Source organism: Rhinoderma darwinii, chromosome 13 (assembly GCF_050947455.1).
Source record: "Rhinoderma darwinii isolate aRhiDar2 chromosome 13, aRhiDar2.hap1, whole genome shotgun sequence".
NCBI classification, from domain to species: Eukaryota; Metazoa; Chordata; class Amphibia; order Anura; family Rhinodermatidae; genus Rhinoderma; species Rhinoderma darwinii.
In genome coordinates, this window is record NC_134699.1 from 29,365,792 (window position 1) to 29,431,820 (window position 66,029).

Genomic DNA, 66,029 nt, shown 5'->3' on the forward strand with positions numbered 1-66,029 from the left:
TCCCCCAAACGTGACCCCATGTGGGAAACTACACCCCTCAAAGAAAGTAATCTAGGGGTATAGTGAGCATTTTGACCCTACAGGTTTATTGCAGAAATTATTGGAAGTAGGTCGTGAAAATGAAAATCTAAATTTTTTCAAAGAAAATGTAGGTTTCGCAAATTTTTGTTATAATTTCCACAAGGACTAAAGGAGAAAAAGCACCGCAAAATTTGTAGAGCAGTTTCTCCCGAGTAAAACAATAGTCCACGTGTGTTCATAAACGGCTGTTTGGGCACACGGCAGGGCTTAGAAGGGATGGAGCACCATTTGGCTTTTGGAGCTCAAATTTATCAGGAATGGTTTGCGGAGGCAATGTCGCATTTGCAAAGCCCCTGAGGGGACAAAACAGTGACTCCATTTAGGAAACGACACCCCTTAAAGACTTAATCTACGGGTGTAGTGAGCATTTTGACCCACACAGGTGTTTCATAGATTTTATTAGAATTGGCCAGTGAAAATGAAAAAAAAATCCTTCAGCTCAAAAAAGCTTCAGCTCAAAATTTTTCTTTTTATCAACAAATAAAGGAAAAAAAGAACACCAACATTTGTAAAGCAATTTCTCCTGAATACGTGTTTGTGGTCATAAACTGCTTTTTGGGCACACGGTAGGGCTCAGAAGGGAAGGAGCGCCATTTGGCATTTGGAGTGCAGATTTTGCTGGATTGGTTTCTGGGCGCTATGTCGCATTTGCAAAGCCCCTGTGGGACCAAAACAGTCTATTTTAATAATTCTATATGTAGAATTATTCTACTTAAAATGTTTTGTCTTTTTATAAAAGATACAGACAGGGCGGAGCAGTATCAGAAATTTTATCAAAATAACAATATTGCAATATGACATACATCACGATATTTACCTCATTTTTAGAGGGAGTGGATACAGTGTAGGAAACAAATATTATATTATATTATATTATGCAAGCTTGAGGAAGGCTCCAGTGTGTGGAGCCGAAACATCGCAGTACTGTCTAATTTTTGTAACCAGGAGGGATGACGGTCAGGTCCCAGAGGCGTGCATCCTCTTTTATTATTATTATCACCGCTGCTGCTGGACTGTGGACTTTTTTTTTAAAGAAATATATATATATTTTTTATTATTTCCGCTTTAGTGAGAAACTGCTTCATTAAAAAAAAGACATGGTGTACAACTTATTTTACTCTATGTGTAGTTTGCAGCTATTGAGACACAAAAAAAATCTTTAAACCAACGAGAACAAATCAGCCAAATCAGAGAATCACAGAAATAATATTTCCATAATACGTTATTATCAGAATCAGAGGTGTAACTTTAAGCTCCGAGGCCCCAATGCAATATCTATAGCGGGGCCCCCACCTACCATATATAATATATAATACTGGTGTCTTCTTATGCGGCTGAGGGGCTTTTGGGCCCCCTCAGGCTCCAGGGCCCGGGTGCGACTGCTACCTCTGCACCCCCTATAGCTACGCCCCTGATCAGAATCACTGATCCATACCCACCTACTTCAGCGCAATCGGCCGACAATTTATCGTGTTTTGAGGCTTCTGGCTGTTCTCGATGTCAGATATGAAAGGAAAGAGGGATCGAGCATGTTGGATTTTTGTTCCCGCAGCAGATAAACCGCTGCCAGACGTAATATTGGGTTGTATTTTATTTTGGCCAATTCCTTATAATGTCCTCTATTTAAAATGATAAAACTAGGGCTCTTGCACACGACCGTGTGTACCGCCCGAGTCCTGTCTGTGATTCGTGGAAAGCCAGGACATGTTCTATCTTTCCACGGATCGGAATTCCGAATGGACCACTGAAGTGAAAGGGTCTGTGAAAACTATCGGGCCACTCGGATACCGTGAAAAATGGCCTGAGTGGAACTCGGTCGTGTGCAAAAGCCCTAAAGAGATAAGCCATCAAATGGAGAAACCAACTCTGCAGTTCCATTTTTAAAACGAATTCTTAGGGCTTATTCAGACGAACGTATAATAGGTCCGTTCGAGGTGCGTGAAAACTGTCCGTGAGTTTCACGCAGCTTGTGTCCGCTGCGTAAAACTCACCACGTGTCCTATATTTGTGCGTTGTTCGCCCATCACGCACCCATTGAAGTCAATGGGTGCGTGAAAATCACGCATGCCACACGGAAGCATTTCCGTGGGACGCGCGTGATTCGCGCAACAGCAGTAAAAACTATGAATGAAAACAGAAAAGCACCACGTGCTTTTCTGTTTACAAACATACAGAGTGTCATAATGATGGCGGCTGCGCGAAAATCACGCAGCCACGCATCATATGGTGATGACACACTGAGCTGTTAAGTGCCTTTTGCGCGCGCAAAACGCAGCGTTTTTTGCACGCGCAAAACGCACACGCTCGTGTAAATCCGGCCTTAATGTTAGCATCAGAAATATTTGTTATACTTCCCCATAACCAAATCCATCGTAGGAACCAAAAAGATGTCTCAGAATTGGTGACTCCTGCACAGTTTTCTGATTCTGGTCTACTCTTAGATTATAGATTATCTTGTAATTCTTTGCTAGACTATTAGAATGTCTGGATTACCAGATGCCAGATTAAAGGATTTTCCCTCTATACACAACATGAATCGCCCAGCAAGATAATTCTGATTACATATGGTTACATAAAATATATCGCTACATGGATTTCTGCTTTATTTTCAATTGCATATGCCCATTGCCTAAAGCAAACTACTTTATTTCCATTATTCATAGGGTTGAAATTTCTACCCATATAATTACGTGAAATTACGGTAATGCTCAGAGGTATTCTGCACAAACAATTTGACTACCTTAGCTGTGTCAGTTGCTTTTGTACAGAACAACCAAAGATCATAATATTGACTAGGTATAAGTGAATATAAGTAATACATTTCACACAAAACATCAAATAATATATATATACAAAGAATGTTGCAAATGGAAATTGTTTTCTTTTCACACAAATGTTTCATCACAAACTGTGACTACTATTTCCTCAATGGTTTTAATGACTTTAGATTTTCTAAAGGAAAAATAAGAACTTAATTTCTTAAAAGAAACTCATGGGTTGTGGAATAGTTGGACATGCTTCAAGCAGGTCATGATTTGAGGATATCCCATAGAGAGAACACCTGTGAGAGTGCCTAATGCACTGACAATACTTATATCACCTTTGCAAGGAGAAACATGAAAACATGACCTGTTGGGGGTACTTGAGGACTGGAGTTGAGAAACACTGCCTTAGAGAACATAATGTACAACGCATGTCCCTGATGCCCTTTGGGTAATGGATTTGTGTATGAAAACCATTGAAGGGGTTTACTGAACTACATTAGAATTGGGCTGCTGGAATCTGATGGTGATTGTGTACTTTTCTGTGTTAACCATATTTAAACCCAACAAATGAAAACACATGGAGAAAATAAGAGGAGATACTGCAAGGGTTCTCGCTGAAAATGTGGCTCCTCTATAGTACAATCTGTTTGGCACTGGCTGGATTGGGTTGGAAACTAAGCATTTTTCACGCTTAACCCTCACAAGGAGGTATGGACTTTGCTGATCAGATTTCCAGTCCCCAGAATAGTCACCGATTGGTGGCAGGAGCGCTGAAGAAACAGTAATATATTCAGGAATGGAGCCTAGGTTTGTCACCAGGAAAGCGGTCAGGGATGCAATAGGCCAGACGATGAGAGTCTAGTTAGGGTATAGCCAGGGGTCAGAACCAGGAGTAGAACAAAAGTTACCAGACAAACAATCCAAAGGGCGAGATAATATCCAGGATCAAGTTAAATGGGTTTTCCCATAAATCACATTTATCACCTATCTAAAGAATAGGTGATTGATGTCTGATTGGTGGGGGTTCGACTGCTGGGATTCCCACCAATCACAAGACCGAGTGTCCCCATTTGTAAATGGAGCGGTGGCTGAGCATGTGCTCTCCTATCACTTGGCTATCTCCAGCAGTTCCAAAGACAGTGAATGCAGTAGTACTGCGCATGCTTGGCCACCACTTCATTCACATAAGGGCGTGGGAATGCTCATGATCAGTGGGGGTTCCTGTGTTTAGACCTCCACCGATCAGACATTTATCACCTATCCTATGGATAAGTGCTAAATGTTTATGAGAAAAACCCTTTAAATTCAAGTTAAGGTACAATACAAAAGGAGTAAGTGCAAGTCCTAGGAATACCTTTATCAGCAGGTATATTGGAGAGGCTGGAGTCCCCTTTATATATCCCACTTGGGGGCAGCAGGAGGCATCGGTTGTCATGGCAACCTGACGTGGGCAGCAGCGGGGAGGAGGACGGCCACGGCCAGGAATCTCAGAGGCATGGCCAACAGCAGAGCTGACACTGCAGCAGAAGAGAAGTGAGTCAAAGACCCAGCGCTGGAATGGGCATAAGTGAATAGCACATACATTAACTACATCTATGACTAGGGCTCTGCTCTTATGTAACACTTAGGCTCTGTTCACAACCTGTCTGAGCCTTCTGTCAGACCTATATGTCAGGATATTGCCCAACATATAGCTCTGACAGAAGGCTTTGACGTATGCCACTTTTTTAGGCATACTGTCACATATTTTGCCTTTAGGAGCCCATGTTAAAAAACTTATATTGCGCAGTATTCATTTTTCTGCAGGCAAGTCTCTGCAAAGAAAAGAATGTAGGCTATGCATTTCCATACAGTAAAAAAATGGCATGCCGATGTATACCCACCCAACAGAGGCCAAGAGGGATACTCTTTTGGTCTCTGTCAGGCGACTGGAGTCCTTTGGATACATTTAGCGTATACACTGGGAGCTTTTCCCAGCGTATAAGTCAAACGTGGGGCCTTAAATGTGATGTGAACAGAGCCTGGCAAACAGCCTTTTACAAAATGTTATCTTGAATACTGGCCACTGCATCTATACTCACATACAGGCATTGAAAAACAAGGCTCGGTAATCACTACAGAAGTTAAAGAGATTGTTTTCTTCGGATAAGCCCTTTTTTTTTTTTGCAGGATTCCTTGACATTAAGTTTATCAAAATAGTATACCTCTGCTGGGACCCCACAGTGATCAGCTGTAATCTGTGGGTGATCCTGAGAGAAAGTGTTTAATTTCCCTGCAGCGACACCACAGGAGAAACTAAGTATTACACAGTTCAATTTGTAATCAATCGGCTGTCTATGTAATGTTTGGAAGTAACAAGTCCTCTAGAGGAAGAAACACTCTTTATAGCTGCTCTTTGCTCTATCTAATAAAAGAGGGTCCAGAATGGGGGAAGCCTTTTAAATCAGAGTTCACTAATATGGTATTTGAAAATGGGCTTAATAAACCAGACAACTCCTTAAAACTGAAATTGTATTTGCAAATTGTCCACAAAGCTTCTTTAATTGGCTGGGAGCTTGGCGGATCACTGACTTTAATATTATCTACGAAATACAAGAAAAACATAAACAATAACATTGCTATGGGGAACAATATATCATTTTCTTTCAAACGCTTCCAATAGCTTATACTATATTTTGATTGTTTTAGAAAAAGAGAACATTGCAGGAAATTATTGGAATGGGGACAGAAGCCATGATCTAACACAGGATTCCAGTTGATGCCCCTTTTAACTTAAGCAAAATAGAGTATGTTACTTTGGAATAAACCAAAGATTGATCATCTCAGCTTTACTTGTCTGGCACAATAAGTTATTCCTCTGATACGTTTGTTTTTCTGTAGTGCAAGTTCGTGGTAGTATAGCGTTCTCCACAAGCAGAAGCCCATAAATGACGATGTCCTCTTTGAGAAACATTCTCCAAGGATGGAAAAGAAGGACATGTACCCCTAGAAGGGTTCTTACTGCCCCTTGATGTTAATATACTGTGGTATTTCAGGTGGTTCAATCTGCATGAACAAAAAAGAAACCTCAGAGCAGATATTTGCCCTAGCTGAGTCTAGAGGGACAGGGGCTCACCATTCCCAAGATCAGATGTGGGTGAAGAGAGTTTAGACCAGTCAGTGAAGGCTGTCTATTAAAAACAATGAATACAATGGACTTCACTTAAAGAGGCTCTGTCACCAGATTTTGCAACCCCTATCTGCTATTGCAGCAGATCGGCGCTGCAATGTAGATTACAGTAACGTTTTTATTTTTTAAAAACGAGCATTTTTGGCCAAGTTATGACCATTTTTGTATTTATGCAAATGAGGCTTGCAAAAGTCCAAGTGGGCATGTTTAAAGTAAAAGTCCAACTGGGCTTGTATTATGTGCGTACATCGGGGCGTTTTTACTACTTTTACTAGCTGGGCGTTGTGTATAGAAGTATCATCCACTTCTCTTCAGAACGCCCAGCTTCTGGCAGTGCAGACACACAGCGTGTTCTCCAGAGATCACGCTGTGACGTCACTCACTTCCTGCCCCAGGTCCTGCATCGTGTCGGCCACATCGGCACCAGAGGCTACATTTGATTCTGCAGCAGCATCAGCGTTTGCAGGTAAGTAGCTACATCGACTTACCTGCAAACGCTGATGCTGCTGCAGAATGTACGCACATAATACACGCCCAGTTGGACTTTTACTTTAAACACGCCCACTTGGACTTTTGCATAAATACAAAAATGGTCATAACTTGGCCAAAAATGCTCGTTTTTTAAAAATAAAAACGTTACTGTAATCTACATTGCAGCGCCGATCTGCTGCAATAGCAGATAGGGGTTGCAAAATCTGGTGACAGAGCCTCTTTAAATTCAATGGAAATCCTGTAACATGCACACAGGACGGAACTGCTGCGGAATTGCCGTCCGGAATTTCCATGCATAAATTCTGCAACATTTATGCAAGATAAATTGACATGCTGCAGATCGAGAATTCGCACCACAGCTCAGTTTCAAAGTCATGCAGATAAAAAACAGTTTAGCACTGTGGCTCCCATAAGTGAGAACCCCTGTAGTCAGCTTGTCTTCTGGTGGCCCACGTCTTGAATTGAGGTTGGCCACATCTGACAACCCATTTGTTGTGATCAAAATGCTAGCAGAATAAAGGTGCATTATTAATTTTAGCTTCTATGTCTCCGTTCATCAAATTCTTATATTACCACGCAGAGGACTATGCAGTACTCCTTATTGTGTGCCCCTACCAATGTAATTGTTGCCAACTCTTTTCAGCAATTAGAGTGCACAAAACATCATTAATGAAATCATTCAGCCATACACAGAGCAATGACACTGTATATAAAACACTGAGGACTCTCATGTGATAGATTTGTTCATTGGAGTACTTACAATAGAGCCAAGAAACCCTTGTATCTAGTCCCGCAACACCCACTTGCCTAGACATCATATATACCTGCATATTGTAGACTGGTTCACCTAAATTGAAAACAGAGGAGCTCAGACTGTAGATTTTATGACGTGATCAAACGTCATTTTTTGCAGGTGCAAATGATCCCTGGGAATTGAGCAACCGGAAAAAAGTTCAGAAGTCAATGATCGCTGCTACAATCAGCATGTTACCTTTTATGCACTATGACACGTATTCACGTTAAGCCGGTCTCAGATGGCAATAATGTGGCCATATTTTAGGGTTCGTATTATGGCCACAAAACCTGACCCACCTGCAGTTCTACTGAATTTTTAAAATAAAAATAACAGTAAATCCAGTCGTTTGGAACCTCCGCAGCAGATGCCGTCAGATTTGACGGTAAAAATAGAATCATTACCTGTACCACGGTCTTATGGAAAATGCCGCACATTTTTTTCTTTAGAATCAGTAAAAAAACCTCTCTGTTCCTCCATATAAAATCAAAGCTACAAAGACATTCAGTATGGACCACGAGAAAGCACTGAACACTGTATTACGGCTCTGTGCAACACATGACTGTGTGCATGAAGCCTCATTCTCTTGGATGTGGTGTGTCACGATCTATGGGTATGTAGCCCCACTAGGCCGCTCCGCCGTAGCGGAGAAGCAGCTGACCAACTCACAGTCTATGCACAAAGTCTATGGTAGGAGTGTAGCACAAGGGTACCTGGGATAGTCCGGATGGCGGCAAGGGCTCTGGCACAGATGGGGCTGGAGGTGGTGGGTTGCGCCAGACGTGGCGGATGGTATCCGGGATGACAGGCGACAGCAGAGGTGCTATACAGGCTCGGAAAGGCACAGCACGGGATACAGGATATAGGAGGCAGGACAAGGGAACACTGGCAGCAGGAAAACACTAAGGGACCATTTGCAATACAGACATGGGAAAACAACAACGTTCAGGCAGGGAGTGGAAGGGTGGAGCCCTTCTTATAGTCCAGGATGGACAGGGGTTGATTAGGGAACTTTAAAAAGGTGCACACACTGGTTCTTTAAGGCCCAGCACGCGCGCACCTTAACAGTGATAGCACGAGTGCTGGCGTCTCCTAGCAGGGAGACGCCGGCAGGAAGTCAACGGACTGTGGTCACGGGTATCGCCAGGTAAGGAACCGCGGCGGTCCGCGACCACGGCTGTGACATGGTGTTTTCTACTGTAGCAAATATTATAAATGATATATCTTATATATACAGTATATATATATATATGTTTGTTTAGGAATGATAACCTATATTTATATAGCAGTAACATATTTTAGACAAATATATAACCTAATTATTTACTAAATAAACTTCAAAACAACTACATTTTCAATACTACAGGGTATGAGGGACGGGCACTTTACTGGAGGCATTTACAAGGGGCTTGGACAGGGGTAACTTAGTAGGTACAAAGAAAGGCCATTACACATCCCCCAAATTTGCTGACAGATAGGGTTTTCCTAATGCTGTGCGCCTAAGCCAAATTGGACGGTATAAGGCCCATGAGCCTTATTGGCGGTTGCATATGTGACCCTATAGGAACTTATTATATGCGATATCGCAACAATTTAATGAGAACATCTAAAAAATCACAGCAAACACCAAATGTGCGTTTTTTGCTACAGTTGATGACCTCTATGTGATCGAGGCCTAGCGGTTTTGTCCCTTTGCCCATATATTCTTGTAGCACATCCAGAGTTCACTGCTTTAAAGTAAATGTATCGTTGCACACTGCACTTAATGAATATAATTAGATGTGTCATGATTAAGTGTAGAAAACTCATCACTAATTAGAAATTATTTATTTCTCCCTTGCACCGCACCCATGTACTCACTAGTAGACGGCATATACATGCCATAGACTGTACAGCTTTGTGTTAACATGCAAATAGAATTATATTCTAGACTCTTCGATGGGAAATTACATGATGCATGACTTTATGAAAACAATATCTACACAAGACAGCGTGCAGAGTGCAGGGCAGTAAAGGGGTTAAATTAGCTGGCCACTCATTATTTGCCATGACAGTAACATTGGGATGCGCCAGCTGTCTCCATGGCAACGTAGCACTGCAAGCAGGGACAACGCCTGCGGCCTTGATAGAGGAGGCATCCAAAGGGGCACCATCTCTCTGTTCGAAGCCGGCAGGAGACATTTGTCAGGGGCTAAACAGCAGGGAAGCTGTCATCTCCCTCATGCTGCTGACACAAGGACAATGTACAAGAATACATAAAAAAAACGGGTGCATATACAAAAAAAAAATATCCCAGGCCTAGATGCATAGCAAGCAGCTGGCCCGCTTAACCCCTTCAATATAGGTAAATATATTCGATAGATAGATAGATAGATAGATAGATAGATAGATAGATAGATAGATAGATAGATAGATAGATAGATAGATAGATAGATAGATAGATAGATAGATAGATAGATAGATAGATAGATAAATCTCTTTTTTTTGTTTCGTGTGGTAAACATGTAACAGGAGTAACATAGCTTGTTGTAGTAAAAGAAGAACTGAGCAGCATTGATGTGAGAAGACATTATAATACATAGAAATCAGGTTCAGCTCTATATAATGGACATATTAGATTATTCGAGGTGTTCCTCTCATGCTTTTTTTTTCATTCATTCTCATCTATCATTTCCTAATGACATTTTCCAGCATAATATCCTACAAACTAATTTTCTTTCCATAAATATCCACTACTCTATGCTCTGTTCTCTGTCAGGACTGCGTGGTATCACGGCCAGTTATAATGCAGTATCCCTGTGTATATCAAGGTCAAGGGTATACAAGTGTATTTTAGGGTAACTTCCATTTAAAAAAAAAAGGGTTTAAGTAAAGTTGGGAGGGTGTAATAAAATGACAAGATATAAGTCTTTTCTGATTAACTTCAGCGGAAACCAAGCAGAGAGTCATCTTATTGTGTGAAGTTTTCAAGTTATCCTTATTACAAAATGTGTAGCTAATAGAGGGGCTCAGGACCCCTTTTGACTTCTTAGGAATAGCAGGGTAATAAAGTTCTAATCTAAGGCCCCTTTCTCATCACATGCAGGAGATCCAGTCTTCCATTTGTCTTTTATGAACAAAAGGACAGTTTGACCACAAGGAAAAGGGGAAACATTCCTTAAAGTGAATTTTCATTTTTTAGCACAATATTATTTTTAGGTCTAACATTCATTTATTTGTATATTTTTATAGGGGTCATGACTCCATTTTTGTGATACACAGCTCCAAATCCCCTATATTAACATAAAGTTCAATTATAAAATTCAGGCTGTCTTTAGCCACCACTAGAGGGAGCTTGGAGCTTACTGTATACTGTTTTATTATTGCGTTTAAAGGGGTTTTCCGAATTAAAACTTTTATGTGTCAGTTCTTTTAATCTGGAAATGTGCTTACATTTGTAATGTACTTACAGTTTTAAAATTGTCCGCTTGTCAAACGAGAGAACAGCAGGGACCGGGCATGCGTGTTACTGGCTGTACAACAGAACAGCCCATACACAGCACGTCACTAGTGACGTGTCGTATACCAGGAAGAAACTTTGAACTGTTTCACCACGTAACAGGTATACGGCTGATAAACACAGCGGGCAAAGAGAGTGACGTCACCAGTCACGTGCCCCACGGCAGCATTAGGAAACGGGGCCAATTTTGAAACTGTAAGTACATTACAAATGTAAGCACATTTCCAGATTAAAAGCAGTGACACATAAAAGTTTTATCTCCGAAAACTCTGTTAATGTATAACTCGTACGCAGTAAGCTCCTAAGCTCCCCCTAGTGGTGGCTGCAACAGTCAGATTTTATCATTGTCATTTATCTATGTCTATGCAAAGGGATTGGGGGGCTCTGTCTGAGAAAAATGAACATAAGACTGCTAAAATAGGTCTATTTAGAAATGACTCAGCACAGAATTTTGGATCTATGTAAATTAAAATACAAAAACGTATCATAATCAATCCTCCCTTTGATGTACAGGAGAATAGATTTCCCATGAAAGAGGCCTAATTCTGACCCAACCGTCAAAAGATTTAATTCACAATTAACCTGTTACATGTGATTTGTGAATTACTTGACCTAAATAAACAGCACATATTAGCAGCCCTAAATAAAAAAAATATATAGAGATATACTACTGAGTTCCACCTTCAGTCACTTAAAAAGGGTTAGCACAAATATTGACTTCCTAATATAATGTTATTGTTGCGAAAAATTGCTCCCCACAACGGCTATTCTGGTGAGGAAGTTCTGTGTTTGGTTGGAGTCCCAGCAGTCGTGCCACCACGCAGCTAATGTTTTTTACCTGATCTAAAAGACTATAATACATACATACATACATGTCACAATTGCAATTACTGGCAAGTCCTAGACATGAAGAAGTTATCCAGAATTATATGAGCAACATTATAACTTATAAATGCTGTGTAGGAAATACCTGGACATCAGATTTGTGAATGTAATCAAATGTATCTATGTCTTCGGTTGACTTGAGTCTAATGTTTAACACAAATCTCTAGAAAATAATTGCCTGGGATGAAAACATCTTCCAGAGAACTAGTGCCAAGAATAAAGGAGGGACTGGTGTCAAGGGACCATTACATGAGCTTTGGGTGGATCAGGATTATATTGAGCTTAGTAAAAAGAAAGTTGAGAGAAGGAAAAGGATGAAGCAAAAGACAGAATGAGAAGGAAGGAGAGACAGCAGAATGTGTAAAGACAGGGCTAGTACAGTAATAATATACTATTGTTATGGCACATACAAGCGCTCAGCCATAACAATAAAACCAACTGCCTAATATTGCGTAGGTCCCCCTTGTGCTGCCGAAATAGATCTGACCTATCGAGGCACAGACTCCACAAGACCTCTGATGGTGTCCTGTGATATCTGGCACCAAGACGTTAGCAGCAGATCCTATAAGTCCTGTAAGTTACGAGGTGCGGCCTCCATGGATCGGACTTCTTTTTCTAGCACATGCCACAGATGTACGATCGGATTGAGATCTGGGGAATTTGGAGGCCAAGTTAACACCTTGAACTCTTTGTCATGTTCCTCAAATTATTCCTGAATCATTTTTGCAGTGTCAATTTCACAGGAGAAAAGATCGTTGTTAATAGAAACTCTGCCGAGGCCTTGAGTGGAGTTCAAGATGTTTATTTGGACAACGCATATCGAAATTGAATTAATTTCTACCACATGTTCAGATGTTGCAGAGCGCACTGTCATTAGGATGTATTTGGTCTGCAAAAATGTTTAGGTTGATGGAAGGTGTCAAAGTAACATCCACATGAATGCCAGAACCCAAGGTATTCCAGCAGAACATTGCCCTGAGCATCACACTGCCTCCGCTGGCTTGCCTTCTTCCCATAGTGCATCCTGGTGCCATCTCTTCTGTAGGTAAGCATTGTATATGCACCCGGCCATCCAAATTGTGTGAAAGAAAACATTATTATTCAATTTCTCCATGGACCAGTTCTAATGCCCATATGCTATTGTAGGTGCTATCGCTGGTGGACAGGGAATAGCATGGGAACTCTGACCAGTCTGGGGCTACGCAGCCCCAAACGCAGCAGACTGCGATGCACTGTGTGTTTTGACACCTTTCTAGTCAGCAGCAACTTTTTCAGCTATTTGTGCTTCTGTGCGATCAGATCAGATGGTTAGCCATCGTTCCTTACTTGCATCAATGAGCCTTGGGCGCTTATAAATCTGTCGCTGGTTCACCGCTTGTCCTTCCTTGGACCAGTTTTGAAAAGTACTAACCGCTCCATACTGGGAACACCACACAACATCTGCTGTTTTAAAGATGATCTGACCCAGTCGTCTAGCCATCACAATTTGGCCTTTGTCAAAGTCTCTCAGATTCTTACACCTGGCTATTTTTCCTGCTTCCAAAACATCAACTTCAAGAACTGAATGTTCACTTGCTGCCTAATATATCCCACCCCTTGTCAGAAGCCATTGTAACCACATACTAAGGGTTAATAACTTCATCTGTCAGTGGTTTTAATGTTATGGCTGAACAATGTAGAGCTTTTAAGGATGGGCAACTATTAGCCTTAGGGCTTATTCAGACGAACGGGATATACGTCCGTGAAAATCACGCGCGTCGCACAGACCTATATTAGTCTATGGGGCCGTGCAGACAAGTGCGTGATTTTTACGCTGCGATAGTCTGCAGCGAAAAAGTCACGACATGTCCGTTCTTTTTGGGCGTATTTCGCGCATCACGCACCCATTGAAGTCAATGCGTGCGTGAAAATCACGCGACCCCACGGAAGCACTTCCGTGGGACGCACGTGATTCGCGCAACAGCAGTGAAAAGTATGAATGAGAACAGAAAAGAACCACGTGCTTTTCTGTTTACAAACATCCAAACGGAGTGTCATAATGATGGCGGCTGCGCGAAAAGCACGCAGCCGCACATCATACGGGGCTGACACACGCACCTGTCAAGTGCTTTTTGCACGCGCAAAACGCTGCGTTTTTTGCGCACGCAAACGCACAAGCTCGTGTGAATCCAGCCTAAAGAGCAAGCAGAAATGACCTACAGCATAATACTGAATAAATATCTACTAATGTAACATATGATAAAAAAGGATACAAGATTAATGTTTGCGTCTTCCAGCATTATGATCATTTAGTCACCTTGCAGTGCAATATTGATCATTATCAACACTGAGTATCTGACTTTTTCTCATTGCTATCCCTTATCAGTAAAATCCAAAGAGGGGCCTGTGAGGCAGTTGACCCCTTTGCTTGTTACAAGCATTCTCCTACGATTCAAGTCATGGTCAGAGTATTTCATGTGACAGCAGTTCACTATAATGGTACATTAGAGGAGAGTGGTATGAATGGCAAGGGTGGGGGGCGAGTCACTTTGCTCTAGTGACTGGTGAGACCAGTGGTCGAAACAAATTAGTGATATGTCAAAACCTCTATACGTGAGAAAACCTCATTAAGTTGGCCATACACATTAGATAAATGTTTACTGATCCCGAAATATGTATGGTGCAGTCCAATGTCTGCCTTCGAGGAGATGAAGAGCTAGCATGTTGGATTTAAATAAATATATATATTTATATATATATATATATATATATATATATTCCTTTGGTCCCCCCCAGAAGAAAGCGCCTATACGTTTCCTTCTATTGAAATAAACATACGTGGTTGACCGATCCGAACATTCATGTTTATGTGAGACCGAGGTGTAGCTGTCATGGTCTGTGGGTATGTGGACCCACTGGGCCGTACCTCCGTAGCGGAATAGCAGCTGGCCAAACAGTGTACCAAGTCAATGTCTATATAGTCCAAGCACAAGGGTACCTGTAGCAGTTCAGACAGTAGTAACGGCTAGGCTCAGATGGGACCTTGGCAGCAGACACCAGGCGTGGTGTAACACAGCCGGCGTGACCGATGGCACAACACGACCCCAACTTTTTAAGGCACAGGAACAATGGTACCACGGGATACAGGTAGCAGGTATGGGAACACTGGGAACAGGATAACACTAAGGGACCATTTGCAAGACTAACACAGGTAAACACAACAACGCTCAGGCAATGAGTGAAAAGGCAGAGCCCTTTTTATAGTCCAGGTTGATCATGGGTTAATTGATGATTATTTATATGTGCACACACTGGCCCTTTAAGGCCGGGCACGAGCATTGGCATCTCCTGGGGAGGAGATGCGGGCCAGCACTCACAGATCCATGGATGTGGCCGTCGGGGGGTGAGTAATCCCGATGGTCTGCGGCCGTGGCCGCTACATTAGCTAGGGTGGGGACTGGCAGGGCATATGCTACCGGTACTGATTGGTGTAGGAGTTCCCAATAAGAAGTCAGCAGAGATGAAATATAAACAGTCCTGCAGGAGTGGTGAGAACTCTGGGGGTAATCTATCAACATTTGTAGAAAAGTCGCAAAAGGTCGCAATTTGCAGAGGCCTGTCAAATTTATCATAAATTACGCCAGAAAACTGGCGTAAATTATAGTGAAAATCTATGCCAGCTCCTAGCTGGCGTAGATTTCACTCTATGGGGCGTAGCAAGGTAGAGGCCACTGCTGTGCCCCTACCTTGCCCCCCTTATCTTACTACCCCCCCCATTGGAATGTAAAAAAGAAAATGAATGATACTCACAACCCCTCTTCTCCAGCTCCCTCATCACTTCGGCGTCGCTCATACAAGAAGCTTTTGCCGGGAAGTATCAGGACGTTGTATGCAACGGCGCACTGATGACATTGAAGTCCTACCGCTCCTCAGCGTCCGTACCTTGTATGAGTAGCGCTAGAAGTATGAGGTAGCTGGAGGGGAGAAGAGGAGTGGTAAGGTGAGTATGTGGTTTTTATTTTATTGCTGGAAGGTAAAAGGAATGGATGACACATTGCGTGGTCGCTGCGCCAGCTGAAAGATGCGACGCATTTATGAAGAGGCTCTGTGTCAGCGTTTGCTCAAATTTTCCTTCAATTAAGACTGGCGTTTAAAATGCCAGCCTTAATAAATTCCCCCTATATCTTTTCCCTGGGTAAAAAAAACGTCTAGCTATGCTTTTGTTGGGGTAGTTAGGAGACCTCGCTATTGGCCAACAGTTATCTTACGTGTGGCCAGCTTTAAAGGGTTTTTCCCATCTTGGACATTTATGGCATATCTACAGGATGCTGGTCCCACCTCTGGGACATGCACCTTTCTCTAGAATGGGGCCCCCTATACCCCTTTCTAGCTCACTCGGCTCTGCTGCCTCCAAGCCACATCCTGGTTAAGTGGTTGTGTATTACGGAAACAGCCAAGCTCGCTGAGCTACGCTGTTTCCATAACTTCCATTCACTTCTATGGGAGTTACGGAAACAGCGTAGCTTAGCGAGCACTCGGCTGTTTACGTTTTTGTCCAAGATGGGAAAACCCCTTTAAAGCTAAACTGTTAGGTCACATGTCTGACACAGGAGTGGCGCTAAACTGCTGTCTATTTTTAAGGGTAACAATCAGGATTTTTGAAAGCAGTATATAAATGAATGGAGAGAATGACGTGTAACTGTAATATTATTAATAATAATCGAGTTATACTTACGCTCTCCATCCACATTCCATTCCACAGCACAGACTCAAGAAGAACAAAATATCCAACCAAAAGTCAGAAAGGTTTCAACGTGCAAAATCCAAGGTTAGGTCCAATGTAAAAACGGAATTCCACAAATTAAAAACACATGGAAAAAGTCACTGCTTATGTGTAATAATGAAACCAAATGTTCACTGCGTGGAATGATTTTTCTTGTTATCATGCACAGGGTGGTATCCTCTTATACATACAAACAGATTCTACATAATACAGAAGGTCTTATCAACAGGCTGGATCAGTGAATCTAGAGTCTAGACATGGAATAATTCTTAGGCTGCCCATGAAAATGACAGATTCCCGCTCATGTACTGATCATTTTATAATGGAAGGTTCTGCCTCCACCATAATTAAAGACTATATACACCTTTTACATCTGTGTTTTTTTTTTTTGTTTGGTTGTTTTTTTTTCAATAAAATTGTGCATCAGTGTATTGGTGCAACTACCTAAATCCATTTAATTAAAAATTATTTTTACATTCTGGAGATACAGCTGCTTTGTATTCTGTAAATTGGGCCTCCTCCACCACAGAGCCCTTGGCTGCATGTAGATTGGCCCCTTGCACCTACAGAGCCTTTTCCCTTGGTAGACAGAGCCCCCTTACCCTCATAGAGACATTGCCCCTGATAGCTTGTGGCCCTTATCTCCACAGGGCCCTTTGCCTCTTCTAAATTGTGCCCCCTTCGGATATCCACTGGATAGACCAAAAAAGTGGTGGCATCTGACTGCTGGGAGCTCCACCAATCCTGAGAACAAGGGTCTTGGTGGAGAAGTGGTTGAGCATGCACGGTCACTCTCCATATGATAGATATGGAAACAGTCTAGTGAGTGCGCTCTCTCTATAGGCTTCCGCTGTCCCCAGGATCGGTGGGGCCCCAGCAGCCAGAACTCATCATTCAGACTTTTAAGATTTATCCTGTGGATAGGCTCTCAAACAATCGTTTTTTTAATTAGCCCCTTCAATATGTTTCACATGTCAGATTAATACATATGGCTTAGTTTGAATAAAATATATAAAAAAAAATATTTTTAATGTTAAATTATATTTAACAAATTGGAAAATAGGATTCTAACATATGTCATATGTCTGCATTTATATATTTGTCATGTTTACATGAATAAATATGAGACACAACAAGAAAGGCAAAGGTTATAAGGACAAAGCGCCATGGGGAACAAGAAGAAGGACCAATAAAGGTGAGAACATACAAAGTGGCAGCCGCATTCGAAGGAAACCATGCCTACCTGCAATGGCGAATGACTACACGGTTGTTCCAGGGTTACCACTATTTTACCTGCAAACTCATACTGCCATTCGCCACCACATGTGGATGTGGTTTCACCTGTGTGGGGCTGATGCTCCGTGTTTTCTTACTTTAATGGGGCTCTTCTGCAGTATGGGGCTCAGAAATTCCTGACGGCGGCCCCGGCCCTGTGAAGGTATGACTCTCAGGCATACATGCAGGGGCCAGAAGACAATTAGCCCATGGGTAAGTTCACACAAGATGAATACGCTGTTTAGAGGTTCACAGCATATCCGCTTTGGCGGCTGCACGGAATTCCAGCCAAAAAACCTCACCAAATTGTGGTGCACTTTTTCGGCCAGAATATCCGCAGCAGAAAACAGAAGAGGAAAAAAAAAAGCCCATACTTACCCTCTGATGTCCTGCAGATCGGCCTCCTGATATAACGTTTCATCCCATGTGACCGCTGCAGCCTGTGATTGGCTGCAGCGCACATGGGATGAAACGTCATCCCAGGAGGCCGGCCTGGATCAAGAAGAAAATAATTCTCGGTAAGTAAAAGATTTTTTTTCTGCGCTGCTTTTTGTGCGGCGGAATCGCAGCTTTTCTGCTGCAAAAATTGCAACATCCGCTATTTGTTGTGGGTTTTACCTCCCATTGAATTCAATGGGGAAAACCCACAACAAAAAAGCAGCAATTACCCAAATACAATTGACATGGCAGGTCAATTTCTGAGTGTTCTTTTTCCGCTTATCATTTACGCAGCGTGTGGATGAGATTTGTTCAAATCTCATCCACTCTGTCCTTACTGTATTATGCTGCGAATTTTCCACAACAAAATCAATTGTGGAAAATCTGCCGTATTTACGCTATTTGTTTGCTATGGGATCAAAAACAGGGCTGTCATAGGATTGCATGATTCAATGAATCTGTATCTGGAAAAAGCTCCATTGAACTGTAATTTTGTGCAGTCCAACAATGCTGCATTACAATCATATGACAATCACATTGTGCACATAAGAACAATTCTCCTGGTATCATGCCCATATCAGTACCAATACCTCAGCGCCACTCAGCCTCCACACACCTTCTAAGAAACTTTCCCCAACCAGATTTCAGCACCCCGACATCCAGACTTCAACCCCAGATTATATCAGACTGCAGCACCCACTCAGTCAGACCCCAGACATCAGCACCAGTGTTCCCTATAAGGTGCGCGACTGCGCGGCCACGTACCTTCCACAGTCCCCCGCCCACTCATTTTTAAAGCCTGCGTCACGGGCGGCGTGCGGATGCAGTGGCGTCATTAGCACCGGAGGGGGCCCCGGTGCTAGCGACAGCCACATTCACTTGTATCTGTGTCCTCAGGACGCAGATACAAATGAACACTATAGGCTGCAGGCTACGTTAAGCCTGCAGGCTATAAGGCGCTGGGAGGACTCCCTGCACAGTTCGGCGTGATGATGTAACTGCATCACGCTGGTCTGCGCATGCATCCCACCCGCAAGGCTGTGCAGCGCTCCGTCTGACGTGGGAACGGGTAAGGTAAGTACAATATTTTGGGATGGCTGTGTAGCACTATATACACGGGGAGCTGTGTGGCACTATATGCAAGAGAGGGGGCAGTGTGGCACTATATACAAGAGAGGGGCTGTGTGGCATTATATACAAGGGGGCTGTGTGGCACTATATACACGGGGATTGCTGTGTCTCACTATATATAAGAGAGGGGGGCTGTGTGGCACTATATACACGGGGGGAGCTGTGTGGCACTATATACAAGAGGGGGGCTGTGTAGCACTATATACACGGGGGGGCTGTGTAGCACTATATACAAGAAGGGCTGTTGTGTGGCACTATATACAAGGGGGGATGTGTGGCACTATTTACATAGGGGGAGGGCTGTGTGTGGTGCTATCTACAAGGGGCTGTGCGTGGCGCTATCTACAGGGGGTCTGTGTGTAGCGTTATCTGCAGGGGGTCTATGTGTGGCTCTTTATACAGGGGGGCTGTGAGGCACTATATACTAGAGAGGGGGGCTGTGTGGCACTATATACAAGGGGGCTGTGTGGCACTATATACAAGGGGAGACTGTGTGGTACTATATACAAGAGAGGGGGGCTGTGTGGGGCACTATATACAAGGGGGGGGGCTGTGTGGCACTATATACAGGGGTGGCTGTGTGGCATTATATACAAGGGGGGTTGTGTGGCACTATATACAAGAGGGTTGTGTAGCACTATATACGAGTGGGGGGCTGTGCGGCACTATAAATGAGAGGGGGCTGTGTGGCACTATATACGTGAGGGGGTCTGTGTGGCACTATATACGAGAGGGGGCTGTGTGGCGCTATATACACGGGGGCTGTGTGGCACTATATACAAGAGGGACAGTGTGGGACTATATACAAGGGAAACTTTGTGGCACTATATACAAGGGGGGCTGTGTGGCACTATTTACAAAAGGGGAGGGTGTGGCGCTATCTACAGGGGGTCTGTGTGTGGTGCTATCTACAGGGGGCTGTGTGTGACGCTATCTACAGGGGGTCTGTGTGTGGCGCTATATACAGGGGGTCTGTGTATGGCTCTTTCTACAGGGGGTCTGTGTGTGGCGCTATCTACAGGGGGTCTGGTTATGGCTCTTCCTACAGGGGGATGTGTGTGGCGCTATCTATAGGGGTGTGTGTGTGGAACTATTTATAGGGGTGTTTGTGTGTGTGTGTGTGTGGCGCTATCTATAGGGAGTGTGTGATGCTATCTACAGGGGGCTGTGTGTCGCTATCTACAGGGGGCTGTGTGTCGCTATCTACAGGGGGCTGTGTGGCGCTATCTATAGGGGTGTGTATGTAATGTTATCTTAAGGGTCAGTGGTGTAATAGCGGGATTCTTTCATTGATGCCTATAATTGGTATATAGAACTTTCTATTTTACTGGTGTACTTGTAATATTATAATATTTAAAAAAGTAATTAAAACTAATTTAAATACATTTTCTTATTCTTTTATTTAGACGCTATATTAGCGTTTACTGGGTTATTACATTTGGCCATCAAATCACCCACCATTGACGGAGACTCGCCCTGCTCCCTAACTGCCCCGCTCAGGAACTGCCAAGACTTAGTGTATGTTCACGCGCAGTGTTTTCAAGCGTATTTCGGGGCGTTTGCGCCTCGATAAACGCCTGAAAAATGGAAGGTGAACGCCTACAAACATCTGCCCATTGAAATCAATAGGAAAAACAGCATTTAGTTCATAAGGGGCGTCTTTTTACACCTCTGTTTAAAAAACGGAGGGTAAAAAGACGCTCCGTAAAAAGGAGCATGTGGGTATGTTCACACGCACTAATTACGGACGTAATTCGGCCGTTTTTGCCCCGAATTACGTCCGAAAATAGCGCCTCAATAGCGTTGACAAACATCTGCCCATTGAAAGCAATGGGCAGACGTTTGTCTGTTCACACGAGGCGTATATTTACGCGCCGCTGTCAAATGACGGCGGGTAAATAGACGCCCGCGTCAAAGAAGTGACCTGTCACTTCTTTGGCCGTAATTGGAGCCGTTATTCATTGAATCCAATGAATAGCAGCGCCAATTACGTCCGTAATGGACGCGGCGTTCAAGCGCCTGCACATGCCGTTACGGCTGAAATTATGGGGATGTTTTCAGGCTGAAACATCCCCGTAATTTCAGCCGTTACGGACGCCCTCGTGTGAACATACCCTGTCACTTCTTGAGGCGTTTTTTGGAGCTGATTTTGCATTGAACACTATTAAAAACGCCTCAAGAAGTGACATGCTCCTTTTTACGGAGCGTCTTTTTACATTCCGTTATCTAAAACAGGCATAAAAATACGCCCCGCATGAACTAAATGCTGTTTTCCCCATTGATGTCAATGGGCAGATGTTTGTAGGCATTCAGCTTCAGTTTTTTCAGGCATTTTTCGAGGCGTAAATCTGGCCAACGTATGGGAACTCTCTGGCTAGCACTTATGTGGGCTCCGTGGCTAGCATTTGTAGGGACCATAGTTGAAACTTATGAGGTCTCATTAGCTGGCACAATGGGGCACTGACTGTCTCTTATGTGAGCCCTGCCCTATCTTTATTATATTATGGGAGCACTGTGGCTTGTTGACTTATGGGGGCACTGTGGATGCTGGACTGCACTTAATTAGTTGCCACGGCAGTAAATGTACAGGGTTTACATGGGGGCGCTGTCATTTCCCAAACCCATATTAGCAAATCATGTGTTTATGGTAAACCAGTGCAGACAAAAAGTGAAGCTGTTTCCCGTAGCAACCAATCATATCACGTCTTTCATTTCTTAACCTACTGTAGACACAGCTAGGAGCTGGAATCTGATTGGTTGCTATGGGCAACTGCTGCACTTTCGTGAGGCGAAGCGCTGAGCACGTGATACGTGTATCCTCCTGTCTCTTTAACCGGGCGGTATAAATTGCAGTGCGCCGGCCCCTCCTCTCCTCACCGTCTTCACAGCTGATAGCCGGACACTCCCCGCCGCTCTATCATTGTGCTGTGCCTGTCTCCGGGATAACACTGCGAGCCCCCATCCCACCAGCCACCAACCATGTCTGCGGGAGAAGAAGCGGCCTCTGCCCAGCCCCAGAAGCCCGAGGAGCAGAAGCCTGAAGAGAACCAGGCGGTGGAGCAGAAGAAAGAAGACGCTCCAGCTGACGCGGCTCAGGAGGAGAAGAAGCCGGCGGAGGAGGAGGCGGCAGCAGCGGAGCCCCAGCAGCCTGAAGTCACCTACAAGTCCCTGGTCCTGTCCGCACACGGGGGCTATGACAAAGTCAAGCTGCAGACCAAGAAGGGGCAACCCAAGCCCAAAGCCGGGGAGGTGCTCATCGGAGTCAAAGCCTGCGGCTTGAACTTTTCCGACCTGCTGGCCAGACAAGGGGTATGTGACCGCCTGCCGTCTATGCCAGTCTCCCTGGGCATGGAGTGCGCTGGCATCGTGGAGGAGCTGGGAGAAGGCGTGACTGACAGACAGGTGAGTGCCCATTACCTTACACCTGGCTGTAGATTATGTAATCGGGTGTATAATTAGCATATCCTAATGAGCTCCTGACGTCTGTAATAGGTACAGAGAAACTGGCACAGCTGTGACCAAGCGTTAACCCTTCCCTGGCTGCTGGGTGTGCCCCAGCAGCTGACCATACTGTGGTGTGTGTGTGTGTGGGGGGGGGGGGGTACATAATTTTATAGTAACTAGTGATTTGTCTATGGACAATACTATATGATCAGGTATTACAACCCTCGTTGTGCTGGGCACTGGACCAGTGTGTGCCCCTTCTAGTGCGCGCTCATTATTGTTAAGATAGGGCCGGTCACGCCCTGTAAACCTGTGCCATTCATCTGGCTTTAATATTAACCCTTCACTCGCTGTCTAGGGTGGGGTGTGACCGTGTCAGAGCTGTGATGGGTGGGGGGCACAGTCCCCAGGTTAGAAGTATCATTGCTTTAGCTGTATTTCTGTCTATATGTAGGTGATCAATGCTTTCCTGTAACTGGCCTGCCTGTGATTTTGGCTTGTGTTTTTTTTTTTTTGTTTTTTTTTAACCCGTTTACAAGCAACCAAAAAAAATCTTTTTTAAAAATTTTTGCTGATGGTTATTTCCATATGGGAATTCTGTATGGGTGTGACCCTAAGAAAGTGGTTGTAGTGTAAGATCTATGGGGGGGGGGGGGGTGTAACTCCTTGATGATCATAGGCATTGGATTAAAAATTGCTTTAGGACCTTTTAAAGGTAACCCTACATTTTCTCATTGAAAGAGGTCATGTGGGTGTAACTTTAGCAGCTGTTACAGGTTGTGACAATGTTGGGTGATTTATTAATCCTGCCTTCTTGGTAAGATCACTGGTTGCTCTTGATCTATAATCAGGCAATGGATGTAGCTAGTGCAGTTGTATTAGCTGGTCTAGGGTTTAGTCCTGTACATTTCTATAGTTTTCTTTTCTGCTGGTATTACCCTTTTCATCCCAGCAGGGGGTGCTATTCCAGCCAGTTTTTGGCTGATTGGTCATAAATGCATTGTCCCATTGAATGTTTGTAACGGCTTTATGTGGTTAATTGATCATCCAGATAAATGATTAAGACTGGCGTGGCGTTTGTGAAATGCATAAGGCTGGCTTTGGATTTCTTATTTTCTCCCCTCCATGCGTGCTCTGGAAGGTAGATGTGTGCTTTTGTCTGAGGACCACACCCTATATCTTGCATTGTCTTGGCTGTGTAGGATGAGTGCCTTATTGCACGGGATGAGCGTAGTCCTGTTTACTTCACTATTGCAGCTAATGAATGACTTTGTATGTTCACTTCCCCCTGAGGTCAGGAAACTCTTAGGACCACTTATTGACGTCTTGTGGTGGTGCTGGCGACTTACACTTTGGTATCGCTACAATTGGTTCAGACTTGATCCCACTGGATGAACATCATGGCCAATGAAAATCACTCCCATCAGAATAACTTAGCTACTTACACTTAAGATTAATTGATGGTCACAATTGTAACGAAGACTCCTTTACAGGCAATAGGGTTTCGTTTTTTTTGTTCCTCTGAGGATATGTTCACACGCACTGTTTTCGGGTGTTACGCCTCGAATTACGCCTGAAAAAACGCCCCTAATACGCCTACAGACATCTGCCCATTGCTTCAATGGGTTTTACGATGTTCTGTTCCCACGAGCCTTTGTTTTACTCGTCACTGTCAAAATACAGCGCGTAAAATGACTGCTCGTCAAAAGTGCAGGACACTTCTTGGGACGTTTTTGGAGGTGTCTCATTGACTCTATTGAAAACCGCTCCCAAAAGTCCGTAAAAAATCGTGAGTCGCTTAAACTTCTGAAAATCAGGAGCTGGTTTCCCTTGAAATTTTCAGACTTTTTTTGGTCAATGCGTGTGAACATACCCTTCGTTTTCCATCATGGTAAAACTTGGTAAAACTTGTCAGTGCTCAGATCATCTCAGTATTTACCAGGTGGGTTGTGGGTCAGAGTTGTGTAACCTTTCTTTAGTTTGTAGTGCCAGTTTGATTTCTTTTGGGTCTGTTATTTGAAGGGTGGGTGATACTAGCGCTCTGTGAATGAATGTGGTTTAGGGGATGGCACGCTTGGTGTCAGAGTAATACTAAAATCCAGGGTCATCCTATTCCATAAAATTGCTGGCTAGTCCACAATTTTGCTTGAAGTGAGGATTAGTGTTTGGGTGGGGCAGTACAGTGGCCAAGGCCCTTTTGGGTTGTATTAAGGTCACTACCCACCTGGTTAACCTCACTTGATGTGACCTGCTAAGACATTGGATAAGTTGTCTACCTCAGGCTACAACAGTCCAATGTGCCACCTCGGCTGCCATACCAAATTGCCTGCTAAGTTAACCTCTTGACTACTGGCCAACACTCTGACCAGTCGCAGACTAAGTACTTCGGAGTTAAGCACTTTACCCTTTAGCACGTTCTAATAGAAAAGCTCAAGGTCCACCAGATTATATGTATTGTCACCCATTCTGTTGAAAAGCCATATAATAGCAGTCTGCTTTGGACAATTTTTTTTTTTTCTTCAAGACTTCCTCTGATGGCAAGCTAACAGGTTGTCCAATTTCTTAGACCTCCAGTGATTGGCTTTAATCTGTGGTGGAATGCTGAATTAGTATTCAATTCCCCTGCAGCACCTCCGCAGTGGAAACTGGGTATTACACCAGTCCCGTTAAGATTGAGTGTAATCCATGAGATGCTCTTATAGCTGCTCTCTGCACCTGATAATGGATGGGGGTGGGTCTTGACTGTAAGATCTCCTATCTAATAATGCCCAGAAATCACTGGTGGGGTATTTTATAATGGGTTTTCTAAACCAGACATGTGGTGGCTCTGAGATGCTGACCATATGTTAGTCATTTTGCATACAGGGTCATCCAGTGATGAATGTGCCTTGTACCTAAAGGAATTGCCTTTATTTCCACCTAGTCCCAGCCTTGTTGGCATACAATTGGTGTAGTGCAATTTTTGGGGTTTTTTTGTCAGACTTTTCTGCCTCGGCTGTAAAAAATAGTGTGGAGTAGTTTACCCCTTGGGACTAAAGGATCACTATAACCTGGATTATTTTTTTTTTTTTAAATTGTGATGGTCCCCTGCTCCACTTTGTCTGCCATAGATTTTGTACATAAAGCCATATGCCCCCTGTTCTTGAGCACTTCACCCCCACATGAATGGCGAGGTTCTGGGTTTATCAGTCACCAGGTAGTCTCCTGTTTTAGAAGCTCATATCCCTGAAGGTGGTATCCCTATAATCTCTTTATAAGCTCTTCTGCTTATCATATAATTTCTATACCTGTGCATATAATATGGAATACATACATACATACGCTATAGCGCACACACTAGGTTTTAAGGGGTCTCTATATAGTAGTATATTTGATCCTGTACAACCATATACATCTAGATGTGATAGGGACAATACTTTAGCAGAGTTGTTGCTCCAGAGCATTGGTTTGTGACAAGCTTATGTGAAGCTACAATGCTGGGAGTTATACTTTCACAACTGTTGCAGAGCTACATGTTGCATATCACTGCTGCAGTAGGTGCTTTAGCATCTGGTATTGGTATATGGCACTATGCTGTGAAGTGTGGGTGTGGAACGGTCAGCCCCATGTAAGAATTTTAGATGGTCTCGCGTGTCGCAGCTGTGGTCATGGGATTGTCCGCTTTTCAAACCCATAGATTTCTATAATCCTTTTTTTCTCACAACACTTAAGAGTGTGGTGTAAAAGGGTGCCTTGAGGCTGCGAGATCAGATACTTGGTCCTCATGGCCGCACCCAGCCGCGCTGTGTAACAAAGCCTCTGTAGTGTGATCCACTGGCATTAACCAACTTCTATATGGGAGGCGTATGAATAGGTCATGCCGGTCTCCCATGTTTAACCCCCAGAGCATGAATTAATAATGGGACTATAGCAGTTTTCTATTAAGTAGCTTCCAATGATTGATACAATGCCTCTGGTGGGAAACGTTAACCTCGTTCTCTACGCATTGTTCTCTGCTGGGGTTTATTGCTCTCGTGGAATCCTACAAATTGTAGTTTTCGTAAGTTTGTTTTTATTAAAATGCAGAATCTTTTTTGTTTGGTTATAAGAAGCAGCTCATTCTTATATTGACGTGAATATCTGAACATCTTCTGCTGGGTATAGATGCATCATTGGTGATAACGTTATGGTCTCAATGTAAATGGTTGTATCTAAAATAAAATGTGAACTGGATGTCAAGGCCTGTGCCAACCATGGCTGTAACATGGCACCTATTGTGCCTCTGTGGATGGTTTTTGAACACTCAAATTCATAAAGAAACTAAATTGTGACAGAGTTCCTACGGGTTGGTAACACAGAACTGCCGGAACATGTGCCACTGTACAGGGTCCATGTCCACAGGATATGCCATAAATCCCTGCCAGTGCAAAGCTGCCACCAGCTGCCTTGGCCTTAAAAGAGGTGGCTGCCCTTGCGCACCACTTTGCATTGAGGTCTATGGGAGTTATGGAATGAGCTAAGCAAGAAGCACTTGGCACACAGACTTCAGTGGAGAGTGACATATGCAGGCATGGCCACCACCTATGGGAAAAACACAGCAAGCCACTGCTTTTCATTGGCAAATTGGTTGGGTCAGGGGAACCTATGTTCTCACAGTATGTGGGATCCCACCTATTGCACACTTATGGCCTATCCTGTGACTGTGCCATAAAAATTTGAGATGGGGATATCCCTTTAAAAATTATTTGATACATAGGATTTTTGTTCTTTGCCTCAAATTACTTCTGGAGGACTATAGGAGGAAACTGCCACAATGCTGGATAATATGCCAAAGCTCGCATTACTGCAGTTTTGAAAAACACCAGTGTCCCGGAGACCAAATAAAAACACCCCAAAAAAACACTGTTTTGTAGCACATTATATTTCCCTATTCACTTCAAGGAAACCTGACTGCAAAGTTTTTACTTGTGTATTTTTAAAATGCTGCGTGTGGCGCCATCCCAAGACTTTCTGCAGAGGTCTATACTGTTCTGCCAAGCCATAGCCCTTTATTCAGTAGGATAAAAATGTCACATGTAGGGTTGTACAGATTGCTGCATGAGCCCCAGTTCCTGTTGATCCAATGGCTTCTAGGATATTAATATACAGTATATAAAGTGTCAGACCGGCTCTTCAGAAATCATCTTTAATGTTCCTCCCACACATACTACAAAGCACTTCCCTGTAAAGCTTTGGCTGCTGTCATGTTTATTCTATAAGAACGGGGCAATTATACATTGAGCGCTCGTACTACACCCTGTCATCTCTCAGCAGGTGCGCGAGCCCAGATTCCTGTTTAATGTTCCTCTGCTCATTAGGATCTGCTGGCCTGTCTGTGCGCTGCTCCCATTTCTCTTAAAGCTCAAAAATCCAACATTCAAGTGGCACAAATGAAATCCATTATACATTCCGCACATCTCAAAAGCCCAATCCTGTAAGAAGCACCTTGTCTGGTCAATATACAAACCTACCCCCCACTCACCATACTGTATAATGTGCTCCAGTGGAGATAATGTGAGTGGGAAGACTTACAATCCACTGGCTAATTTCCATCTTCCCACTTATGATCAGGTGGTTGTGTAGATCCGTCCTACAGAACTGATTATACCCGACAAGTGTCATTCTAGAATTTTAGATTTGATTATATTTGAACTTGAGAGTAACATACACAAATAATTTACAATGAATCTGCTTTGTTGCAATGCTGTGGCAAGAACTTCTCCAGCTGTTCTGAGGTTCCTCAGACGTGCGAAAAAAAGTAATGTTTTTCAGATGTTGCTTGGACTGTCCTAGCAGTCAGGCCCCATGCACACGCGGGTGAATTGCAGCCCCATTCATTTCAATGGGCCCATGTGGTTTCCACGGTCCATGCATGGCCCAGGAGCCTGGACCGCAAAAATAATTCACAAGTCTTATTACGGCTGTGTTTTGCGGTCCAGGCTCATAGAAGTTAATGCTCACGGCCATGCACATGGCTACGGTCGTGTGCAGGAGGCCTAAGGCCCCATGCACACGACCGTAAAAAACCTCCGTTTTTGCGGACCGCAATTGCGGTCAGCAAAAACGGAGCCATTCACGTTCATATAACACTGACACCTTTCCGTAGCACTACGTAAGGGTGTCCGTGCCGTGGAAATGTTCCGGGAATTATGGAACATCTTTACTAGCACACTGCCCGGGACTCCAGCTTTGGGGTTGCCCCTGATATCACATTCCCGTCCAGGAGAATCCCCTGACGTCAGGGGCTCCAACAGCTGAGGAATCCCCAGCCAAAGCGTCGGCAACGCTCCGGCTGGGGATTCCACTCCTAGAGGGAGTGCCAATGGAGCTATCTACGAAGGGCACTGTGGCAGTATCTCTACAGAGGGCACTGGCAGCATGTACAAGTGGGTGTGTGGCACAATCTACATAGGGCACTGTGGCAGGATCAAAAAAAGGGGCTGCCCAATCTTGACATGTGTGCCTGCCAACTGAGCCGCCAGACTGCATGTAGCGACACTTAGGCCTCATTTACACGAGCGTAATATACGCGCGTGCTTTTCACGCGTGTCGTACGCACCTATATTACTCTATGGGGCAGTTTAGACGATGCGTGAATTTTGCGCAGCGCGAGTGCGTTGCGTAAAACTCACGACATGTTCTATAATCGTGCGTTTTTCACGCAACACGCACCCATTGAAGTCAATGGGTGCGTGAAAGCAACGCATGGCACACGGACGCTACTGCGTTGCATGCGCGAAAATCACGCAAGAGCTGTCAAAAGGATGAATGTAAACAGAAAAGCACCACGTGCTTTTCTGTTTACAAACATCCAAACGGAGTGTCAAATTAGAGATGAGCGCACCGAACTTAACCGGGTTCGGCCGAACTCGTTTTGACCGAACCCGGCAAAAAATGTTCGGGTACGCGACGTCAGGAGACAGTCACTGCCCACGGTGCTGAAAGACTTAAACGGTTTCAGCACCATGGACAGTGACTTTCGATCACAATATACATATACGTGTAAAAAAAACAGAAGTTCGGACTTACCGATAAGTCCCGGCTCCTTCCTCCAGTCCGACCTCCCGGGATGACAATTCAGGCCAAGTGACAGCTGCAGCCAATCACAGGCCAAGCACAGCCTGCAGCCAATCACAGGCTGCAGCGGTCTCATGGACTGCCGTGTCATCCTGGAGGTGGGGCCGGATGACAAGAGAGGGACGCGTCACCAAGGCAACGGCCGGGAGACCGGACTGGAGGAAGCAGGCAGTTCATGGTAAGTTTGAACGTCTTTTTTTATTCACAGGTTGCTGTATATTGTGATCGGAACTCACTGTCGAGGGTGCTGAAAGAGTTACTGCCGATCAGTTAGCTCTTTCAGCACCTTGGACAGTGACGGGCGTCGACTAGCCTCATCTCTATGATGGCGGCTGCGCGAAAATCACGCAGCCGCGCATCATACACGGATGACACACGGAGCTGTCAAATGCCTTTTGCGCGCGCAAAACGCAGCATTTTTTGCGCGCGCAAAACGCACACGCTCGTGTAAATCAGGCCTTAAACTGGAAAACTGGATTGTTGAAATAAGCATGTGGAGACTTCTCTCAAATTTTAAACCTAGCGGTATTATTATAGTAATATATAGTGTTATAGTATTTCAAATAACTAATTGATTAACCATAATATTGTATCAAATTCAAATTTGAAAGTAATGCGGCCCGTCAACTTCACTTTTTTTTTTTTTTTCTATATGTGGCCCACTTACCTGGTCGAGTTTGAGACTCCTGCTGTAGTCTATGGGGGATGCGTGACATCGTGTCCTGCAGCACAGGTCACGATTCACTTCGGACTGCTGTTTATGTCCGAGATGCGCAACGCTCGTGTGAATCCGGCCTTAAATATACTTTTGTCAGTTTTTGGTTTTTATTGGGGTGATTGGATAACCCCCTTAAATCATAGGCCCAGAAGTGATGTAAACCGGGCCTTATACAGACATGAGGTATGCTGTAAATCGCGGAAGTGGCATGGATAACCAGGGCAATTGGTTATTTGGCCAACTTTTAGTTACAAAATCTCGTCCATGATAGAAATGCTGGAATTTTTCAATTGCCTTGCACACTCGATGCCCAACTAGACAGTGGCAGACCACAGTAAGTAGAGGTAAGTGACTCCTGCTGATCAACCACCAGATCTCTTTGGAGCACATGTGTTGCCTCAACCACTTTTCCTGTGCAGAACTCTACGTGGTCCAGGAGCTGTGAGGGTATGACTGAATCTTTTAGAATGAAGCAACAGCCATGACTTTCGTTTCCATCCTGCTGGCTCCAGGGTGGCCTAAGGGTTGGTGGGAGCACCGACTGTGACTAGGTCCAATGTGGATTCAAAAAGTAGAAGCTGTGATAGGGAGATGGTTAAGAATATTGCTGAACTCCCATTAACTTAGAGGCTCTGTCACCAGATTCTCAAACCCCTATCTCCTATTGCATGTGATCGGCGCTGCAATGTAGATAACAGTAACGTTTTTTTTTTATTTTTAAAAACGTTCATTTTTGCCCAAGTTATGACCAATTTTATATATATATATATATATATATATATATATATATATATGCAAATGAGGTTTGAAATGGACAACGGGGCGTGTATTGGTAACTGGGCGTGTTTACGTGTATGACGCTGACCAGTCAGCGTCATACACATCTCCATTTATTTACACAGCAGCGATGTGCTGCCACATACAGAGATTCACGTTAATCAAGTGTCCTGATAATGAATACACATGATCATCCAGCCTGGACGTCATGTGTATTCAGAATCCTGACACTTCTGAATCTTTTCTTTGAGATTTCTAGCAAGGGAAACGAAATCTCGCGAGATTACGGAGGTAAACGAGGTTTCGTTTCCCTTGCTGGAAATCTCACAGAAAAGATTAAGAAGTGTCAGGATTCTGAATACACATGACGTCCAGGCTGGATTTCATGTGTATTCATTATCAGGACACTTGATTAACGTTAATCTCTGTGTATGTGGCTGCACATCGCTGCTGTGTAAATGAATGGAGATGAGTGTATGACGCTGACTGGTCACTGATTGGTCAGCGTCATACACGTAAACACGCCCAGTTGGACATAAAGAGAAAAAACGCCCAATTGTCCATTTCAAACCTCATTTGCGTGTGTGTGTGTGTGTGTGTATATATGTGTGTGTATATATATATATATATATATATATATATAATCTCATAACTTGGCCAAAAATGAACGTTACTGTAATCTACATTGAAGCGCCGATCACATGCAATAGGAGATAGGGATTTGAGAATCTGGTGACAGAGCCTCTTTAAATTTTCTGATTCCTAATCAGACATTGGTGACCTGTGTTCCAGAACCCCTCTTGGTACTGCAAATGGAGATGGGATGAGCAGGGGAACAGTCTCTGTATGCCCGAATACATATTTTTCTAAAATGTTCAGATGTCTTCAGGCACTCTGCATGCACAAAGCCTCTGAAGGGTCTCAAACAAGTTGTTTTTTGTTTTTTTTTTTTGTCAATTCTTTATTTTACAATTTTCAATTCAAAAGCATATTAATCAGGGGTACAGAAAAAAATTAAAATAAGAGGGGGGGGGGGGATAGAATCATAACATATGCCAAATAGTGGACACGCAGGTCCAAAATATTGCATCAATACAACAAGCAAAAGCCAGAAAATTGACAGTGGGGGGAGGGAGAGGAAATTAGAAAAGAGAAAAATGAGTGAGAAGAACCAAAAAAAAAAAGGAACCCACCTGGTTTGCTGCACAACTAAGGAGGTATGAAATCCCTGCCTTAGGCAGTCATGATAGTCTTATATTCTGGGGTGTCTTGATAGACAATCCAATGGCATGTTCTAGAGAAAATGTCATGTCGATTTAATCAATTGAGAAGTGAGGTCCTCCACGCGCATAATTTCCTCAATCCTGAGACACCAGAGTCAGATAGAGGGGGGCCTCCGTGCATTTCCACAGAACAGGTGTACAAGCTCGTGCACAGTTCACAAAGTGCCGGCGAATACTTTCAAACTGGTTTTAACCACTCTGGGTACACTTATTTTTTTGGGGAGCCACTTGTCTTGTAATCTGCCGTTAAGTGTCCATTCGCTATGAAATAACCTGGTGATGTGCATATTTGCAGTTCACCGCCTCCTGCTGTATTTCTGGAGGTATAATGTCACTAGTATTTGTGTGTAAACCTCCTTAAATAGGATATCACTAGCATAATGCTCATATAATAGGCGCTGTCACACTTTATTAATGCTAGTGAAAATTGTGTCCCAAAAAGTTTATTTTAAGTTAGGAGCTAATTTCTAAATATGTAAATGGGCCTATATTTGACTAGTGGGTGTCAATACCAGTGATTCTCGTGAGTTGGAGCTTCCTCACAGCCTCTGACACTGTCCTATCAGCATGAAGCTGCTTCACACAGAGTGAGAGACCGAGGCTGGAGGAAAGGGGGATCACTTCACATAGCCAAAATCTCTGGCTGTGGACCACCTAGAACGGTGGTTCTGGTGGCATATGAAAGATGAGATTCTAATCCTTTCATATGACACATTGTTCTATCTGTGAGAAAACTGGAGATATTACCAGTTTGAAACAGTTGGGACTGGAAGCTGTATACTATATGATCACACTGTTTCAGGGAAGGGGGGAGAAGCTGTAGGACGATTGGACAGCGTCATACAGAAAACATTACACCGCCCAGAGAAGTCACCTCCCATTTGGCAAGTATAGCCAAATTAGCATACTTAAAACATTTGCAAAGTTATGAGCATTTTTCTATGAGAATCACTGTAGCGATCTGCCTCATAGCGCCTATTAGATTAGTTAGGAGATAGGGCATTAATAAACTGGTGACAGATTCTCCGACTCTTTCTTACAATACTCAGGCATGGTAAACTCCAGTTTGCAAGGAGGATGAATCATTGGTCCCCCTGTACACCATTAAATATGGAAACGTATTCTGCCTGAAGTTGTAGACAAGAGTTAAAAATTTAGAGGGATTGCAGCATGCAGATTAGGAGAATATTGTAATATGTATTTGCCTGTTGCCTCAGACCATTAAAGGGAACCTGTATACCACTTTTACCCCGTAAAGTGATCCCACCACTCTAGAAATAACTACACATTTCAAATGAGTGCCTGTTTGTCCCCAGTGGCGCAGCATACCCTAAAATTTTCAAATGTTCTGTGCCATATGCAAATTTCTACCTGAATTGTCCGCTGGGCGTATATTTGGCTTGGCAGTGTTGTCATTTTTTGCCATAAACCATTCCATCTTTCCTTGAGTTATGTCGGTGAGTCCTCATGCATCAAACACATTCTTCTCAATCTTTAGTTTTTGTTTTTTACATTTGGAGCATTGGAGTTTTCGCCCACGACTCTGAGTTCCCAATGTGCATGGGCAGTTTCACTGCAGTACTGACACATGCATGAGATTTGGAGAAGAATATATGAAACTGGCGAAGTCATGGGAAAAATGGCACTGGACACTTCCAAGCTGAGTATACCCCCAGTGGACACTTCAGGCCTTATTTGCATACACTTTGGGACATTCTAAAAAAAATGTTTTAGATGTGCTTCACTACTGTGGATAAACAGGCATACGTTGACAAAGGGCTTAACATGACCTCGTGTTTTGTGGGACCACTTTAGGGTGCAAAAGCTGATGGGTTCAATTTAAACAGAAGTAAACTTTGTTACTGCATCCGTTCTGAATTGCTCTATCCAAGTCCTACTTGACATGGCAATGGTCATTCAAGTTGTAAACTGCAGCTAGTTCTAGGAAAGCCTACATATAGCAAGTGTTTCTTTACTCGCAGCTTTCATCCTGCCTCCTAGTTGGCATTCGACGCCCTGACATGGCAATGTTTATTACGCTACACCCCCTTAGTTCTTACCTGTTCACAAAGGATTTCCTAATTCTCATACAAGCCCCTATTTTGCACATTTTTATTTTGGTGTGCTGTGCAGAATTTTTGTGTTAAGTTACAACAAACATGTGAAGGGCAATGAGACTCCATTGGATTTGCCCAGACCTGGTTTACAGGTTATTCTGTATTAAAGATTTTAGGGAGCAATGGTCTGTAAATTTAGACTGTCTGGGGAAAAAAGTTTACTGAAGAAATAGATCTCACAACCTGCTCTGGATCTAATGCATCTACAAAAGTATGGAACTTACCTTAAGATTATTGTAAATGACATGTTTTCTGTGCTTCGACCTCCTCTTAAAGGATTCTCTGGGCTAAGCACCCCATCTTGTGATTTCTATGCTTTTATACCACCTGCCAGTTATACACTGGCACATCACACAAAGGGTTTTGTCCGTATGAAGAACCCCTGGGGTTTGGGAGCAAACGTCTGTCATCTGCTCCAGCTAGGGGCTTGTTCTGCCCTGCAGGTCAGCTAGTCTGTTGGAATAACCTGCTGCGTCTTCCTCCAGGCATACGCTGTGATGTGACGATTGTGAACAATATTGCTGTAGGCTGACACTGCGTCATTCATTGGACTCCGTGACAACATTGGCCATTCCAGAAAGCTTATGGGGTTGTCGGCTTTGGGCAAATATAATTTTTCTCTTAAGGGTCCTTAACAATAATCCATGACCCCAGTTTGAGCAGATCCTAACTTTGTATATACAGTACACCGCTTATCTCCCCTTGCACTTGTCCACAGTTAGAGATCTTTTAGGTAAATTACACGTTGGGCACTGCAAACCTATTCTGCAGCTCTATACAATTGTCATGCAGTCCCGGTTTCCAATGGGGCTCACAGAAGGGTTTATTTAATAAAAAGCCAGTTAAAAGGTTATTACTCATGTTGCTGGGTTATGCCATCACTGATCAGCGGGGGTGCAGTTGCCAGGGCCCCACCAATCCTGTAACTAGAGGGGCCACAGCAATTCTTTAGCCCAATGTCCTGTTGAGTTTTTCAAATGAATAGTCACGCTGCAATCCCCTGCAGAACCAGGGGCCAGAAGCACTGCTGTGAAGGACGCATTTCTAAACCATCCAATGATATGCCATCACATTGTGATGGGGTAACCCTGTAGACTTTTTAGTATATGGGAGTGGATGGAAACTTGTTCTAACACAAGGACTTCTTCTGGTTTGGAAGGCTCAACCTGACAATCTTGTTTTATTGCCCATTCATGTAAAGGGGGGGGGATACCACAAGTTTGCAGCTTCCCCAATCATCCGCTTATTATGGGTCCAGCTGTTGGGGGTGGGGGAAGCTTTCAATGGACAACCTGTCTAAGGAAACTATGTACAGGGCTGAACAAGTCTCTAGAGCCAGGTAGGTGCCTGTAGTAGACTACCAGAACATTTGCCAAACTTTTTGGGTGTTTTTTTTTTTCTATTGTGGTTAAGGGAGCATCTGTTGGCCAACCAGATTTAATTGCTATGATCTTACTAGGTATGTAGGGTTTCAACCTACAGTGCTTTCCATATTGACTAAGGGGAATGCATGCTGTGAAAATGCCATGTGTAGTTGCCGGCTGACTGGTCTTTCCAGCAATCTTTGTGCATTCAGATTTAGATTTTGACCTGGTTGGCTTTTTCTCGGTCACGTTCACAAATCTGACTGTTAGGAGTAGCTCACACCGCAGTTAGGTTTGTATACTTGCCACCCATCGTTCAAAGGAGACACAATCCCATGATATGAATTTTTAGTCATCGTAGGCACAGTGCCGTTTTCTTTGGCACTGGACATTTTGGGCACTAGTGCCTTTAATATGTAGACTTCCCATGCAGACTGTAGGTTACTCTGCTCTGGCCTTACTAAAGAATCCAAACTTCTACATACAACGGTCTGTGCCATAGACCATCCTGCAGCTATGAACCGATTCCCCTCCATAACCAGCAGGGAGGACAATTCAGTCACTTTTCAGTATCCATGTCCAGAAGTAGAAGGGAAATAGCCAATTGACTGCCCACACCCTGTATACACAAGTCTACAAGGGTCTGGTGACAGAAGACCTGCATTAGTACTATTCTGCAGGAGCTTTAGTACTATAAAGTTGGTGCTATCATCTGTGTAGACGGAGGATGTTTCTGTGTGGCCTATGATGATCTTGCATTGCATCTTACCTGTTCATACCAGAAAAAAACACTCCTGATCTGTGCCTTCATTTCCTCCCTTTATCTCCAGGCTGCGCAAGACTGTTAAAGAGCCTGCCAACTCTCCGGTAACGGCAGACCCGTCCAGCACACGCCCTTGACTAGGCTGATTGCTGTATACAAGGGCACTTTAACTCATTCCTTGTAATTCCAGTATTCCTATGAAGCACATGTTTAGGTAGCAAAATTCTTGGAAGACACAGTTCTTGAATTGTGTTTTTGCAGGTGCATTAGTTACTTGAGATCCTACATGAAATGTTCCTGCTTCTGGCGACCAGTGGAATCAAAATAAGGGAAAATTCTTGCCTGTATCTGCATTTAATTGACTGGACCTAAACCGTGATACCAGACATAACCCATGGACAGGTGCAGCACTGTTTCTGAGGGGTAAAAAGGCAGACCCATTTTTTTTTATTTTTTTTTTGCAATCCTGTTAAGCAGCACCCTGGGCAGAACTGATAGTTTTGCCCATTGCAGGGACTAGAGGGGCGATGCATGACACAGGGACTTAGAGTACCAAGGAGAATCCTGTTCATGCCCCACAGGACCTGCACAATGGAGAAGTGTTCCTTTACATTGGGCAAACCATAAGCATTTTCTAGAAGGCTTTGTCTTCACACAAACTATTAAAATAAAATGAGGCACCTTTCAAACATAAAGGCACTTCACTCTATGCTAGCCTATCTCTATTTTTTTGGTTCTGCCCAAAACTGTCACCCGCCTCTATTATCCAATGCACTGCTTATATTGGCAGGGCATTCTGGGGAAACAACCTTGTTTCCACGGCAACTAAAACCAATTACCTTGGCAAGCTGTCATCTTGGCAGCAAACATAAAGGTAATTTTAGATGGGATGATGAAATGAGAATTATTCAGCGAGAAGTCTGCAGCGTGTGGCTCAGATCAGTGATTTGGCTCTTGGATAGTTTTACATAGAAGAAAAATCTCAATGAAATGAAGTGTATAATGGAGTATGTACTGCGGGGAAGGGAAACGGCTTTGTATAGTTTGGATTTGAAATGGAATAGGTTTGTACGAGCTGTGCTTATCAGATCAATCCTTGTAGTTTAAGGAGCACTCCAGGAAGGACTGATACTGCTCTGCCTAGTGCTGGGGGTGAGGGCCGTGCCTGACTCCAAACACCAAAGATGGAAGAGTCAGTCATAGAAAATCTTCTATTCTGAGCAAGGAAATGGAGTCTGCAGCGGGTTAAATCTGTGCAGGACTTCCTGCAGGAAATGCAGCTGATTCTGAGGACTTGATTGTTCATAAACCAGACATCCAGCTGTTATCTGGAAGAGTCTTTCTGACTTGTCCTTACAGGATCGCAAGGCCCTGTTCACACAATCAGGATTGACTGTTTTCAGTCCAGATTCTGTGAGGAAATTTGTGATAAAGACACGAACAATCCAGCTCCCATTCAAATCAACTGGAAATCCACAACTGTAGTTTAAGAAATGTACTGCATGGATTGTAATCTGTGACATGCAAAGAACTTTTTACTTCTGTGAGAAATCTGACCTAGAATTTCTGCCATAGATCCTCTAGTGTTGCTCCTTAGGCCGTGTTCACACTGAGTTTTTTGCAGGAGGAAAATTCCTCCTGCAAAAACTGCTCCAGTAGGTTTTTGCACAGTGGTTTGACAAACTCGTCAAAACACTCGTCGAGGTTTTTTTTTCCCTCTTTCTGACTCATTGAAATGGGGTTTTGGAGGTGGAAACCGCCTCAAGATGGGTCATGTTGCTGCTTTTTACCACGAGTTTTTTTTACTCGTGGTAAAAAAACTCTTCTGCCTCCCATTGAAATCAATAGGAGGCATTCTCGGGCGGTTTTTGAGGAGTTTTTGGCACGGTTTCTGCCCCAAAAAAACTCTGAACAGGGCCTAAGGCTTCTGTTCTGTCCCAGTTGCCTCCATTCCCATAGCCAATGATTTAGCCCATACTGTAGTCACTCCTCAATAGGTCAGTTGCCCACAAGACTGACATGTACATTGTATAGGGTTCTATTATACTGTAGTATTAGGCAGTAAGTTTGATGTATTGGAAACATAGACAGATTCTGAAGTCTGCTACATGACCACCGCTTTATCCCGTCCTGATTACACCATGTACGTACTGTTATAATGGTGCACAATACAGCCACAATGTTCACTATTGCTTTGTAACTACTGTAGCTCAGAACTTTTTATTATGGTTTGTCAAAGGAAACTAACAGCTCGCACTCAAGACACGAGTCACGTCCGTTTTTGCACCTTTCTGTACTGCTCCCCTAGGCACAACTCTAGCTTTAACTTTTTGTTAGCGGGCCTGGTTTATCTACATTTGACTTGCCTGAGGTCCAGTGATGTGGAAATGAAAGCTCCTATAAGTGGTTTGCAACCTATGGCTTTCCAGGTGATGTGAAACTACTACTACTGCTTCGCATCACGTGGGGAGCTACAGGCTGCCAACCACTGCTCTATAACATGAGATGATGGAAGGCAGGTCTAGTGTTAGAACATCCAGTCTTCAGATGGTTGGTCTCCAACTGAGTCACCGATTGCACCGCTGTGATACATATTGCGCCAATGTTACCTCCAGGACGCCTTTCTTCACGTGTTGTGGGTATTTTCCAGCAAGAAGCATCTGACTTGCCCGGATTGTGGGCTCCTTGTAAAGATTTGGGGAATGGTTGGGAGATGTTTGTCCTTACTCCTTTATGCTTTTTATGCTAGACTTTTTTTTTTTTTTTTTCTAAATTGCCTTGAACCATAAACCATTCTGAAGGATCTTCTCTCAAACGTCTCTTACTGGAGCTTTGTGTTACCCACTAGCCATAGGGCATGCACCAGGCTTTAAATCTTGTTGCTAAATCTGACACTTTAGCTGTGGGAGAAAAAAAAATGTGAAGAAAATACAGACCAACAAATCGGCGCTGCTAAACTTGAAATGAGGATGACTGGAGTAATAAGAGTTAATTTATTGGAAAGGGTTCAGACATCGAACAACTGATGTCTTCAACTTTAGCTGTGGGGTTTTGTTTTGTTTTTCTCCAAAGGTCTGGCTTATAATGGGCACTGGATTAACCGCAGAACATCCCTGTACTAAAGTAGTGAACTTGAGCTTTGCCTGTGGCACACAGGTGGCTAACGCTTCATATTTTATTTCAGTTAACAAAATTCTTGTATGTCCATTCTTAAATGTAGGACTGTTCATGAACTGCTGCGCCCATCATGTTTTCCTGCCGGCATCAGTGATTTTTTTCTAATCTCTTAACCGAAGTGTTTGAATGCAGAATGAGGAATCGTGCACCGGCTCGTGGCCTTTTGGGCCCTATATATAGCTGGATAAGTGTTGGTCAATTAAATATTAAAGGAAATGACAAGTCGAACTAGTCAAACATTCATGCTTGGAAACAAACTGCAGCATATGCCGTAGTGTGTAACTTTAGAATGCTGCTGGCTACAGATACGGTACAGTGGGGTTAACTGGGGGGGCGCAGAGATCACACATCCAGCCCTACAACATGGCACACACCACTATGAATAGACATTGAGCTGGGCTGGTGGGGACCAATTTTGTTTGGGCCCAGGGTCTTCAAAGCCAACTCTAATCGGGTAGATCATTGGACTAGTTCAATGTTATGCTGGAGCACAGCCAAGTAGTGGTCCTTGGATTTGTACTTTTCGACAATGGGAACCTGTGAGAAGGGACATTGTGAGATGTATAATACAATGTTGGTGACTGAACAATATAATGAACCCTCCTAAATAGGAGTCAATAACTTTGACATCCAATGCAGAATTTTGTATATTCATTGTTCAAAGACCCTGTTGAGATGCCCTCTGTTGCACCCACCAGCAAAAGCTCCCAACATGTACCTCCGATGGAGGATGGCACCATAGCTCACTGTATAGGCTTGCATTGATAAGTTGCCCATTGGGTACCATTGTAATATAAAAAGACATATACCATGTGGAATGCTGGGAGTTGTAGTTTTGTAACCATTGGAGACTATGGACTTGGCAGATGGTATTTTTTCCAGTCCCTTTCTTAAGGTGTCCTACAGTATGTTACAGACCAGAACAGCTACCGCTTGTTGCTGTTCATTGTATAGTTGTGGAGGAACTTTTTTTTTCTTGAGGGCAGGACTTTGCTGGTTTAAATGACTACTGGCACCTACAATGAATAGAGATCTGATTCATGCAAAATGGCATTCGTTAGTACAATCCTCACTGGTTTCTCCTGCTGTTAATGACTCACAAGACTTTTTCATTCTTGTATGTGAGAGGCGGCTGTGATGATCTGCTCTACAATAGGGTCTGTGTCTGGTTCCTGCGCTCTCTGGATGGCTGAAAGAATTTGAAGAATTGAGCAGCAGGGGAAGAGGTGAGGGGGAGGTGAGGAGCTCTCATATTCTAGTGTTAATACTGGGTGAGGGCATTTCAACGCTTTCTGGTCTCCATTGGCATGGTTCCCCAATATAAACGCTCGTCCATTGTTCATCGGCTGATCACATGTTAATGCAGCAATAAATTATTGCTGTCGGCAGCACATCTGTAAACATGATGCAAGTGCACGGGGACGAACGATCGCTTGTCCCCATACATAACGATCATTGCTCTTCATGAAAGGAGCAAACAAGTGACCGACAACAAGCTGTCCGGTGCGTGTGTGTGTGTAACACGGCCCAAATTGGTTAAACTTGGGTTACTCAGTTTACTATGGAATGTCTAATGAAAAGAGAAACACAATGGTTAAAAAAAGAAAAGCTTGGAAAGTAATTTCACTACCAACAAAGTCTGACTCACTGGTGACCTCTTCTCTAAATGGCTTGGCTTTCCTTTTCTTCTCCATCGTCCCATACCACCCTGTTGACTTCTTACAACTGCAGAGTTTTCTGCCAATACATCTTCGAGCCTATCCTCTGCCATCCTGCTGCTGCTCCAGGTGCCCCAATACTATACTTAAAGTGCTCCCTAATGCCCTTACATATTCTACTATCAAAATAATAGTGCCTGAGCATACAGGGTCATAAGATGCCAGACCCAAGAGGATTTTTATTTTATTTTCTTTTATGATCCACTCCTGGTTGTAGCTTAAAATAAATGACATATGAATAAGGCCTACCAGAATATGGAACTGTAACTTCATCCCTGCTGTATTGCATTAATTAAGCAGCGCTGTTTATTGCAGTCTCCGTTCTGTAATCACATTTCAATAAGCCAGACTCGCCCACCCCTTATTTGCTTCATTTAAACCGATTCCATCTGTTGAGCTGCTCTGTGCCCGTCAACAGGTCTGGGCAGATTAGATGCTGATCAATAATTAGATGTGCACCTGAATCTGTCACCCGAAATACAGTGAAATATTAAGTTGTAGATCAACGTAGCAGCTTTTTTTTTTTCTGGGGGGGGGGGTTAAATCGTTAATCTCGTGCTCGGTCCCAACTGGCCCATGTAAAAGGGCCTAGCAATCGGCCAACAAATGCTTGTCACATCTTCATGGCAGCAAAAATGACTGTCAGCAGCACGTCTCCCGGTGTAAATGGGATGTGCTGCAGACAATGGTGCAAACCGTATTTGGACGAGCGATCTAACATACTATTGTATCAATCTGCCTGTGTAATGTTTCAGATGGTGCAGAGGGGTTAGGGTTCAAAAAATGGAACTTAAAAAAAATAATTTATTTATAAATGTGGATATCTTATACAGAAAGTAAATTTGTACTTGTAAATTACAGCATAGGGATAGCAACTTCAAAACGGTGTTCTATTTGGAGCAGCCACCCTTTTACCGCTTATAAATAGAATTAGACTACCCTATCCATTAGACTACCCTATCCATTAGACTACCCTATCCATTAGACTACCCTATCCATTAGACTACCCTATCCATTAGACTACCCTATCCATTAGACTACCCTATCCATTAGACTACCCTATCCATTAGACTACCCTATCCATTAGACTACCCTATCCATTAGACTACCCTATCCATTAGACTACCCTATCCATTAGACTACCCTATCCATTAGACTACCCTATCCATTAGACTACCCTATCCATTAGACTACCCTATCCATTAGACTACCCTATCCATTAGACTACCCTATCCATTAGACTACCCTATCCATTAGACTACCCCTTTTAAAATGCACTTAAGCAACAATGACCCAGCGAGTATCATGCATGGGTCCGATTTTACTTTGGGTTGCTGGAGAGGAACATTGGAGGGACACTTTAAACTAGCAAAGACTACTGGGAGTTCTGCTCTGCAAAACTCTGAATGCAGCCTCTGGATTATAATCTAGGTTGTAACAAATGCTCTGATCTACAGATTTATGTAACTTTTTGTAAATACACTTCATTATTTATCTCTCACTAAGATATAGGAAGATAAGCATACTCTCTAAATTGTCAAGTACCCTTTGTAACTTGTTATGGAACGAAGCTTAACGTCCATTCCTGGCTGTTCTGTATATAGGGCTAGCAGAATGCGGTTTACTTGTCGTTTGGCGCTACCTCGAGCAGCTGAATGGCTTTATGACCTCTACTACTTTTAGTGACTCCATAGTTCTATTTTAGTCAGTGTATTGCAGCAACAATTAGGTAATGCTTTTTAGAAGTCCTTTTTGGGTGGAACATGGAGTATTTGCATAGTAAAAGCCTGTTCTATAACCAGATTATAACTGGGTAAATTGACATCCCAAGTTAATTACATTTTGCTGCACACTGAACTCTGCTATACAATGAACTCTTGCCAGTGGAATAAAATATCTGGAAAGTGACCAATGGCTTTTTGTCTGACTTGAGCCGAGAAAAATGATCTCTTGCACTGCCTAATTCATACAGGAAGTGTAAGTTGGCCGAGTTTTATTTCTGTAACTTTGTGGAGATGCAAGGAGCCTGTCTGCAGCACAGAACTTAACACTTTCTGGACTTGATAGTACACATGGATGAGCTTCCAGAAAAGTGCAGCACTATGAAAACTGCTAATGATTTTGTGACCGTAATTTGCATACTGTTAATTTTAGGTGTCCATGCAAATTCTGTGTAGTTACTGCCACTGGGTGGCTCCCTTGTAATCTGCTGTCCACCTCCTGTTAAACAAATTTCTTCCATAGTTAGAGCAGAAAGTGGGGGATGTCTTCACCACCTGCCCATAGAAGTCTATGGGGAGGGGGGAGCAGGCGCAGATGAGACACGGGCGGTAAGATTTATCACCCCAGTACTGGATTCTGTTAAACTGCTCATTTATTGCTGTATGACCTCCTCCATGCTGCAGATGGTGTGTTTTTGTTTTTTTCCCTCTGTGCAGTGTTTAGAAGACATGATGGCAGTTAGGCTCTGCCCACTAGCTCAGAATGGAAGAGGAAAACTGCTAAATAATGCCACGTACAAGTCCTATAGTAAAAAACCGTTATTCCTCATTTACACACCAACTAATTCTAGAGTGTATGACCTGTACGTTAACTTGAGAAGATGTGTTGTCCAGTAGGTACGAGCATTTTGTGTCTGATGGGATGACTTTTCCATTTAAGTTTTTACAAGTGGTTGTGCTGCATAGTCTTGTGTTCTTGGACCTGATCTACTACACGTTGGAATTATGTATATTTTAGCCACGTGTGGAAATTCTATCTAAGCTTAAAACCATTATTTCCTAGATACAAATGGAGCTAGAGTTCCACACTAGTGACGCATTCCATGGAGATCCTCCTGCTGGGGACAGATTTACAGGTTCCACAGTCTCCAGGTTGCATCTGCCTTGTAAATCCTATACTGTTACTCGAAGAATGCCAAGCCCTGAGCTGTCTGTTTTCATCACTTACAGATTGGACTGATTTTGGTTTTGCCTTGTTGCCAAATATTAATTAAAAGCCCCAGTTCTCGATATGAGCCGAGCTTGTATTAGAAAGACTTGTGCCTGATAAACCGGTTGTGCATTTGTAACATCAGTTTTTTTTTTTTTTTCTTAAATCCACATAGGAAATATTTAAGGTGATCGTTCAGTCCCTGGTGGTCCTTTGCAATGGTTTAATCACCTACTAAATGGATTGGTGCTAGAGATCCTCAGCCAAATGCCTGGTATAGTAATGTTGTAGAAGCTGGGTACAGAATTGGTGTGTTCACCATGGTCGGTGGTTGGGTACTATATAGTAAAACTACTTTAGATAATGGTGCTAGGCTTTGTAGTGGAAAGGTGTCACCATGGGAAAGCCACCACTTGTCAGTCATTACAGAAGTCAGAGGAGATGAGTTCTTTCATGTGACTGTGGGTAATACCTCAAGCCACAAACAAGATGTGGTATAGCCTCCTTTCTAATAAAATCCCACCCTAGTTACATGGATTTCTATACAAGTTGGTTCAAGCATCCCAACAAAACAAGTCGTGGCAATCTGCCATTGGAGCTGTGCCGCTAAAATGGGCTTTCTGTTGGGATTCCGGAAACTGTACAGTCTACACTCCTAACACACTAGTTATTCCTTAAAATGGGTTTATCAATATTAACCATTGGACAGTGACTGTATGGGGGATATACCCCTTTGTCGAAGGCTATGACAAAACTCGACCATTTTAATTATACCTTTCCAAGAGAAATAACGGACATCTTAATGCAGAGTTCTATAGAAATGTTTTACCAAGTAATGTCTGGAAATCTAACTGGTTCTCAAACTTTAAGGGTCAATTCACACATTGCGTAAATACTGCAGATTTTCTGCAACTGAATTAGTTGCAGAAAATACAGTAGCAGCAAAGTGGATGAGATGGAACAAATCTCATCCACACGCTGCGTAAATACTAAGCGGGAAATCTCAAATTGACCTGTGGTGCGTCTGTTTATTCCGCAGCATGACTATTGTATTTGCGTAAACGCAGCTTTTGGTTTCCTCATTGAATTTAATGGGGGTAAAACCCACAACAAATAGCAGTTTTTGTTTTTTGGGGGGGTGGTTTGCAGCAATTCCACCACAAACTGCTATGTGCTGCAGTTTTCTGCAGTGGACATTTCAGGCAAAAAAACTGCACCCCAGTTTGGTGTGGTTTTTTTTCGGCCGGGATTCCCTGCGGCGCACAGGGCGATTAATCTCCAGGCTTTTACGCAGAATATCTGCCCTGTCTGAACTCAGACTTGAAGTGCTAGAAAATTAGCTTTTGTTTCTCGCTCAACCTGGTCCTTGTCTTTTATTTTCCCTAGCATGAACGCTAGTAACCCAAACTGTTCTCTAACCTCAGTCGTAAATTCCACTTTCCTTGCTCTGTTTACATGGGAGGTGGAATGTTCTATCCGGCTTTGGCTTCGTAGCCATTGTGCAAATGGAAAAATCTCACCCTTTGAATATCTTGCCGTTGATGAGTTGGCTGTTGTATGGCTGAATTATCTTGCTCCAAACTTGTGAGTGCTTCAGAAGTGGTCCTGCATTAAATGCTCTAATGTAACTATATAGACTATACTGTCCCAGCCACACTGCCAGGGTCTAGAAGATGCCAATGCTGTGTAATTAATTGTATGTACAGCGGAGGGAAATGTGGGGTGTCAGCAGGCATGTACTAAAAGTGATATTCCAGGTGAGTTGGCCAATTTTCACAGCTCCAAAATTGATCCTACATAGGTGATCGCTATGCTGAAGCTTTCTGGTCTTACTCTAGATCAGGGGTACTCAACTACTTTTAGCAAAGGTCCACTTATCGGGGTCTCTGTAAAGGTCTGAGCTGAACACCAGTAGTAAAGATTTGTAGATAGTGCCACACACGGCCCTCCCCTTCTAGATGGTGCACCCAAACAATACATTTAAAACTTCTAATCACCTAGCCCCGTTCCCATGACCAACAAATCTGCTCTGCAGGCTACCATACTAGGCCTGCAGCCTGAGATAGACGAGGCCCTTGTGTAGGCTGGCATGATGTAATGACTTTGTGCTGGCCTGCGCAGGGATCCTGTCCCAGCATCCTATAGGCTGCAGGACTAACGTGGCCTATAGCCTGGTTGGTGGCAGAGCAGAAAACTGATAGCTCTGCTCTGCCATAGTATTGTATTGGTGTCCTCAGGATGCCAATAAAACAGTGTGGTAGTCTGCCAGGGATCCAGAGCACCACTGCCCAGTACTAGCAACGCCACTGGTCCAGGCATCTTCCATCTGGGTTTGGACCGCAGCCCGCCAGTTAAGGACCCCCTGATCTAATTACCTCATGGTTAATACCCTCACTGCCCATGATATGGGGACATGATCCTGGTCAACTATCTAGTATTGAGAAATTATAAAGAACAAGATGAACCATGTCCTGAAGAAAGGTCAGCACCCCAAAGACTTCTGCATCAGGGGTGTGATGGAAGAGGCAGGACTTCAGTTCTGTATGTACCGGGCTTCTTGGTTTATTACAAAATACTACTTGGATCTTGGCCAGTGTTGACTCCAGGAATTTAGTAATGGGTCAAATTCACTTTAAACCCAAAATTGAATACACTTTGGTCTAAATATCTACCTGTAGTGTGCAATATCTTATGTGGGGAACAAAGATGTGATGTCTAGTAATGCAGAAACTATCAGCTGGTTTGTTTTGTCTAATGCTCTGACTCCAACTTGGGAATTTTTTTTTTTCTTTCTCACTTTTTAGATGTGGCAATTCAGAAAAGTTTTGGTTTGCCTACACATGATCTGTTAACAGACCAAATCTCCTGACCTAATGCTCACTTCCTATGCCACATTAACCCTTGTCCAGTTCAGATGACTATTGAAGATTGCTGTTGCCACATAGATCCCCCCCCCCCACCCCTCTCCGCTGACTGCACTCTCCATGTGATCTATTGAAGTACAAGCCGGTTGCATCATCCTTCTGTGGGTTTAAAAAAAAAAACAAAAAAAAAAAAACTATACCAAGTGAATTTTGCACAGTATATAGTGTTTGATGGGTGGGGGTGAAATGCTGACCCAGGACTTCTGCATTTTGAAATGTTAAACCTTCACAGCGCTGCTTAAAAATAGAATGTGTTATGGTACAAAATTGCCACATTTCTGCTGTGCACGGGAAGATGAAATCTGGTGGCAGCGTTTAAGTGCAGGACGTGCTGCTCCATAGTATCCATGTTTTCAGATACCCTAATCAAAGCCATATTGCGCTGGCATAATTTAGTACATATTCAATGTCCTTGCATGCAAAGACCGTTAATATGTATATAAACCACTATGCTGAGCAACCCAAGTCCGCACCAATGAAAGTATCTGACCTAACCTTGTCCATAAGAACTTTATTTATGTACCTTAATCCCTAGTGGAGCTCCCACACAAAGGCCAATTTCAAATGCTTATTTTGTATTGCAGGCTGATTTTGGGTTTACCACATTTGATAAGCTCTGAACATGCGCCAAAAATACAACCAACTTCACTGTTGAGTAGGGAACATTGCCGGGAGGGCAGAGGAACCCAAGCCTGTAAACATGGCGCTCTTGGTGCTCTGATAAATGGATGCGACCGGCTTATTTCTGAAGTTTACGTCTGGGGGAACCTTTAGATTGGTTTGCTAAAAACTGTTGTGGCTGAACAATGTCTGTGCATGAAACTGACCCGCCATCTCCCAATCCATCTGTTAGAAGCAAATCCCTGCTCTTCAGTGTGCTCTGGTTTGGTTTCCAAGGTGCAGAACATTCACTTACTGACCTCAAACTGTCAATTGGGTTTCCTGAAAACTGTCGTGTAAAGGTTGAGGCAAAATCTGCCCATATGTCTGAACCCGAACTGCCTCTCCGTACAGTCGGGTCTTTGTTTTTTTTAGTCCACATAGGCTTTTATTATGCAGACGCCAATTGGAACGTCCCAGTATATATTTGACATGGAACAAAAAGATGTGAACAGTACAAGATATACTGTTTACAATATGGAATATTATTTTTTTTTTTTTTGAGGAATGTTTCTAGAATTGGCCGAGTTATCACAGATTTACTGTATAAACCACTCTCACAGCTATTGGCTGGTAAGTGGCTTAGATAAAACTGCCCATAAGTGGCATTTATGCTTGTGTAGCACAAACTTCTTTCTTGGTGTTGTGTATGACCATCTTAAGATACAGTAAAACCTCTTGACGACCACTCAAAATTGTGCTGAAAAGTGGGGTGGTCTTATCAAGATGGGCAGCATGTATAATATATGGTGGAACTGAATCTGTCAATCTGGCCTGGAGGAAAAGGTTGGAGGTTTTTTGTTTACCTTAAACTCTTGCTTTCTGTTCTTCAGGTTGGAGATAAGGTGATGGTCCTCAACCGATATGGTTTATGGCAAGAACTTGTCACTGTGCCCGCCATTCGCACTTTCATCATGCCTGAAGGGATGAGTTTTGAAGAAGGTGCCGCCTTCCTGATAAACTACATCACTGCCTATATGATTTTATTCCACTTTGGGAACCTTAGACCAAAACAGAGCATCCTCATTCACATGGCAGCAGGTAAGTCAACAGGGTTTAATGGTTTTGCAATGTTTCAACCACTGTACAGTCCCATATAGCAGAGGCGAATGGCAGCGCAATTTTGCCAGGTATTAGTGGCCACTGTGGTTAGGAATGGGTTACGAGGCAGCTCCTACACTGAACCAGCAGAGACACTTAGCCCTACTTATTCTCACGTTTCTACTTCTAGTAGCCAGGGTAGAATCTTGGTTTTAAATATAGATTACTACTACTTCCTAATAAAATTATTGCCAACCAGGAACACGTGATTCTCTGGCTTTTTTTTTTCACCCACTTTAAAGGGTGTAACAGAATGAGGCCTGACATCCTCTTATAATGGCGCATTCCTAAGAATGACATCACTTCCTGCTTTATAATGGCAAGTGGTTAACATGCTTCCTTTCTTTCCTGCCCGTAATGATGTCTCTTCCTGTCCACTTATGGTACTTCCTGTTTAAGTTGAAGCATTGTACAGGAAAAGAAAATAAATCTGACTACAAAGACATCTAAACAAAAAGTGAAGGGACTACCGCCTCTTTTTAATCAGGGCAGCTTTGCAGTGTTAACTTTCAGCTTGATATCTATGTGTTATGGTGCTTTTCCTAAAGCGTTACCATGGACTCTGCAGCTGTGAGTCCGCTTTAAAGGGTGCCAGTCACTACTTTTGATCTCCAAAAACCCCTAACACTGCTAGATAAGTGTTCAAGCTTATATCCTCTTCACCTATGCTGGCGATCATACTTTAAGCATAACACGCGCTGTATATGAAGGAGGGAAGTGTCCTGGATTCTCTACTGTAAACCCTCTTGTGGGGATAGCCCGTTATGATGCAGGAGACCGCTAGATCAGTCACTCGAGTGTTGGAGGGTTAATAGTCAAGAACCCAGGACACTTCCCTACCTAGCAGACACTCTGCATCACATTAGCATATGGCACATGTGCTATAAAAACTACATTTTCCAAGCTATGGAGTATGATTGTCATGATGGGTGGATAAGAGTTTAAACATGCCGATCTAGCGGTTTTGGGGGTCAAGTGGTGACTCCCTTTTGTGTAGCTATAGTTCTTATTGTAAACCTGTAAATTGACTGCTGAGCACTCTCCTGGTGAGCCGAGAATCTTCAGAAGTTGATTTAACATAAATTTCTCTTATTTGTACTGATTTTATACTTCGTTGATTTTTCACCATTCACACCCAAAGTTAAAACTAACAATTCTGCTTGTTCCTCCTTGGAATCTGTACGTGGCTTACAGTAGGTGCACTCCAGACATTCATGTGACTGAACAGCTGAGCTTTAACTAACGATTATCTGAGCTCCCACAATGCACTGCTCTAACACAATCCAGCACCGTTCTGAATTTTAATCTGAACACAAAATATATAAAGTACAAGATAAATCAAAGTATCTACAAATACAGACATTGTTCAATATATATTTGTAGATGCTTTGATTTATCTTTTACTTTACAGTGTAGAATATTATAAACCTATTGGGAAAATTGTCTCTGCTGCTCATGTGCCAACATTGTGTGTGTGTGTGTTTTCCTCTCCTCTACCTCACCTCAAATCTTAATCCACCGCTGTAGTACTTTTATCACACCAGGTCCTTCAAAAAAGTGTCAGGACATCACAATGGTCCTTTGCTGCCTCTCATGCACAATGTATGCATTTTTTACCCACACGTACAAGGAATATGTGAATTCCAGGAATTTATAGAACAGATGACACGATCTGATTGTTGTGCAGAAAGTACAAATACTCAGAGAACTGACCTCGGTGACCCTACAGAAAATGGTTTAATGTGGAATAACCTTTCACGTTCCCTCAACCTTATTATGCCCAGAGCATTCTTGTGGCTGAGGTGGCCATGTTCTGTTCCACTGAAGTTCAATTATAGTAAAGTGCATTTTTATCTTTATTACATAAAGACTATGAAGACACTCTGCCAGGTCACTCAGTTTTCTCTCTCGACAGGTGGAGTTGGTACTGCCACCATTCAGCTCTGTAAAACTGTGAAAGACGTGACAATATTCGGGACTGCATCTGCTTCCAAGCACGAGGCTCTTAAAGAGAGCGGAGTTACTCACCCTATTGATTATAGGACAAGTGACTATGTTGATGAAGTTCGGAAAATCTCCCCCAAAGGTAAACTCTGGCATATTGTCAAGGGAAGTACTGTAGAGTCAGAGGTATAACCGCTTATATTTATTAAGAACTGCAAGGTCCTGACTTACTACTTAATGTTGGTTGTGGGCAAATTGCTCAGTTGGAATCTGTTAAGAAAATGGGGAGCCGTATCACAGTTGCTTATGTAAGTCTTGTTTATATTTGCAACCATTTGATGGCTATAGCAGAAATAAACTTGGTGTATCTCTAAACCACTGAGGAAGGGTGAATTTTACTTTTGGAGGGGTTACAATTGGACTGGGCTGTAGACTCGTGGTTTCCCTACATGAAGAGCGCTCCACCATTGTAATTTTGTACATCTATTCTGCCGCATCAACTTAAGCTTTTATTTCCTTTTATTCTAGGTGTAGACATTGTCTTAGATCCCTTAGGAGGATCAGACACTTGTAAAGGATACAACTTGCTAAAACCCATGGGGAAACTGGTCATTTATGGTGAGTGTATTCTTTGAAGTTTCACACTTTCCTCCAATGGTCTTATACTTGGCTTTCTGGTAAATACAGCATGAGCGAATATGAAATTGCCTGTAAAGTGTCCGCCAGCTTTTTCTTAGTTAGCTGTATTCATTTTTTCGCGCATGGTAAGTGACAAGCGAACAATGGCGCCTGAGCTCAAGGCTAAATTTTAAATCAAGAAGGTCACAAGTTAAACCTTGAGACCGCTACATCCATGGCAAACTTCTCGCTCCCCTTCACTGCTCTCTGCATAGTTTAATGTGCTACAATATCTATTGTGGTATTCTGCATAGGCATTTCTCCTTGAAGAATAGAAGGTTTTGTTCACACACTTGTGGTTGGATGCTCGGAAGCTTGAGGGGATGGGATACAAACTTTATACTATTCTATTTCCGCACGACTTGCAGGAGACCTTGGTTGCATGTTAACCCCTCTTTTTTAGAGACTAACATCCATGCATGAGTAAATGGCCTTAAATACCCAATAGTTCTAAGACTTGAGGGCACTTCTCGCTTGTAAGGGGAGATCTGGTCAATTCAGCAGCATTTCCTTAGAGCCAAAATCACTAATAAAGCAAAGACCTTGTTTTCTGTTTGTTAAATTCTGACCCTATAAATACACAAGTGCGTTGACAGTATTTACAGCTTGCTAGAAGATACTGGAATTATATACTCATACAGCCTTATTTATTTTATTTAAATACAGGGGCTGCCAACTTGCTGACTGGACAAAAGAAGAATATAATGGCTCTTGCCAAGTCTTGGTGGAACCAGTTCAGCATAAACGCCATGCAACTGATTGCATCAAACAAGGCGGTGTGTGGATACCTTCTGAGCCGTCTGGATGAGGAAACGGAGTTACTTGCAGAGGTTATAACTACACTGCTTGATCTTTACAAGCAGGGGCAGATCAAGCCCAAAATTGACAGTGTATATCCTTTTGAGCAGGTAAGCAAGACACCAACCTACTTGGCTAAATATTTAGAGCTTAGCCATGGCCAAAACCCAGTAACATACTTACTTTTCTACACTAAGGAACCCCAGATAAATCTTTCGCAAAAAACTGCTTCCTCATAGCTGGAGCGTGGTGTGGGCTGCCATATTTTTATTTTTTGTAACCGTGAATAAGGTGATGGTTTACCTGAACACCCTACCACACTTCCTGTTGAAATGCGTCTGCTCCTTAAGTGGCCGTTTCCCTAACTACAATGGAGGATTTTAAACCATGATTATAAAATGTTCCATCTTGTACCTTTGGGTATTTGCTTGTTGTCGTAGGCTTATCCAAAAGACTAGTTTTGTTCACATTGACATGTGCACCCCAGTAGTCCTACATTTTCCTAAATCTGAGTAATTCAATGACTACTCCTGTCTTGCTTTAGAAAAAAAACAGAACTCCTGCCACTTCCATCCTTCCTATTTTGGCTGCACTTTAAAATTTTCCTTTTTTTTGAAAATACAATTTCTATATGGATTATTTATAAAAAGTTGACATTTATATACATTTTCGTTATAAAGTTGTCATTTGTCACTATTGGAGTGCGTACACTTCTGTGGTAGCAAGCAACTGGCGCTCCATGGTTTTGGTTTTTCCCAATAAATAAACTTTCACTCCGTGCGCTCCTGCAAATTTACCATGTCGTTGGTAATCCATTCCATGAAGCCACTAGACCAGGAGCACCTACTTAATGTAATTTAACCCTGGCATCCCATAGATGAATCGGGTTATAAATCCCTGACAGTCACTATAGTAGATTAGGGAGTGCTCTCTTTTTAACTTAACCCAGTTTTTGGTTTTATAGACACTGAATGCTGTCAAATAGAGAAACTGACTGACCGTGCCCCCTAATGGCTGCCGAGTATTGAATGACCTTTACAGGAAACTTTTATTTTTGAGACACTGTCTCCAGCCTGGTACTGGGACACTTGGGCAGTTGGTGTCATGTCAAGTTGCAGTTCTCATTGTTTATAATCTTCCTTTGAAGTTTTCCAAAGGAAGTGTAAGCCTGTGCTCTTCTGCACTTCCATTTCTGAGACTATCTCTATTGCTTCCCCCTGTGCTGACATCTGGCAGTTGCTCCAAGAAAATCCAGATGTCTGTACTATGGGGACACTTCCCTCCATGTTAAGAGAACTTTAGCTGGTTCCACCCAGTCTCCCACAAGCAAACACTCCTTTCTAGTTTGTTTTAAGAAAAATGTTAACCTCTTGGATTGTTTTCAGAATGAATATCAAATGACAGACTTGACTCTTTACTACACGTTCACTTAAGCACTGTTGAAATCACACAATTGAAATAAAGTTATTTTCCGTGGTGTTTTTACAATTCACTGCAATCTGCAGACAAGTATAGAAGGTTCCTTTTTGCAGCACTGGGACCATGGGTTGGGTTTCCAGACTAGTATGACATCTGAATGGAGTATCACCAGAGCCAGGAGACATCTAGACAGGGTCTCCACTAACCATACAAAACCTAGTGGTAGGTAAATGGTCTTCTATGGATTTAAGATATGGGTATTTGTTCTATAGTCTTCACATTGTGCAGTGTCTTGTTCGTCTCAACCCTCTATGGAGGACCTTGCAATGAGATTAATGATGGTTTTTCTGTCCCACCCTGTACTGTCATGTACATGGTTCATCCCATTGTTCATAGCGAAGACTTCCCATGGTGGAAAGGATAAACCAATGCATATGCCTGTCTCTTCTCAGTTGCTATGAACATTGGTACATCAAAATTGGTTGGTCAGATATTTGGAATTATCTCTTTGCCTCTTCAATTGATCTAGCTGGTTGAAAAGCTGGACTCTTACTATCATAAGTAATAAAATATTACATTTGTGCTCATGCTTCTTGTGATGACATTAACATTTGGGCATCCTGCACGGTTTTGCTTTATACATGGAGATCTAGTCCTGTGACTTGTTTCCTAGCAACATAAAAGGTCACTTGTTCAATTCCTGTTCTTTCTACAAATAGGACTCCGATTTTTACTAATCTATAAGCTAACAAAACAGGTCCCCAGTATAAACACCACTATATGGCCGAATTCCGATGAATGTGGGGAGACTGAGAAACGGCCATGTTTCACGTCAGAGTTGCCCCCGTGTGGGTCCCGTTTTCACAGATCCCCATAGACTTGAGTCTATCGAGGGATCTGTGAAAATGGAACAAAATAGGACGTGTTCTATTTTTCCACAGACCCTTCACATGGTCCGTTGAAACAATGGCCGTGTGAACTGCCCCACTGAAATACAAGCGTATGTGTGATGGACGTTTTAACAGCCGTCACATAGCCGTATACCACATTCATCTGAGTTCAGCCTTGGCCTGTTTTATGAATGCAGTTGTAGGAAGACTTCCCACCACTGGTCAATGCAAGACAACATATTCAAGTACACCAACTAAACTGTTCAGAAGCAAAACTTACATTCTAGTGATCTGTTTGTGAGGCTAGCTGCTGGGGGCGAAGCTCATGTTAAGCCCAGCAAAAAAATAACATAGAAATTGGTTTACCCCTTCTAGGCTTTGCCCCATATTCCATAATCCCTGCAAGGTGCCCAAGGAGAAATTATTGAACTGGAAGTTAAGTCTACAAGATTGATTGTGACTTTAAGCATCTGTTTTAGTGTAGTCAACTTGAGTAACTTAGGCTGAACTGGATGGACTTATTTAAAAAAAAAAAAAAATTCCCAGCCTCCCATACTATTATCCTGTAATGTTTATCCATAGACAGGCAAAATACAATGTTCCTCATCTTGGGATTTAATTCCTTCCCAACTCAAATACGGCATTCAGAATAAATCCCTGGATCAACGACCCATCTACAGTAATCTCAATCTTAGAATTTATATATTCCAAGAAAGGCATCAGTTTCCCTTAGAATTTCTGTGGATTCTGTTACCCATTGAGGCTTGCTATAAGCCACCAAATATATTGTGTTCTCTCCATGTATTTTTACCCAGAGAAAGTTTAAATGATCTCTTCAATCACAGAAATCGTCCCGTATTGTGGGCTTTTGACAGGACTTAACGTAAAGCCAAACCACTGCCCTTTCCACTTTTGCTGTGCTTCTTCCTGAGCAGACAGTAACCCAGTCATTGCTGTCGTACCGTTCCTTGGACATTAATTCCAGTTCACCAATGTTTATTCGTTGGGTTCTAGCATAGGTCGGCATACTATTTAGAGGTTTAAAAAATAAAGACTACTTCACTATTGTAACCCCTCACTCCATTCCACCCCATCCCTTTCCCTAGTTTAAACACTCTACCAACCTCCTATCCATCTTTTCCCCAAGAACTGCTCCCTCTTCATTCAGGTGCACCCCAACCAAGACCCTGTAGCCATCCAGTTCTCCAGAAACCCAACCCCACCTTTCTGTGGTAGTTCTTGGGCCTGATCTCCTGCTGCCTTTGGTGTGGCATGTGGGGTACAGGTAGTTAAGAAAATATTAAACTATTGTATGTAAATCCCACAGAGTAACTCAAACACAGTATTGGAGCTTTAACCCGTTGGTGACCGCCAATACGTCTTTTAACAGCGGCGACTAACGGGCTTTATTCTGATGCATATGCCTTTTTACGGCACTGCATCAGGATAAAGTAAACAGAGCAGGGAGCGTCAAATCTCCCTGCTCTCAGCTGCCAGAGGTAGCTGAGGGCTGGGAGCGTCCCTGCTCTGCCGGGTGAGATCGATATTAGTATAGATCTCACCCGTTTAACCCCTCCGATGCGGTGCACAATAGCATGCACCGCATCTGAGTGCTTTTGGGGAGAGGGAGGGAGCTCCCTCTCCCACAGACACCCGGCGATACGATCGTCGTCTCTGTCTCTAATGGCAGCCGGGGGCCTAATAAAGGCCCCCTGGAGGCATGACCTAGCAGATGCCTGTCAGTTTTAAACGGACAGGCAGTAATACACTGCAATACAAAAGTATTGCAGTGTATTATAATAGCGATCGGAGAATCGCATATTATAGTCCCCTAGTGGGACTCGTAAAAAAGTTTAAAAAAAAGTTTTGTAAAGTTAATTAAAAAAAAAAGTGTGAAAAAAAATGAAACCCAGCTTTTCCCCTTACAAAATGCTTTACTATTAAAAAAACCAAAATAAAGTTACACATATTTGGTATCGCCGCGTCCGTAACGACCCCGACTATAAATCTTTTACATTATTTAACCCACACGGTGAACGCCGTAAAAAATGTAAAACTATGGAAAAATTGCTGTTTTCTGTGAATCCTGACTTAATTAAAATGTGATCAAAAAGTCACATCTACTCCAAAATGGTACCAATAAAAACTACAAGTCTTCCCGCAAAAAAAAAGCCCTCACACAACCGCATCGGTGAAAAAATAAAAACGTTACGGCTCTTCAAATATGGAGACACAAACAAATTTTGAAAAGTGTTTTTACTGTGTAAAAGTAGTAAAACATACAAAAACTATACAAATTTGGTATCGTTGCAATCGTAACAACCCGCTGAATAAAGTTATTGCGTTATTTATATCACACGGTAAACGGCATATATTTAAGACGCGAGAGTGGTGAAATTTCAGTTTTTTCTATTCCCCCCCCCCCCCCAAAAAAGTTAATAAAAGTTAATCAATAAACAATATGTACCCCAAAATGGTGCTATTAAAATACAACTTGTCCCGCAAAAAACAAGACCTTATACAGCTATGTCGACACAAAAATAAAAGTTATAGCTCTTGGAATGCGACGATGGAAAAACGTAAAAAATGGCTTGGTCATTAAGGTTTAAAATAGGCTGGTCATTAAGGGGTTAAATCTCAGCTATAAACGTTCCATTTTGTCTGCAAGGGGATTTAATTTTGATCTTGGCTTCTAGTACATGCTACAGTATGGCTGCTGATGTATCGCAGGATGGGGGATTTGAAGGAATGGGACTTCTGCCAAGCATGGTAACCATAAACTGGAGATGCTCCTTCATTGTTGATCTTCAGACAAAGTACCAACTAAATGCATAGCTTATCTGTTTATATGCCGTGTTTAAGGTCCTTTTTGTTTTCCATAGGTGGGTGATGCCATGAGACAGATGCAGGAAAAGAAGAATGTTGGTAAAGTTATCTTGGTCCCTGAAGTGCCAAAGGAAGAGGCAAAGAAGGAAGAGAATTAAAGGGATGAGCTGCAGAAAGGAGCAACAAACCCTGCGGATTGTGAAACTGTGTCCTACTAATGTATGTGTGTGTTTGGGGGGTGAGTGTCCGACTGAGCCCTACTGTAAGATGACGTCTAACCGTCTGCTTGCCATTGGATGCTGTTGCAGAATTTGGCAGTGAGCGGGTTACACCTTAATGCCAATCCAATATGCGGGGCATGCATTTAGAGAAATCTTACTGATAAAATCTGTAAACTGCACAAGATTTAGCAAAATGAATCCTGAGCCGAGCTGCGGGGACTTTGTTTTGATTTAATCTTCTGCAGTTATAATTTTTTTGAAGGAGAATTTTTCATTGTGGTCCCTTCAGGTCTTTACACAATAACATTCCAGGTATTGGGTTGTGATCTTACTGAGGGGGCGGTTAAAGGGATTTTTGTTTTTTTTTCTGTCTCCACCGTCCATTTTCTAGGTCACTCCATACTGTATCTTGCTTAACTCTTCGTTCAAACTGTGGTCGCGATCATGTTTCATTTGATAAATAAATGTAATCCTCTTGTTCTGCCATTATCACTATTTCTTTGACGTTCTTTCTTGTTGCAAAGTGTTTTATCATGGGACCAATTATGAGCTAGTTGTGATAGGTCATCAACCGATTGTAAATGGTGAGTAATTCATGGCACCGGTGAGCGTTTGTAGGCAGACACTTGACTTGTTTCAATGCCGTATCTAATTCACTGAAGTTTGCTAGTTCATTGATTATAGCCGGCATATGTCCTGTCAAGCACAACACACCCAATGACTGCGCTAGAATCTAGTCTGGCAGTCAAACTGTAGCATTTTCCTTTTGTATTAGATTTTGGTAACTTATGGCCTCTTGGCCAACACGATCTCCATATAAAGACTAGATGCTTGATTTGTTGTGAGCTTTAACTCCTGAGCTCTACTCGGGTTTGAGTTTTAGGTAGAGATCCCATAGGTATTGCTTGCCATAAGTAGGGAATATGAGGCTGTACGAGCTTGAAACCTCATTCTGGATGGGCTATAGAATTTCCTTCATTGTGCCACCTACCGTACAGCAATGTTTCTCACTGAGGTGCCCCCCAGTTGGTGAGGTGCAACTCGGGGGAACCTCCACTGGGTTCAGGAGACAAACTTCAAGATTGATTTGAAAGTTTGGCAATGACACCAGTGGTGAGGCACCAGTAGAACAACACTGAGAAGCTGCGTCTTACAGGGACCATATTTGAAGGGTAAATTGCACTAGACTTTGATATTCTAGTTGAGGTCAGGAACCGAAGACTTATTACGTTTTTGTGCACAAATTGCTGGAGAGGACCCTCAAAATATGGTAATGGGAGAAGACTACTACTGCTTAGCAATGACCAAGTAGAAGGTCTTATCTTCTATACATGGTGGCTTTGATTGTGGGGGCCAAGACTTGGGCTGTGTTCACATCACCGGTGCACTTCCGTTGAGGTGTTCAGTCTGAGGTTTGTCAGGTTAACCCCTCAGCGGAAAGGCAAACGGAAACCTAAGCGGCCGTTTGCATCACCACTATCAATGGCGACAAACCTTGCTAAAGGTTTCCATTTGTCACCGTTTTGACCGGGTTCCATTTTTTTTTTTTTTACTGAATCAATAGCAGTCAACTGCAATGTTTCCGTCATTGAGATCAATGGTGATGCAAATGGAAACTTAGGTTTCCGTTTGCCTTTCAGTTGAGGGGTTAGAGGCTCTGTCACCAGATTTTGCAACCCCTATCTCCTATTGCAGCAGATCGGTGCTGCAATGGAGATAAGAGTAACGTTTTTTTTAAAAAAACTAGCATTTTTGGCCAAGTTATGACCATTTTTATATTTATGTAAATGAGCCTTTCTAATGGACAACTGGGCGTGTATTGTGTGTGTACATCGGGGCGTTTTTACTTCTATTCACAACGCCCAGCTAGTAAAAGAAGTATCATCCACTTCTCTTCACAATGCCCAGCTTCTGGCAGTGCAAAGTTACAGCGTGTTCTCGCGAGATCACGCTGTGACGTCACTCACTTCCTGCCCCAGGTCCTGCATCGTGTCGGACGAGCGAGGACACACCGGCACCAGAGGCTACAGTTGATTTTGCATCAGCGTTTGCAGGTAAGTCGCTGTAGCTAGTTACCTGCAAACGCCGATGCTGCTGCAGAATCAACTGTAGCCTCTGGTGCCGATGTGGCCGACACTATGCAGGACCTGGGGCAGGAAGTGAGTGACGTCACAGCGTGATCTCTCGAACACGCTCTGTGTCTGCACTGCCAGAAGCTGGGCGTTGTGAAGAGAAGTGGATGATACTTCTCGTCAGAACGCCCAGCTAGTAAAAGAAGTAAAAACGACCAGATGTACGCACATAATACACGCCCACTTGTACATAACTTTAAACACGCCCAGTTGTACTTTAGAAAGCCTCATTTACATAAATATAAAAATGGTCATAACTTGGCCAAAAATGCTCGCTTTTTTTAAAAACAAAATGTTACTGTAATCTACATTGCAGCGCCGATCTGCTGCAATAGGAGGGGTTGCAAAATCTGGTGACAGAGCCTCTTTAACTTGATGGGGACTCCCGAGGGAAGGGCAACAGTGATGTGAACAGTCCCTTACTTTTGAGCCTCACCATAACAAGCAACTCTGCTGCAAACATTTGTTGAAAAACCGCTACCTCAGGTGCGAGGAGCTCCTCAAATCACTTCAGCACCGCTCGACCATTGTGCCCCATTAACCCTTCTGGGATCTCAGCTCTGTAAAACTAAACTGGTTTGCACAGAGCTGTTAAATACAAAGATTTTTTTTTTTTTTCTTTTAGAATAGCTGTAAACTGATTCCAGAGCATGGGGTTTCTATATAGGTCAGTTGTAGATGTTTTAATTGTATTGGGTACAAATTGTGAGTTGGATACCTAGGTCGTACCATGCTAACTCGAACCTCGTATTTATCACTTGCGTGCCAAACCTAGAAAGCCTTGCAATCTGGAAAGATTTCCTTTAAAGACCAGCAGCAGAAAGTACATATACTCATTAGTTGCCTTATTTCTGAGTGTTCATTAACACCAAGATTTTACTAAGGTAGCTCTTTAGCTGGACCACTGCCAGTTGTTTACCAATGTGCCAACTTGCCACTCTAGGGTGCCAATAAAAGTAACCCTTCTAAACTTGAGTACTAACTTGTGAATTTGTAAAAACCTTCACGTTCAGTTTGTAAACATTAGATAGAGGTGGTTCAATAACCAAAAGTGCACGTGTTCCTGTGTCTGACTTTTGGCATGATTAAAGCACTTATTTTGCAAGGTTGTATATATATTTTTTTTTAAACACAACAATCTTTCCAAAATGCTGGGTCTGTACTCCAATAACCAGTTACTACAGGGATTCCCAAAGGGCTACAGTTTAGCTATTCATATCAAAGGGTTTCATTGACTGGGATTCTACACCTAGACTTTGGATTGTTTGGGGCAACTGATCTCCCTAGTTTTGCAAATGCCTTTCTTTAGCTGCAAAAGTTTATGGCTGAAGATCTCCACATGATTACATAATATTGTAAGGGCCGGGGAATATGGTCTAAAGCACAATGGGTAAAATGGCTTTTGCTGTAAGATGATGCAGTGACCTTCAATAAAGCCTTTACGCCTTTCCAAAAATGGCTCTTTAATTTCATCCTAGACCTGTAGCCAAGACCCATAGCTTTTCCTGCAATCATTGGCTAGAGAGGTCTATGGTAAAGTGTATAGTAGGCACATTCCCCAGTTACTGTATAAGGCATATGCCTTGGTCTCTAGGCTAGTCATGAAGGGTTTTTGTACACTAGGTAGCCGTTATAGAGTTTTGTAAAATCCCTAAACAAGCTTGGTGCCATCATGCACGGACCTCTCCTCCAAAAGAAGTCAACTATAAACCTTTCTAGCTCCTTAACAGTAATAGAATATATAGTAAAGCAAAACCACTGTTCACCACTGGAATATGTAGTCGACCTAGAACATGGCCTTGGTGGTAAGTGCCAAACTATTGTGTAGTTGGACTAAGGCCCATACGTGAGGTCTTCGTTCACTCGGCCGAAAGCATGAACTAAAATGTTAGACCCTTACATTTTTAAAGCACAGGCTGGACGAAAATGTTTAATAAAGAATTTCTATCTGGCTCTTTGTTGGACTCTGACCAAAAGGTCCAGTTATTGCGACAAGTGAATAGTTTTGTATAGATAGTAACTTGCTGAAAAATATCCCATAAACACTCAGCTGAGGCTACAACTGGCTACTGGTCAGCTGTTTAAGGAACGCTTCTTGAGCCAATGGTCAAAATTGTAATGTCTGGCCTATTTAACAGGTGTCCTTTGGTGCTCTTCCCAGCATGTTTTACTAGCTGAGGGCTATGAAGATCTCTTCTGGCCACTGGGTTAGGAAGTTGCTTTAAGGCCCCATGCCCACTTCAGTCGTTCTTCAGGGTGCTAGCCGGTTTTTCTGACAGCTAGCACACTGACCCATTAATTTCAATGGGGCCATGCACACTTCAGTTTTTTTTGACGGTCCCGTTGCTCCGTTCCGATCAAAAGTAGAGCATGTCCTACGTTGGTCTGAGATTCCGTGACTGAGGCCCATGCAAGTCAAGGGGGCCGTCAAAAAAACTGAAGGCATACGGAAGGCATCCGTGTGTGATGGAGCCGTTGCCTAGCAATGGCCGGGCGGGCAGAAGTACATCAGATATATTACACTAATCGGCAGCCACTTGTCTATCAATCACTGATAGAGAAAAGAGGCTGCTGATTAAAAATAAAAAGCAGTTCATACTTACCCGGTCGTTGTCTTGGTGACGAGTCCCTCTTCCTCCAGTCTGACCTTCCTGTATGACGCTGCAGCCTGTGATTGGCTGCAGAGGCGGGCACGTGGGATAGTCATCCCTGGAGGTCGGCGGTCTGATATCATCCTGACGTGCGTGACCGCCACTACAGCCTGTGATTGGCTGCAGTGGTGACATGGATGAAACGTCATCCCTGGAGGCCGGACAGGAGGAAAGTAAGTGAACTTATTTTTTTATTTCATTAAAATTGTATTCGCTGAGCGTGGTACTGTCCAGGGTGCTGAAAGTTACCGCCAATCAGTGCAGCCCATTAACGCTCAGCACCCTGTACAGTGACTAGCACTGAACAACCATGCTCTTTCAGCACCCTGGACAGTACCATGCTCGGTGCTCTGAAACGGAAACACGGGAGTACACACGGCCACTAAAACGGGCATGCCGATCCGTCAAACTGCCGTGAAAACGGTGATTGAAGTGTGCACGAGGCCTAAGAGGTTAAAGCACGGAGGATGCTTGTATAAGGCATTGCTGTGGAATGAAGCTACTATGGTGTTGCAGTGTCCCTATGGCTTAATGCAGCTGTATGAGCGGGGCTTAACCATATTTGTTCCCAGCAGCATTAAGGGGGTGGTCTACTGTTGGACACAAGGTCAGAGGTCACTAAGTAACCTAAAGCATCGTGCACACAGCCACATATTACCTTTAAACATATGAAGAAGTGTTGCTAAATGCCCTATGCAGATATGGGGTTACTGATGCAAGAGACAAGGTGGTTTCCGTTGGCCTATGGGGAAAAAAAGTCTACAACCTATTTAAACAACCAGTCTGGACAGATGTTAATCCTACTAGATCTCATTATCGCATTGCTGTAATAAACTGGTCTAAACAGACTTACAGGCTCCGTTACATCGCTGTCTGAGGTCCATGCGCCCTTCCTGATTTTGGCCAATACGCTTAGGGTATGTGCACACGATAACTGCATTTACGTCTGAAATTACGGCGCTGGTTTCAGGAGAAAACCGCTCCTGAATTTCAGATGTAATTGCTCGTACTCGCGTTTTGCGGGGCGTCCATTACGGACGTAATTTGGAGCTGTTCTTCATTGGATTCAATGAAAAACTGCTCCAATTACGTCCCAAGAAGTGTCCTGCACTTCTTTGACGAGGCTGTTATTTTACGCGCCGTCTTTTGACAGCGACGCGTAAAATGACAGGTCGTTGGCACAGAACATCGGCAAACCCATTGAAATGAATGGGCAGATGTTTGCCGACGTATTGGAGCTGGGTTTTCAGGTGTAATTCGAGGCGTAAAACGCCTCCATTACGCCTGAAAATAGGTCGTGTGAACCCAGCCTTAGTGTTCAGTCTTTTAGGATCCATTATGATTTTTGGGGAAAACCTGGAAGGGAACCAGCTCTTTAAATGATGCTGTAAGGTATATTGGCAGCATATACACCTCATTTCACAATCCTCCCGATTTCTAGATTATCAACGTCAGCCATTTGTAACAAATATTTCTGTGGTAATTTTTTTTTTTCTTTTTATAAATACAAGAGCTGCCTCATTTGTGTTGCTTGGTATTTGATCTTTCTAATTGGTCTGTACTGTGATGGCCACAAGCGGTGTCCTGAGAATTTGTCTGGTCTTTAGGGCATGAGGAAGGAGATCTTGCTGTAAATATGGTGTTGCTTGGTAGCGGCTGTTGTCATTGTCTCCTACATGACAGCCGTGTCTGAGCGATATATTACAGAGCACTTATGACCCAATCAATATCGTTTAATAGGTTTTTGTTTCTTTTCTTTTGTCCCTAAATGTCTAACATGGCTGTTTTTTTTACAACACATGAGCAAGCATCCTAGAGTGTCAACGCTCTGGAAGATTTATCAGGGACCTGCAGTCTCTATTATGGCATTGTGTGGGTTTTGCCAAATGTCTCCATTGCCACTTTTCAAATGTTTGGATCTCTTAAAAAGTAAAACAAAACCCTGCGCCTTCTACAGGGTGTGGACTGATGCTGCAGGGAGCTGTCTGGCAAAACTATATAAATGCGTGTATATGGTAAAATTGCCGTGCTGCCTCGCCCTTGGACAAGAGTCTTAAAATGTGGATGATTTATGGCCAAGACTCCCCCTCTGAAAAACAGTATCTGGAATACTGTCACAACACAGACCCGCCCCTGAGGTTCTACTAGTTACCAAAAAACATTCTGCCCTCACAGGGAATTTGTACCACAAGACAAAATGACCAACCTGAGCCTTGTGTTTAGGCCATTTGCAATACACTGATAAATCTGCTCCACTATGTGTGTGTATATATTATAGTTGGGGCTATATTCCAACTAAAGCTTATATATTTAACATGCAAATCAAGGCCGTAATATGTCAAGAATTCCCTACAGGCAAAAAGTTGCAAAAAGTTTCCAACACTAACATTGTTGCACCAATTGGGATACATGACCTGCTGCCTTGTAGCCCCAGGGTTAGAAATGAAGCCCTAGCCAAAGTCCATCACCCATGCGTTGCAGTAAATCTGCTCCTTATCCCTGCTCTACAGTTTACTAAGCAGCGGAGTCTAGTGGAGAAGGCGGTGCAGACAGTTGTAGACCTCAGTTATGTTGGTTTAGCGTTTGCGTCTTACCGCAGGAAGTCACGTCCTGGCCAGGCTGCGTTTCTGTGTGCAAGATAGAAAGTTGCCAAAAAACACTTATTTTACCCAAAGTGATACCATTTATTTTTCCAGTATTTTCTCCTATTTGTAACTTGATAAATGATGATCAAACAATCTCCCGTCTTAATTCTCTTCTTCACGACTTGTCACGTTTCCTGGTGTATTTTTTACAGATCCCCCTCCCCCCCCCCCCCCCCCCCACTTTCATAAATGTAAAAGTTGAATAAAAATGAGCGTTTTGTGCCAATGCTGTTTACATGAAGTGTAATGCTTTTCTGCCTAATTTTGCCGTATGCCTTACATGTTTGAAATGTTAATTAAAAGCATAACAAAAATCTTTTGTGCGCCCCTGGGTGTGGTTATTTTTAATATATTCATTTAGGAGAAAATCTGTCACTGCAGGAAGATCTCACACAATCTGGAAGCTGCAAATTGGCTCATTCTCAGACCAATGTATTTATACACGCGCTTCTGGGGGAGAAGG

At 43.1% G+C, this 66,029-nt stretch overlaps 1 protein-coding gene across 1 annotated transcript; it reads left to right on the forward strand.

Moving 5' to 3' along the window:
• Positions 1–22,126: 22,126 nt before the first annotated feature.
• On the forward strand, positions 22,127–58,627 carry VAT1 (vesicle amine transport 1). Its single transcript, XM_075845806.1, has 6 exons — positions 22,127–22,692; positions 49,095–49,302; positions 51,278–51,448; positions 51,835–51,924; positions 52,651–52,892; positions 57,974–58,627. The coding sequence occupies exons 1-6, from the start codon at positions 22,270–22,272 to the stop codon at positions 58,073–58,075; spliced, it is 1,236 nt and encodes a 411-aa protein (XP_075701921.1). The 5' UTR covers positions 22,127–22,269; the 3' UTR covers positions 58,076–58,627.
• Positions 58,628–66,029: the final 7,402 nt, after the last annotated feature.

Bases quoted from the DNA above. Each gene is read 5' to 3' on its own strand.
- VAT1 (XM_075845806.1), top strand. From the start codon at position 22,270: ATGTCTGCGGGAGAAGAAGCGGCCTCTGCCCAGCCCCAGAAGCCCGAG. The intron at 22,693-49,094 runs GTGAGTGCCCAT...TCTGTTCTTCAG, and splicing joins AAGGCGTGACTGACAGACAG to GTTGGAGATAAGGTGATGGT. The intron at 51,925-52,650 runs GTGAGTGTATTC...ATTTAAATACAG, and splicing joins GGGGAAACTGGTCATTTATG to GGGCTGCCAACTTGCTGACT.